The sequence below is a fragment of the Phyllostomus hastatus genome, unplaced genomic scaffold (assembly GCF_019186645.2).
Source record: "Phyllostomus hastatus isolate PE091 unplaced genomic scaffold, TTU_PhHast_1.1 phas_scaffold_46, whole genome shotgun sequence".
Lineage (NCBI taxonomy): Eukaryota > Metazoa > Chordata > Mammalia > Chiroptera > Phyllostomidae > Phyllostomus > Phyllostomus hastatus.
In genome coordinates this window covers 9,065,016-9,137,104 of record NW_025334032.1, presented here as the reverse complement: position 1 = coordinate 9,137,104, position 72,089 = coordinate 9,065,016, and the positions used below count along the sequence as shown (strand labels likewise).

The following is a 72,089-nucleotide window of genomic DNA, read 5'->3' as shown; positions in this document are numbered from 1 at the left end:
CCATGAGGGATTTTGTTTCCAGAACTGCTCCCAGATAGCCAAATCCACAAATGCTCAAGTCCCTTACATATAATGGTAGAGAATAAGGCATACAGTCATCTTTCCTCCTTGGCAGATTCCCAGCTCTGACCTTTGCTGACTTTTCATTACCTTCAAACAATTTCTTGTTAATGTTTCCCTCTTCTCTCCTCCCCATCAGTGACAACCAAGATGTAAACAAACAAAAAACTGCAAATAAACAGTTTTGTTTATAAACCCAAAGAACAACTGGGCCATGGGTAACTAGATTAAACATTATTTCTGAGTGTGTCTGAGAGGGTGTTTCTGGATGAGATTAGCATTTGAATCAGTGGACTCAGTATTTCACCCTCTCTAGAGTAGGTGGGCATCATCCAATTGATTGAGATCCTGAATAGAACAAAAGGAGGGAATAATTCATCCCTTTCTTTTCTGCCTCAGTGATCAAATTGAGTCATCTCATTTTGTCTTCTCCTGCTCTCAATATGAAAACCATTGCCTCCACTGGTTCTTACACCTTTGGACTCAGACTGAATTGTATGACTGGCTTTCCTGCGACTCCACCTTGAAGACGGCAGCTCTTCTCAGCATCCATAGTCACATGAGCCAATTCCTTTTAATATCAACTCTGTCTCTATCTATCTCCTGCACCCTTCCCCCACCCAGAACCCTGACTCATAGTCTATAGTCAAGTCTATTGGGCTTCTAGGTCCTGGTTTTTCAGACTTGAAGAAACACCCAAATTTGTCTTTCACTTGACATGTTTATCCATTAATTTAATTCATAGAGGATACCTTAAGTTTAGATTTGGGGTAGGCATTATCTAATTCTATACAAAAATAACAAGACATAAACATATTTACACACATTTCATATCAAATAGCCCCAAAGAATACTTTTTCCCAAAAATAACTAAGTTCAATTCTCCAAGGAAGAGATAAAAGAGATTATTCCTTTAAAACATAAATTGTTTGTATTGTGACAGGACATAGCTCAGCAGTAGCTATTCTTAGGTAGGAGCTAACCAGCAGCCATTCCCAGACAGCAGCCATTCCCAGATAAGCAGTTATTTCAAGGTCATACACTAACCCCCATTTTAGCAGCTGCACTCCTTCCCCTCCTCCTTCTGCCTGTGTAACAAGCATATAAGGAAGCCCCAGCTTAAGCTCATTGCCCAGAATTTGGATTTTTTATCTCCTCTGGCGTGAATAAACCCCACTTCACAAACTCTGAGGCCATCTGAGTCGTCTTTTCTGTAACAGTGTCACTGGCAAACTTCCTTCAATGAAGACTTGAAATGAAAGCAAGGACCACTTACTAGAGGGGACCAGTGTATACCCAGTCCACAGGTAGTAAGTGAAGAATAACTGGACTGGGTTTGATCTTAGGAGGAGTGTGTTGCAACTGTTCAAAGCCAGGCAGGTTCATGTAATTCAGGCAGATGGAAGAATATTCACAAAGCCATTGGGGATGCTTGACATGCCTTTATTCAAGGGTGGGTGAGCCACACACACTGCAAGCTGCATGTCTCCCTGCATGGTATCTGTTGTGGCACCCAGGGAGGAGCCCCTGCCCCCTTAAATACTAGAAAGAAACAAAGCCAGCAAGGTGCCAACAGATCTTATGCAACAGAGCCACACACTATGCATGCAAGCCTACTCAAGGCTATTAGAACTGTTTATCAGACCCAATCTCAAGGCTATGAGAACACTACTTATCAGGCCCATTCAAGACTATGAGAAACTGCTTCCCTAATTTGACCAGGCACCTCGGTGAGGAAGCCAGATGGCCTCCGTTTAACCTATAAGAACCATGTAAAAACAGTGCAGAGACCTTGGTTTGATTGCAACAGTGGCACTAAACTCTATAGGAGGAATAAGAGGAAGATTGTCCCCAAAAGTCCCTGGATGGTTTAAGAGCCTTTGGTTCCTGTAATGGCAGAGTGACTCAAAGTGAACTCATCATTCTACAAATATAAATTATAAATTCTGGGGAAACATTAATGAAAAACTATTTGAAGGTAATGAATAGTCACCAAAGGCATGAAAAAAGCCAAAAGAGATTTGACTCTTGATAAAAGAGACCTACTCTTGGTAAGGTGTATGGTTACAAAGGTTTTCCCTGGAGGTAGCCATTGATTCACACTGCATGGCTTGGAATTAAAGCAGAAAGCCACACAGACTTGTGATCACACACAAAAAAAGTTTGGGATTGCCAAAGAAACTAAAAATTAAGGGAGAAATCCCAGGAAGATGCCCCCAATTGTGTAAATGACCCTCAAATCTTTAGCTTCCAAAGAGAAAAGCAAGAAGAAATAGCTGGAAGTCAGGAAGCTGGTAAATATCAGCTCCTGCCTATCGTGGCTGAAACAACTTTGGATTTGGGTTTCTCCAAATTAGAGGGGTTTTGTAAATACCTCAGGTTTTCTATTAAAATCAAGGCAGGACCATGACTCAAGAATAATTTGTGTCTCAGGACAAACAGTCTAGCCATAGGACTAGATTAAGTGCATAGCCAACCCATTCACACTTGCAAAGTGAATAATCCATACAAATTCAGTGTAATAAGCTCATAGTTTAACTACCCACTGGGTCAATAAGCAACACTCATCAGAGGAAGATTCCATAACTAGTGTCTCTGAAACAAATAATATACAATGCCCAATATACACTTAAGAAAACAAATCTTAGACATATGAAGAAAAGAAAAATGTGACCCATAGTCAAGAGAAAAAGTAATGAGATCCAGAAACAGATATTGAAATGTAACATTTTGGTTCCAAAACTAGGAAAGACCAGCACTCTTTCCCTCCTCCTCCTAATCATCTGGAAACAAAGAAGTTGTTATAGATTCTGTTGTAGTAGGACTCCTAAACTTGTCCCCCAACTACCATCCATTCTCCCATAATGTGAAGGCAATATTATAAAATTAATCGTTGATATTCCAGAATATGGAACCAAGCAAGCTGAAGTGGTATCCTTATATTTTTAATTGTCATATTTTTTAATCAGGAGAAAGGGGTGAATGGGGATGTAAACTGCATGGAGCTGTGTCACCTTACATGTTTTAAAATACATATTGAACTAGAAAACAATTCAAAGTTTAAAGATAGAACATACCTTCCCCTTTAGGTAGAATAAATTCTGGCAATGATAGTCAGCAAAATCTAAAAAGTAAACAGAACCCATGCAAGATGGCTGCAGAGTAGCTGGAAGCTCCTTCCAGTTGCTTCCAGCCCAGCACTGGTCTTGCAGCTAAACTACAGAGCAATCAACTTGAAAGTCCAGGTGAGTGTGTATGAAAGCGTGTGTGAGTGAGCATGTGCACAGGTGACTGTGCAAGGATGTGTGCAAGTGTGCAGGTGCCTTTCCATCTGTGAGGGCACTCAGGGATGGGCACCCCAGACTCTCCTGCAGACCCACTGTCACCGCCACCACTGAGCCCAGCACTTCTGACTGTGCAGATTTGGAGTGAGAGACATTTTGTGGAATTTACAAAATTCTCCTCAGGAAGAAGTCACAGGAGCTGCCACACCTTGGCACCTGGCCTTGCTTCTGTGACCTCCACGCTGGTCTGGGTCATGTGTCCTTCTGCCACCAGGAACCAGGGTCCAGGGACGATAGTATTTGCCAGGGAGGGGACTGTCACCTCTGGACCCTGAGCATAGCTGAAACTGCTAACAGAAAACTTAGACAAAGTCTGCACCATGGGGGCTCTTTGCTCTTGGGAGAAAAAACTTCTGGAGACAAATCTACCATCTTGTTTTTTTCCTTAAGTGGGCAAAGCACAGATTTTGCATTTGTGGCAACCCACCTTGGGCCCAGCAAAAAGAGGGAAGCCTTGAGTCGCCTGAGGTGAGTCTGGAGTGGAAGGCACTGGGGAGCAATTTGGGAAAGCAGCTGTGGAATTTTCGGGGCTCAGATATACCTGGGCTCCAGAGCAGCCTTCCATTTTGAAAAGAGCTAGCCCTTCCCAGGGGAAAATTGATTACCTTACTCTGTGGGATACTGCTCCTACCACCCTCTGGAATTCCCCTTGGCCACATTAAATCCTGTTAGCTCCACCCAGCAAATTTTTCCTCTTTTTTTTTCAGTTTTGCTCTTTCTTGGTGTTCTGTTTTGTTTTTTCTTTCTGTTCTTCCACCCTGCATCTTAAGCCTTGCTGAGGAGACAGCAACATAAACAGACTCAGGGGTTGTCAGGGGCTGATAGTCAGGTGCAGCCAATCCATACAAAATCCTAGGAAACAGACTGGTGCTTTCCCCTTATGGGAAAGCTACAGAACACCCTCCCAGCATTCAGCAGACCCAAAATCTGGACTCTGGAAGCTTACTAGGTACCCCATGTTGTGGAGTACAGGGATATAATCCCTAAAAGACTCAGACTAATGCCTCAGAGGAGAGGTAACACACTCACAATCTTCCCTGAAGTCTGAAGGTTGGCTGCCACAGGAGATCCAGGAATCACAGCCATCTGTTTCCACCAGATACCATTTCAGAAATAGTCCAGTCTGCTGCTAGACTAGTATTGACAGCAAGCCAGCAGGCAGAGATAGGCAAAAGTGGATCCTGTGGTAACTTGGAACATTTGTTAACATACCCCTGGACCCAGTGCTGATAAAAGCCAACTTTGCAGAGCAGCCTGGCCACTGGGAATAGCTAACTAAGCCTGGAGAATCAGCCACAAACAGTAGATCACCTGTGGCTTCAAAACAGCTGCCAAGAACTATACATGGACAGCACCTGACACAGGCTTACACAAGACTCAGATATTAGAACAGTATCCAAATGGAGAAACCAGTAGGCAAGATCTAAACTCTGCTGAGACAAACCCACTTGGTACTTTTTTCATTATTTTCACTATTTTTCTTTTTCATAGCCTTTTTATTATTTTTATCTATTTTTGTTTTTCTCTTATTTTTGGTGCTCTAATTTTTCTTTCATTTCACCTATTCTACTCTTATTTTTTATTACTCCACTGTTCCCTTCTTTTCTCATTTTATCACTTTTGTTACTTTTTCTGTCTTCCTTATCCCCCATTTTTCTATTTTAAGTCATTATAAGTATTAGTTCTTTTCCCTTGTCTCCTCTCATAATCACTTTTCTTTCCTTTGGTCTTCTCATATTCTTTTTCCTTTTACCCTTTCTCTACTATTCATTTATCTTTCTGCTTTTATTATCCCTTGCTCTCTTGTTATTGATATTGCTGTGGTGGTCAGGGTATGTAGGTTCTTTGTTCTGGTGTTCTTTTTGTCTTATTTTGCTTTGTTCTGCCAACACCTATACAACAGCATACAACACGTGGTGGGGCCTGAGCCTCTTAGCCAGCCAGAGGGAAGTACCCACCAATGAATGGGCTGATAACAATCAGGACCCAAATAAACAGGAAAGTCCACATAACCCACACAGAGGACATTCTTAGAACATCCAGATCAAGAGATCAAGGAGTCTGCACCACTGTATCCTACAGGACTCCTAACACATAAGGCCACTCCACAAGACATAGAGTTAAAGGAAATCAATCTAATAAATAGAAACAAACACAAAGAGAATACTTAAAATAAGGAAACAAAGAAAAAAAATGAAAGGAACAGAGGAACATTCAAAGAGTTAAATGAAATCAAGATGAGGAATTTGTCAAACATAGAGTTCCAAATAATGGTTATAAGGATGCTCAAGGAACTTGGTGAGAACAACAAGGAACTTTGTGAGAACTACATCAGCATGAAAAAGGATAAAGAAAACTTGAATAAGAACCAGTTGGAAATGAAGGATGCAATATCTGAAATGCTGAACACACTAAAAAGAATTAAAAACAGACTACATGAAGTAGAGGATCAAATCATCAAGTTATTAACCAAAGTAGAAAAAAAACTGTCACAGCAAAAATATAAAAAAAAGGACTCAAATGAGGATAGTTTAAGGGTATTTATGGACAACATGAAATGTAACAATATTTCATCATAAGGATATCAAAAGGAGAAGAAAAGGAGCATGGGATAGAAAACTTGTTTGAAGAAAAAGTGATAGAAAAGTTCTCTGACTTGGTAAAGGGAAAAAAACACACAAGTCTGGGGAGCACAGAAGGTCCCAATCAAGATAGACCCAAAGAGGCCTACTACAAGACACATTAAAATCCAAATGGCAAAATTTAAAGACAAAGAGAGAATCTTAAAGGCAGCAAGAGAGAAACAGCTAGTAACATACAAGGGAGTTTCAATAATGTATCAACCGATTTCTCAACAGAAACACTACAAGCAAGAATGTATTGGCATGAAATATTCCAAGTAATAAAAAGCAAAGACCTGCAACCAAGACTACTCTATCCATTAAGGCTCTCTTTTAGGTGAAATAAAGGGCTTCCCAGACACAAGAAGCCTAAAATAGTACATCTCCACCAAGCCAGCACTGCAAGATAGGCTGAAGGGACTGCTTTTAAAAAAAGAAGAAATGGAGAGAAAGGAGGGAACATAGGTACAAAGGGGAAAAATGGCAATGAATAGGTAGATATTGATAATAACTTTAAATGTAAATGGATTAAATGTTCCAATCAAAAGACATAGGGTAGCTGAATGAGAAAGAAAATATGACCTACACATACACTGTCTACAAGAGACACATATCAAAACAAAATATATACACTGACTGAAAATGAAGAGATGGAAAAATATATTTCATGCTAAACAGACATGAAAAAAAGCTTGGGTAGCAATACTTATATCAGACAAAATAGACTTCAAATCAAAGGTCATAACAAGAAACACAGAAGGTCACTACAAAATACTTAAGGGAGTAGTCCAACAAGAGGATATAATCCTTGTAAACATCTGTCCATCCAACATAGGAGCACCTAAATACATAAGAAAAATCTCGGAAAATTTCAAGAAAGACACAAATGGCAATACACTCATTGTAAGAGATTTTAACACCCCACTGTCAACAATGGATAGATCTTCCAAACAAGAAATCAACAAAAATACTGCAACTTTGAAACAGTCTATATCAAATCTATTTAAATGATATTTACAGAACATTTCAACCCAAAGAAGCAAAATATATATTCTTATCAAACACACATGGATCATTCTCAAAGACAGACCATATGGGAGGACACAAACAATTTGTGGACAGAAGAAGAATTAACAATTTGAGGACAAAAATATAATTTCCATGGTAAAAAAAATAATTTCAAAATGACAAGGAATCAGACAAAAGATTTGAGAAATTCTCTATAAATGAAATGGAAGGGGGGATTTTTTTAATCAGAGAAATGAAGTGCCAAGATAGTTAATCCAACTTAAATAGTTTTTTTATTAAATATAAAAGTTAAAACATGAAACAAAGCATTTAGCAATAACATATAAGAAAACTTTCTTTTTAAAAAATTGTTGTTCAAGTACAGTTGTTTCTATTTTTTCTTCACCACTCACCCCCACCCCGGCTATCCTCACTTCCCACCCTTGATCCTACCCGTCTTTGGCTTTGTCCATGTGTCCTTTATAGATGTTCCTGAAAACCCCTTCTCCCTTTCCCCTCCACTATCTCCTCCTTCCTGCCCTCTGGCTACTGTCAGTTTATTCTTAATTTCAATGCCTTTGGTTATATTTTGCTAAATTGATAGATCTTCCAAACAAAATATCAACAAAGATATTGCTGCATTGAACAATGTCCTAGATCAAATGGACTTAATTGATATACATGGAACCTTTCATACCAAAGAAGCAAAATACACATTCTTTGCAAATGTACATGGAACATTTTCGAAGATAGACCACATGATAGGACACAAAACAAGCCTCAACAAATTTAAGAAAATTGAAATCACATCAAGCATTTTCTCTGACCACAAGGGACTGAAACAAGAAAATTTTCTTGACAAAAAAAGGAGTATTTGAATCTAAACATATAGTGTTCTAAGATATGGCACGACCAATCCAGATGTTTTAATTAGATTTCTGAAATTCAAAGGCAAAGAATAAATTCTTCAAGTATATTAAAATTTTACTACCTATAAAGAGGAAAAAAAATAAGCCAGTCTCAGACTTCTTCACTGCAACATTTAAAGCCAGAAGACAATACAGTAATGTCCATAAAGGCCTGAAGAACTAATGAGAAACATGAATATTTTCCTAGTGATGTTGTTATTCTAATAGAAGAGAACAGAAGGCAGGCTTCCAGCAAAAATGGAGGCATAGGTACACACACTGTGCCACCTCCCACAACCAAAAGGAGGACAACAAAAAATTTAAAAACAAAAAACAATCAGAACTGACAGAAAAATCAAACTGCATGGAAGTCCAACAGCCAAGGAGTTAAAGAAGAAACATTCATCCAGACCGGTAGGAAGGGCAGAGATGGGCAGCTAAGTAGAGAGGACTCCTGGCAAGGCAGTGGCTAGAGGACTGGGGAGGACAAGACAGTGGCTGGCAGGCTGGGAGAGATGGCAGATGTAGGCCCAGGTGTGGCAGCAGCTGGCAGACCAGGTGGTCCCACATTTGCATGCAGATAAACTGGGAGGGATAACTGTGGAGTGAGACAGACCATGCAACCCAGGGTTCCAGCACAGGGAAATAAAGCATCAAAACCTCTGACAGAAAAAATCTGTGAGGGTTGAGGCAGCAGGAGAAACTCCCAGACTCACAGGAGAATTCACTGGAGAGACCCACAGGGTCCTAGAATGTACACAAAACAATCCACCTAGGAATCAACACCAGAAGGGCCCAATTTGCCTGTGAGTAGCAGCAGAAGTGATTGAAAGCTGACAGAGAGCAGAGCAAGTGGTATTGTTTGCTCTCAAACCCCTCTCCCACTTATATATGAGAGTTGCCCCACCCTGGTGAATACCTAAGGCTCTGCCCCTTACTATGTAACAGATGCACCAAGACAAAAAAAAATGGCCCAAATGAAAGAACGGATCAAAGCTTCAGAAAAAAATACAATTAAGCAATGAAGAGATAACCAACCTGTGAGATGCACAGTTCAAAACACTGGTCATCGTGATGTTCACAAAATTGGTTGAGTATAGTCACAAAATACAGGAAAAAGTGAAGGCTGTGCAAACTGAATAAAGGAACATGTACAGGGAACCAACAGTGAAGGGAAGGAAAGCAGAGTCAAAATTAACAGTTTGTATCAAAAGGAAAAAAATAAACAGTCAACCAAAACAGAATGAAGATACAAGAATTTAAAAAAATGAGGAGAGGTTTAGGAAACTCTGGTACAATTTTAAACATTCCAATATCTAAATCATAGGGGTGCCAGAAGGAGAAGAGGAAGGGCCAGAAATTGAAAACATATTTGAACAAATAATGAAGGAAAACTTTTCCAATCTGGCAAAGTGAATAAACTTCCAGGAAGTCCAGGAAGCTGAGAGAATTCCAAAGAAGTTGGACCCAAGGAAGCACACACCAAGGCACATCATAATTACATCAGTCAAGATTAAAGATAAAAAGAGAATCTTAACAGCAGCAAGAGAAAAGGAGACAGTTACCTACAAAAGACTATCAGCTGATTTCTCAAAGGAAGCCTTGTAGGCAAGATGGGCTGTAAAGAAGTATTTGAAGTCATGAAAGGAAAGGACCTACATCCAAGATTACTCTATCCAGCAAAGCTATCATTTAGAATAGTAGGACAGATAAAGTGCTTCTTAGAGAAGGTCAAGTTAAAGGAGTTCATCATCACAAAGCCCTCATTATATGAAATGTTAAAGGGACTTATCTAAGAAAAAGATAAAAAATAAGCACAGTAAAATGATGACTCACAACTGTCAACAACCAAACCTAAAAAAAAAAAAAAAAAACAAACCTAAGCAAACAACTAAAACTGGAACGGAATCATAGAAATTGAGATCACATGGAGGGTTATCAGTGGGGAGGGATAGAGGGGAGAAAGGGGGAATAGGTACAGGGAATAAGTAGCATAAATGATAGGTAGAAAATACACAGGGGGAGTGTGGGGGATAGTGAAGGCTGGTATCATAGCCAAGGTTGAGTGCTTAACAAAGCCACACTTGACTGCTTGCATCTACAAGGCGAATCAAGCCAGCAGCTGACACAGCCAGAATACACAGGGGTTGAGAAGGAGATAAATAACCTTCAACTCTATGCACTAAAACTTTTGCAGAAGACATAAGTGTCAGTTAGATAGCCTGGGAATGGAACAATCTGTGCCTGCAGCTTCTCCCTAAGTTTGCAAAACATCCTTGAGCTTTATCTAGCCAACCCCTATAAAATAAATGTGAAGCCCATGTTCAGGGCTCATTGAATCTCCATCAGAGGTCAGTGTCACACCTGGTCCCCCTTTTTCCTTAAACTGTCTGTGTTGTGTCTTTTCTAATCTCCTGTCACCCCCACTCAGGTACCCCCACTTGACACTGGTCTCAGCAAGGGAGTATAAAAATAATATAAGAAATGTAGAAGACAAAGATGTTATATGCATGATGCATGGACAAAAACTAAAGGGGTAGGGAGTTCGGGTGCAAGGGAATGTGCAGGGCTGAGGGGAATGAAGGGAGGAAAATGGGAAACTATAATAGCATAGTCAATAATATATATTTTTTAAAAAAACAAAGGCAATAAGATATACATTCTTGAACTGGAAAAAACAGAAAATGCAAACACCATGAGCCCACCATGATTAGATAAAATTAATCAAAGAAATATCTACAATTAAAAAGAAAACCAAATTTTTTTTAAAAAATAGGGAAAACAAAAATAGTCATTTGTGGTGAATTAAAATTACCCATAATTTTTTGTCATTTTTCTCAGCAAAAAATAGACATTTGTTTGTTTGTTTGTTTGTTTGTTTGTTTTGTTTTGTTTTCTACTAGAATCTGCAGTAAAAATGGCACTGTGTCAGTTCCAGATCTAGACTTTAAAGGGACTGAAAATTTCGGGGATTCTCTTTCTGAGCACTATGCTGTGAGAAACTCTACTAGCCAAATGGAGAGACAATGTGTAATGTTCCAGTTAAGCTTCTAGCCAACAGGAGGCATCAAGGGACAGCAGTATATTAGATGTTCTAGTCAATCACCACAATCATGGGAGATAATGTCACAGTTATTGTATTAAACCACTAAGCTTTGGGATATTTTTTTACAGAGCTTTAGAAAACTAAAACTTTAATACAGAATGATTGACAGCACTAGAGCCATTTTGAAAAACTAAACATCTAAGAAAATTACAGCTATGAAGCAGGATAAAAATATTGTAATTACTGCACTGAGATAAAGACTACTGTAACTCATAATAGCTTCTGTTTCGCTTCATATATAAGCCAAGGTCTTTACAATGGTGTATAGGGCTCTGCTTGATCAGCTCTGCCATCTGTAAACTTCTGTCCTCTTCCATTAATTTCCTTTTCACTCACTCTATTCTAGCAGTGCTGTCCTCCTCACTGGTTCTAGAACTGCCAAACATGACTTTAAGGAATTAATCTAGATTTTTCAGTGCCTTGAATGGTTATCCCACATATCTCACTCCACTTGCCTGTTTTCTGCAATCTTGCCTTCACAATGAATTATTTGAGAATACAACCTTCTTCTCACTCCCATACCTGGCCCTCCTGCTCCTTCTTACCTTGTTTTTCTATTTTTATTTATTTTTTTATTTACTACATTATTATGCTTCCTTTCATTATTTATTTTCTATCTCCCCCTCAAAAATACAATAAACTCCACAAGGGCAAAAACCCAGTTTAGCGTCCATTTTATTTACTGAGGTATCTCAAACATTTGAGACCATTTGTAGCTGATATTTGGTGATCAGCATATATGAATTAATACAATTAGGAAGCCAGAAGTCAGGAGAAAAATGTAAGAATGCTGATTTTCCTATTTTTATGCTAAGTAGTCAACATTGCATAACATACAGTATTTTTAAATGAATTCAACCATCTTGTGCTTTCCATAATACTCTCTCAATACTTATCAAAGGTTATGTAATTCCTTGATCTGAAGATGGCAGAGGAGTGAGTGGAAGCCACACTAACCTCCTCCCAGGAACAATCTGGAATTACAACTAAATTGTGGAGAAATTACCCAGAACAAACAACTGAACTATAGTGAGAGAGAAGCCTTTTGACCTTAGACAGACAAAAGAACCAGCTTTGCCATAATCTGTCTGGTAAGGAGTGCAATGGAGACAAAAGAGGGCTGGCTGGGCTCCCACAGGCGGCAGTGCTGGAGGGATAATTAAGCAGCAGGCTGGACCCCCCTGAGAAGAATGGGGTCTAAACCCTAAACTGGAATGCTCAGCCTAAAGCACCAGAGCCCAAAAAGTACACAGATAACAACTGGCTACTAAAAGCAACAGGGTTGCTCTCTGCTAGAGATGAATGGCTGGAGATGCAAAGAGTCATTTAAAGGGCCAATGCACAAATTTTCATTTGTTGTTACTTACCCAGGGTTCCAGCAAAGGCAGGAGAAGAGAGTGCTGGAGACACCTGAGGAGAGACTGGGGATGGAAGGTTTGGGGAGAGAGCAGAAGGAGTACTCACAGGGACCCTGGTGCTGAGGCATCCCCCAAATGGTAGCCATTGTGCTCAGGCAGACCACTCACCTCCAAGTGGCAGCAGCCTGAGGTGAAGCAACAGCCTGCCCCCAGGAGAGAGACTCTGCCCTAGCTCTGTGGTGCTTCAGCCTGACTGCTGAGTTCCAAGTGACTAGAGGACAAGAGCTTGGGGGAGAGAACTGAGAGAGTGGCCATGGAAATCCTGGGCTAAGTCATCACTTATACTGCAGCAGTCATCCTGCTCATACACACCACCCCACTCCAAGCAGCAGTGGCCTGAGGGAAAATGATAGCCCCAATCCCAAAAGGAATTCTGTCCTACCCTATGGGGATTAAGCCTGACTGCTGAGTGCAAAGTGACTAATTAAAAACTGGAGGAGACCACTATATACAGATCTCTGGCAGTCTCAGAGCAGACTGCCTAAGGTGAGATGGTGTCAACAACTGACACCACCAGAGGTGGATCCAGAAAGAAAAAAAAGAGTGCTAAATAGTAAAGGCTACTGAGATGAAATCCATCATGGTTTTCTCCATGATTAGTGATATTTTCTTTCCTGCATAGCTTTTTAAAATTAATTTCTTGTCTAGCAAGTTTGTATATATTGTCACTACTATTTATACTGTAGATTATTTCTCTCCTTCCTATAATAGTCTTAATCTTTTTATACCCTTATTAATACTGGCTCATTTGTTGTTGAATCTGAGATGGGGGGCAATATTTTTGCAGCTGTGGGTTTGTTTCCTGGGCTTTGTGGTTCTCTTCTGGAACCACCTGCACAACAGCATACAACAAGTGGTGGGTGGAGTGACCCTCAATCAAACAGCTGGAGGGAAAACCCACCAAAGAACACCCAATAATAATCAAAACCAAATACATCCAGAACACCATCACAAATGGCATCCCAAGAGCAGCAAGTTCAAGAGACCAAAGAGACTGCACCACTGAAACTCACAGGTCTCCTAACATAGAAGTTCATACCAAAAACTCAAGGGAGTCAGAACAGACCCATTTAAGAAGCAGAGGCAAACAAAAAGCATCTCACAAACAACAGAAAGACAAAGAAACAAACCCCAAATAAAATGAAAGGAGGGAGTCTCAAAAAGAATGCTAAATGAAAAAGAGGGAAGTCAACTAACAGATAAAGAGTTCAAAGCAATGCTTATAAGGAAGCTCAATGAGCTCACTGAGAATTACGAAAAACTACTGAGAATCTATGATGAACTCACTACAAACTACCTCAGCCTGAAAAAGGAAATAGAAACTATCCATAAGAGCCTAGGAGAAATGAAGAATATAATTTTGGAATTGAAGAAAACAGTAGAAGGAATAAAAAGCAGTGTAGATGAAGCAGAGGATCGAATTAGTGAGCTGGAAACCAGTGTAGAACAAGACACCCAGAAAGAGCAAGGAAAGGAAAAGATACTCAGAAAGAATGAAGAGGTGTCAAGGGAACTGTGGAACAACATGAAACATGATATCTTTATAATAGGGATATCAAAAGGAGAAGAAGAAAAGGAAGGGATAGAAAACCTTTTTGAAAAAGTGATGATGGAAAACTTCCTTAATTTGATGAGAGAAAAAGTCACACAAATCCAGGAAGCACAGAGGATCCCAATTAGGAGAAACCCAAAGAGGCCCACTCCAGGACACATTACAATTAAAATGACAAAATTCCAAAGCAAAGAGAAAATCTTACAGGCATCAAGAGAGAAACAGTAAGTAACATACAAGGGAGCACCAATAAGGCTAGCAGCTGACTTCCCAGTGGAAACACTCCAAGCCAGAAGAGAAAGGCAAAGAATATTCCAAGTAATGAAAACCAAAGGCCTGCAATTGAGACTACTCAATCCATCAAGGTTCTCAATTAAAATGGAAGGCCAAATAATGAGCTTCCTGGACAGAAGAAGTCTCAGAGATACACCTCCTCCAAACTAGTTCTGCAAGAATTATTAAAGGGTCAGCTTTAAGAAAAGGAAGAAAAAGGAGGGGTGGGGGGACACAGCTACAAAGGAAGGAACATGGCAATGAATAAGTACCTATCAATAATAAACTTAAATATAAATGGATTAAATGCTTCAATCAAAAGACATAGAGTAGCTGGATGGATTGAAATCATGATCCACACATATGCTGCCTACAAGAGAACCTCCTCAGAACAAAAGACCTGCACAGGCTGAAAGTGAAGGACTGGAAAAAATTTTCCAAGCAAATGGACAGGAAAAAAAAAAGCTGGGGTAGCAATACTCATATCAGACAAAATAGACTTCAAAACAAATGCCATAAAAAGAGGCCCATAAAGACATTTCATAATACTCAAGGAAAGAACCCATCAAGAATACATAAACATTATGAATATATATACACACAACATAGGAGCAATCAAATATATATTATAAATAAAATATAGGGGCATTTCAACAAAATATATTGACAGCAACACAATCATAGTAGGGGATTTTATCACCCCACTGTCAAAAATGGATAGATCTTCCAAACAAAATATCAACAAAGATATTGCTGCATTGAACAATGTCCTAGATCAAATGGACTTAACTGATATATATAGAACCTTTCATCCCAAAGAAACAAAATACACATTCTTTTCAAATGCACATGGAACATTTTCCAAGACAGACCACATGGTAGGGCACAAAACAAGCCTCAACAAATTCAAGAAAAATGAAACCATATCAAGCATTTTCTCTAAAACTGAAACTAGAAACCAACCTTAAGAAAAAAATCTCAAAAACACTCAAACACATGGAGATTGACAGAATACTATTAAACAGTCAATGGCTCATCAATAAGATAAAAAAAATCAAAAATTTTCTGGAAGCAAGTTAAAATGCATGTACAACACTTCAAAACTTATGGGATACAGCAAAGGCAGTTCTGAAAGGGACATTCATAGTGACACAGGTATACCTAAAAAGGTAGAAACATTTCAAATAAACTACCTAACCCTACATCTACAAGAATTGGAGGAAGAACAACAAAGACAGCCCAGAACAAGTAGAAGGAAGGAAATATCCATGATCAGAGCAGAATTAAATGACAGAGACTAAAAGAACAATTCTAAGGATCAATAAATCCAGGAACTGGTTCTTAGAAAAGATAAACAAAATCGATGAGCCTTTAAGCAGACTCATCAAGAAAAAAGAGAGAGGACCCATATAAACACAATCAGAAATGAAAGAGGAGGGATTACAACTGATAACACAGAAACACAAAGGAATGTAAGAAATTAGTAAAAAACTATATGCCAAAAAATTTGAAACCCCAGGTGAAATGGACAAATTTCTAGAAAAATATACTCTTCAAAACTGAATGAAGAAGCAGAAAGCCTGAACATACCAATGACAGCTAATGAAATTGAAGCAGTAATCAAAAAACTCCCAGCACACAAAAGCACGGGACCTACAGTTTCACAGGAGAATTTTATAAAATATTTAAGGAAGAGCTAACTCCTATCATTCACAGACTATTCCAAAATCCAAGAAGACAGAAATGACTATACTCTTTTTATGAGGCCAGCATCATCCAAATCCCAAAACAGATTAACACAACAAAGAAAGAATACAGATAGATAAAAAATACAGATAGATATTGCTGATGAATATAGATGATAAAATCCTCAACAAAATATTGGCAAGCCTCATCCAGCAATACATTAAAAAGATCATACACCGTGACCAAATGGGATTCATCCCAGGGATGCAAGGATGGTGCCATATTCAAAAATCAATAAACACAGTAAGTACATCATATGAACAAAAAGAAAGAGAAAAACCACATGATCATACCAATAGATGGAGAAAAACCATTTGACAAGGTACAGCACCCATTTATGATAAAAACATTCAGCAAAGTGGGAATAGAGAGAGCATTCCTCAACATAATAAAGGCCATATATGAGAGACCTACAGCGGACATCACATTCAATGGGCAAAAACTAAAAGCTTTCCTACTAAGATCAGGAACAAGACAAGGGTGTCTGCTTTCACCACTTCTATTGAACATAGTATTGGAAGTCCTAGTCACAATGATCAGACAAAAGAAAAAAAAGCATCCAAATTCAAAAGGAGGAAACGAAATTGTGATTGTTTGCAGGTGCCATGATATTGTATACAGAAAACCCCTCCAGCCAAGATGGAGGTGTGAGTAAACACACTGTGACTCCTCGCACAACCAAAGAAGGACAACAACAATTTAAAAACAAAAAAAAACAACCAGAAATGACAGAAAATCAAACTGTATGGCAGTCCAAAAACCAAGGACTTAAAGAATAAATATTCATCCACACTGGTAGGAAGGGCAGAGATGGGCAGCCAGGCAGAGAGGACTCATGGCAAGGTGGCAGCTGGAAGTCTGGGGCTAGCGAGGCAGTGGCTGGTGGACTGCGTAGTCACACATTCACCTGCAGATAAACCAGGAGGAAACTCCCCAGTTGGGGAGTGAGACAGATGGCACAATCCAGTGTTCCAGCACAGGGAAATAAAGGCTCAAAGCCTCTCACTGAAAACACCTGGGGTTGAAGCGGCAGTGGGAGAAACTCCCAGCCTCACAGGAGACTTCCATGGAAAGACCCACAGAGTCCTAGAATGCACAAACGCACCCACCCGGGAATCAGCACCAGACAGGCCCAGTTTGCTTGTGGGTAGCAGGGGAAATGACTGAAAAATGACAGAGAGCAGAGCAAGCCCCACTGTTCCCTCTCAGAATCCTCCCCCACATACAGGGTCACAATGCAGCAACATGGGTTGCCCCACCCTGGTGAACACCTAAGGCTCCGCCTCTTTCTACATAATAGCGCCATGACAAAAAAAAAATGGCCCAAATGAAAGAACAGGTCAAAGCTCCAGAAAAAAATACAACTAAGGGACCAAGAGAGAGCCAACAAATCAGATCCACAGTTAAAAACACTGGTAATCAGTATGTTCACAGAATTGGTTGAATATGGTCACAAATTACATGAAAAAATGAAGGCTTATGCTAAGTAAAATAAAAGAAAATGTACAGGGAACCAACAGTGACTGAAGGAAACTGGGATTCAAAACAGCAGTGTGGACCAGAAGGAAGAAAAAAAATCAACCAGAATAAAATGAAGAAATAAGAATCAAAAAAATGAGGAGAGGCTTAGGAACCTCCAGGACATGTTTAAACATTCCAACATCCAAATCATAGGGTACCAGAAGGATAAGAGAAAGAGCAAGAAATTGAAAACTTATTTGAATAAATAATGAAGGAGAAAAAAAAACCAATCTGGCAAAGGAAATAGACTTCAAGTAAGTCCAGGACCTCAGAGAGTCCCAGGAAGATCAGAGTGTCCAAGGAGGAACGCACCCAGGCACATCATAATTACATTACCCAAGATTAAAGATAAGGAGGGAATCTTAGAAGCAGCAAGAGAAAAGGAGATAGTTACCTACAAAGGATTTCTCATGAGACTGCCAGCTGATTTCTCAAAAGAGACTTGGAGGCAAGAAGGGGCTGGAAAGAAGTATTCTAAGTCATAAAAGGCAAGGACCTATGCCTAAGATTACACTATCCAGCAAGGCTTTCATTTAGAATGGAAGGTCAGATAAAGTATTTCTCATATAAGGTCAAGTTAAAGTTCATCGTCACCAAGTACTTATTATATGAAATGTTAAAGGGATTTATCTACTAAAAAGAAGATAAAAATATGAGCTGTAAAATGACAGCAAACTCACAGTTATTAACAACCACACTTAAAACTAAAACAAAAACCAACTAAACAAACAAGTAGAACAGGAACAGAACCACAGAAATGGAGATCACAGGGCAGTGTGGGGTGGGGGTGGGGGGAAAGGTGCAGAGAATAAGTGAGATAAATGGTAGATAGAAACTAGAAAGGGGAAGGTTTAGAATAGTATAGGAAATGTAGAAGCCAAAGAACTTATATGTATGACCCATGGACATGAACTAAAGAGGGGGAATGTGTGCGGGAGGGGGTGTGCAGGGTGAAGGGGAATAAAGGGAGTGGGGAATTGGACAACTGTAATAGCATAATCAGTAAAATATATTTTAAAAAAGAAAACTCTACATACTCCACCAAAAGACTATTTGACTTAATAAGTGAATTTGGCAAACACCAGGATACAAAATCAGTATTCAGAAATCAAAGACATTTTGGAACACCAAGAATGAAATATCAGAAACAGATCAGGAAAAAAAATCCTATTTCTTATAGCAACAATAATAATAGGGTACTTAGGAATAAACCTAATGAAAGAGGTAAAAGACCTATACTCAGAAAACTACACAACACTCTAGAAAGAAATTAAGGAAGATATAAAAAATGGAACCATGTACTATGTTCAAGGATTGGAAGAATTAACATAATCAAAAAGTCCATACTACCCAAAGCAATTTACAGATTCAACACAATCCCTGTTAAAATACCTTTGACATATTTCACAGATATAGAACAAACATTTCAAAAATTTATGTGGAACCATAAATGACCTCAATTAGCTGCAGCAATTTCGAGAAAGAAGAACAAACTATGAGGGATCACAATACCTGATATTAAACTGTATTACAAGGTCACTGTAATCAAAACAACCTGGCACTGGCATAAGAACAGACACATAGACCAATGGAACAGATTAGAGAGTCCAGAAATAAACTCAACTCTCTATGTTCAATTAATATTTGACAAAGGGTTCAGAAGCATAAAATGGAGGAAAAAGAGCCTCTTCAACAAATGGTGTTGGGAGAACTGGACAGCTACATGCAAGAAAATGAAACTCGATCACCAACTTACACCATACACAAAAGTAAATTCAAGGTGGATAAAAGACTTAAATATAAGTCATGACACAGTAACAGTTCTAGAGGAGAATATATGGAGGAAACATCAGATGTTCCATGGAGCAATATTTTTACTGATATGTCCCCTAGAGCAAGGGACATAAAGGAAAGAATAAACAAATAAGATCTCATCAAAATAAAAAGCTTCTGCATGGCTAAATTAAATAGTATTAAAATGAAAAGAGAACTGAGACTCCTTTAAGGAAAGAAAGGAAAAGAGAGAGAGAGAGAAGAACACAGGTACCAAAAAAATGGCAATGAATAACCACCGATCAATAATAACTTTGAAAGCAAATGGATTAAACTCTCCAATCAAAAGATATAGAATAGCTGAATGGATTAGAAAGCATGACCCACACATATGCTGCCTACAAGAGAACCTCCTCAGGACAAAAGATCTACACAGACTGAACATGAAGGGCTGGAAACAAATTTTCCAAGCGAATGGACAGAAAAATAAATTGGGTAGCAATACTCATATCAGACAAAATAGAATTCAAAAATAGGGCCATAAAAATCAACCCAGAAGGTCACTTCATAATACTCAAGGGAAGGATCCACCAAGAACACATAAGCATGTAAATATATATGCAACCAACATAGGAGCACCCAAATACATAAGGAAAATTTTAGAGGACTTCAAGAAAGATATTGACAGCAACACGATTATAGTAGGGAATTTTAACACCCACTGTCAAAAATGGACAGATCTTCCAAACAAAATATCAACAAAGATATTGAGGAATTTACAACCCCTAGATGAAATGAGCTTAAATGATATATATAGCCTCACATCCCAAAGAAGCTAAATACACATTCTTTTCAAATGCACACAGAACATTTTCAAAGATAGACCACATGGTAGGACACAAAACAAGCCTCAACAAATTCAAGAAAATTGAAATCATATTAAGCATTTTCTCTGACCACAAGGGACTGAAACTAGAAACCAACCTCAACAACAACAAAAAAAAACTCAAAAACACTCAAATTCATGGAGATTGAATAACATGCTATAAATAATGAATGGGTCAAAAATGAGATTAGGGAATAAATCAAAAAGTTTGTGGATACAAATGAAAATGAAGTGACAGCAACCCAAAACTTATGGGACACAGCAAAGGCAGTCTTGAGAGGAAGCTCATAGAAATACAGGCCTACCTAAAATGATAGAAATATTTCAAACAAACAACCTAACACTACATCTACAGGATCTCAAAGAACAACAACAAAGACAGCCCAGAGCAAGTAGAAAGAAGGAAATAACCAAGATCAGAGCAGAATTAAAGAACATAGAGACTAAAAGCACAATTATAAAAATCAATGAATTCAGGAGCTGGTTCTTTGAAAACATAAACAAAATGGACAACCCTTTAAGCAGACTCATCAAGAAAAAAAGAGAGAGGACCCAAGTAAACACAATCAGAAAAGAAAGAGGGGAGATTACAACTGATACCACAGAAATACAAAGGATTGTAAGAAAATATGAAGAACTGTATGCCAAGAAATTTGGAAACCTAGGTGAAATGGACAAATTTCTAGAAAAATATAATGTTCCAAAATTCAATAAAGAAGAAGCAGACAGCCTGAACAGACCAATAACAGCAGATAAAATTGAAGCAGTAATAAAAAAACTCTCGACATACAAAAGCCCTGGAACAGATGGTTTCACAGAAGAATTCTACAAAGCATTTAAGAAAGAGTTGATCCCTATCCTTCACAGACTATTCCAAAAAATCCAAAAAGATGGAAGACTTCCAAACTCTTTTCCTGAAGCCAGCATCATTCTAATCCCAAAACCAGATAAAGACACAAGAAAGATAGAAAATTTCAGGCCAACATCACTGACGAACATAGATGCTAAAATCCTCAACAAAATATTGGCAAACTGCATCCAACAATACATTAAAAAGATCATACACCATGACAAAGTGGGATTCATTCCAGGTATGAAAGGATGGTACAATATTCACAAATCAATAAATGTAATACATCACATAAACAAAAGAAAAGAGAAAAATCACATGATCACATCAATAGATGCGTAAAAAGCATTTGATAAAGTATAGTACCCATTTATGATAACAAATACTGAGCAAAGTGGGAGTAGAGGGAGCATTCCTCAACACAATAAAGGCCATATATAAGAGACCTACAGCTAACATCATACTCAATGTGAAAAAAACAAATCTTTTCCACTAAGATCAGGAACAAGATAAGGATGCCCGCTTTCACCACTTCTATTCAACATATTATTAGAAGTTTTAGCCACAGCCATCAGACAAGAAAAGGAAATAAAAGCCATCCAAATTGGAAAGGGGGAAGCAAAACTGTGATTGTTTGCAGATGACATGAAAGTATACATAGAAAATCCTATACACTCCGCCAAGAAACTACTCAACCTAATAAATGAATTTGGCAAAAGTGCAGAATACAAAGTCAATATCCAGAAATCAAAGGCATCTTTGTATACCAACAATGAAACATCAGAAGCAGAAATCAAGAAAAAAATCCCATTTGATATAGCAACAAGAAAAATAAAGTAATTAGGAAAAAACCTAACCAAGGAGGTGAAAGAACTATACTCGGAAAACTACAGAACACTGAAGAAAAAAATCAAGGAAGATACACACAAATGGAAAGATATACCATGTTCATGGATGGGAAGAATTAACATCATTAAAATGTCCATACTAAACAAAGCAATTTATAGATTCAATGCAATACCTATTAAAGTACCAATGGCATATTTCACAGATATAGAACAAGCATTTCAGAAATTTATATGGAACCATAAATGACCCCAAATAGCTGCAGCAATTTTAAGAAAGAAGAGCAAAGTAGGAGGGATCACAATACCTGATATCAATCTGTATTACAAGGTCACTGTAATCAAAACAACGTGGTACTAGCATAAAAATAGACAGATGGACCAATGGAACAGATTAGAGAGCCCAGAAATAAACCCAAGTCTCAGTTAATATTGGACAAAGGGGGAAGAAGCATAAAATGGAGGAAAAAGAGCCTCTTCAACAAATGGTGTTGGGAGATCTGGACAGTTACATGCAAAAAAATGATACTCGGCCACCAACTTTCACCATACACAAAAATAAATTCAAGGAGCATTAAAATTTTTAAATATAAGTCATGACACCATTAAAGTCCTACAGGAGAACATAAGCAAGAAAATCTCAGACATTTCATGCAGCAACATTTTCACTGATATGTCCCTTACAGCAAGGGATATAAAGGAAAGAATAAACAAATGGGATCTCACCAAAATAAAAAGCTTCTGCACAGCTAAAGAAAACAGTATTAAAATCAAAAGAGAACCAACCATATGGGAAAATATATTTGCCAATGATACCTCAGACAAGGGTTTAATCTCCAAAATATATAAAGAACTCAGCCCTGGCTGGCATAGCTCAGTGGATTGAGCGCAGGCTGGGAACCAAAGTGTCCCAGGTTCGATTCCCAGCCAGGGTACATGCCTGGGTTGCAGGCCATAACCCCCAGCAACCGCACATTGATGTCTCTCTCTCTCTCTCTCTCTCTCTCTCTCTCTCTCTCTCTCTCTCTCTCTCTCTCTCCCCCTCCCTCCCTTTCCTCTCTAAAAATAAATAAATAACATCTTTAAAAAAATCTTAAAAAAAAAAAGAACTCACATGACTCCAAACCAGAAAGTCAAACAACCCAATTAAAAAATGGGCAAAAGACTTGAACAGACACTTCTCCAAGGTGGACATACAGAGGGTCCAGAGACACATGAAAAGATGCTCAATATCGCTAGCCATCAGAGAGATGCAAATTAAAAGCACAATGAGATAGCACTTCACACTGGTGAGAATGGCTAGCATAAACAAGTCAATGAACAAGTGTTGGAGAAGTTTTGGAGAAAAGGGAACCCTAGTGCACTGTTGGTGGGAATGCAGAATGGTGCAGACATTGTGGAAAACAGTATGGAATTTCCTTAGAAAACTAACAGTGGAACTGCCTTTTGACCCAGCAATTCCACTGCTGGGGTTATACCCTAAGAGCCCTGAAACACCAATCCAAAAGAACCTGTGCATGTCAATATTCATAGCAGCACAATTTACAATAGCCAAGTGCTGGAAGCAATCTAAGTGCCCACCAGTAAATGAATGGATCAAAATGCTGTGGTACATTTACACAATGGAATACTATGCAGCAGAAAGAAAGAAGGAGTTCCTACCCTTTGCCACAGCATGGATTGATCTGGAGAGTATTATGCTAAGTGAAATAAGCCAGGTGGTGAAAGACAAATACCATATGATCTCACCTATTAGTAGAACCTAATGAACAAAACAAATGAGCAAGCAAAATATAACCAGAGACGTTGAAATTTAGAACAAACTGACAGTAACCAGAAGGGAGGTGGGAGGTGATAATGTGGGTAAAGGGGGAAAGGTTTTCAGGAACATGTGTAAAGGACACATGGGCAAAGCCAATAGGGTTTGTATGAAGGGTGGGACATGGGGATGGCTGGGTTGGGGGTTATGTTGAGGGGAAAATGGCGACAAATGTACTTGAACAACAATAAAACATGTATAAAATAGATTTATCTAAATAAACAAGAATTAAATTCAGTACTTTGAAAAAGTTCTTTAATTCTTTTATTTGCTATTTTTCTGTTAAACTCACATGAAATAATTTTAACACATTTAATTTTTACACGAGTATGCACACATAATCCCATTTTTGCAAGCTTATCTCCTTCTGTGCAAACAGAAATACCTTATCAGTCCCTCTGCTTGTCTGCACAGAAACACATCTATAGTGACACTCAATATCAACATAGGTTGTTTCTGGAGTCTGGGATTTGTATATATCTTTACTTCCTCCTTCGAACCTGTTTGCATTAATTAAATGCTTTATAACAAATATGCATCAGTTGTAAAAATTAAGAAGTCAGGTATAAAATATAAATTACTTGCTGGTTAAAGAGATATCTCTACCTAAATGTCCCAAAAGTAACACATTCAACATGTACATCCTCCATCAAAAAATAAAAATAAAAAATGACTAGCTTTATGTTTTTTATTCCAAGCCTGTTTTCTTGTGTTTCATCAAGGGTGAGACAGGTTTATCAAACTGCAACTTAAAATTTAAATCTATCATTGACCCCTTCTGTCTTAACAAGGCAACTGGTTATTAATCATTCTATGTTTCTAATTTTAATTAGTATCTCAAATTCATTTCTGTTCCTCAATTCCATTGTTGTGATAGATACCCTCTGAAGGAACAAGTCCAAATGCTTTCACACATCACTCAGATATCTGAGAATATGTCCTCACCCTGCTCTATTACCAGAGTCACTAAGTTTCCCCAGCCTCAGCATCCCTTTTACATCCTTAAAGTCCTTTCCTTTGCTGCCATGCCATGAGAATATTGTGATGAGACATGATCTGTGTGGGGAGGAGGGGGAGTGTGCATACTAAGTAAGAATAAATGTCTGTACAGCCCTCTTCTCACTAACAATAGGAAGATGGCAAGACAGTGTGATATAAGTCACCTATCGTTTGTTTAATACCAACCCTGTGCCCAAATTGATCCAAGACTCTGAGGAAAATCCTCACACACACATACACACACACACACACACACACACTGGAGATGATATTCCCAGGTCTTCCATATACTCCTTATGTGAATTTGTGCAGATAACTCAATTCCTCTTAGCCTCAGTTATTCCATCTGTAAAATGGGGCTGCTAATACATCCCTTTCAATGTCATAGGCTATTATTCTATCTTTTATTGGCTGTGGGAAGCTGTTGCTCTGCTCCATGTGTCTTCTCATTCCAGGAACACATGAAAGATCAGCTCTTACTTAGGACTTGCCATTCTTTTGACAAAAGAAAAAGAAGGGGGAATGGACTGCAAATGTACAATGACTCTTAAGAGTTTCTGCTCAGAAGTGCCATACCCATCACTGTCACCAACATTTACTTGGCCAAAGCAATTCAAATGGTTTTAACACCCACACTTAAGCTATGCTCCTTCAACAGGGAAGCACTGTGAGTCAATTTCAACACGTGTGGCTATCTAATTTCATCATGGGGAAGTAGGAAGCAATTAAATTGAAGTCACTAATATGTCTACCACCAGGTATGTCAGGGATTCCTAGGAATTTACTACTCACCAAGGTTCTAAAATGTACCGTGCTTTTCATGGAAGGTTAGTGATAGGTTACTAGAAAGAGATTATGTAGTAGAAATAATACAGAAGAAATGGTGACTTCCTTCATGAAATGGCAATAACTTGGATGCCAAAGATTAATGAGGAGTTGTCCTGGCCAAGTTGCTCAGTTAGTTGGAGTGTCATCTCAATGCTCTAAAGTTGGTTCAATCCCCAAGCAGGACACATACAGGAAGGAACCAGTGGATGAATAAATGAGTAGAACAACAAATCAATGTTTCTCTCTCTCTCTCTTCCTCTTTCCTGTTCTCAAGATCAATAATTTTAAAAAGAGTAATAAAGATATAACTTATTCTTGGACAATGTGGAGAGAATAGTTACTAGAGTTTTATCAATAGAACAAGAATAGTATGTACATATTTGTGGTTAACATTGAATTTCTCACATTAACGTTTCCCACTGTTTTATTTGAAATGTATCTTAGGTCTCCTATTTTAATGAATAAAATTTAATCATGTTTTTATTTTAAAAAAGAAATAAACTAAAAATTGTAAATAACTAAAGTTTTATCAAGTTCACAACAGACAGCAGGAGATTCGAGCAAACACATAAATCAGTTTTCCACTTTAAGTTTATGGGTTACTAATGAACTAAAAAGGACACAAACAGTGGCTTCTGTAAGGAGGATCTGCATGAAGGTTTATCTAGAAATGATTATCTAAAATCTACCTTATTAAAGATTTACAGGGATTAATGTTTATAGACATTTTTAAATGTTTAATTGACAACAAAATTACTAAGCCATAGGATGGGTAATAGAGCCAACCCTTGTTAAAATGACGGAAGTCAAAATATCCATCTCCTGCATGCCCTCCTAGTCCTTATCCACCCTCACCCCTGACTTCTAACCCTTGCTTTTTTTCCCACAGCACCTTCTCAGGTCTAATATTATCATTCTATCTCTTGCCTTCTGTAGTCCAGGACATACATCTTTTCCCAGAGTGTTCTTACCAGAGCAGAAGTGTTGTTGTTTTTTAAAACTTTATATGTGACCCTTTTAGTCTCTGCTCTCCTACACTCCAAGAATAAAGACATCCCAACATCCAATACCATAGATTAACTTTGCCTGTTTTTATGTGTGCTCCTGTGTGTCTGTTTTCCTTCACTCAACATTGACTTTGTCATAGTAGATCATTCATCCTAATTGATGTATAGAAGTATAGTGTGTGAATAGATCACAAAATATTTAGCCATTCTACTCTTGATAGACATTTGGATAGTTTCCAGTTTAGCCCTATTATGAATGGGGTTACTGTTGTTATAGTAGACAATTAGACATGAGCAGAATAGGAACAATAAGCCAGGTACAGAAGGTCACCAGGACAGAAAGCCTTGGGTATCTAGCTGCGGGCAGAACTGGGAGGACAAGCATTATAGGGTAGGACCTCACCCCCAGGGTGACTTTTCCTCTGCTAGCGTATTGCTGGCCATGTGACTTAGACCCCCTGACATTTTATACCACTGGCCATGCAGTTCAGACCCTCTCCTGACCTGTCTTCCCCTGGCATGTCACTAGTCATGTAGTAGACCCCCTTAGAGGAGGAACAGGGGGCCAGAGAAGATCCTCATACATCTCCCATACAAGCCTTTTCATAACTACTCCCTTAAGCATTAAGCCCTCAGGAAAATGAGGTACTAACACACATCAAATGATCTTGGGAACAAAGCTTTGGGTTTCTTGGTCACAGAGTTTTGGTCAAACTAAGGACGGCATCTAGGTCTTAGTTGTGTTTCAGCTCTAGACCCAGAGAAGCAAAAAAACCAAAGTGGGCTGACATTGGTTGTAATGACTAATGATCCTCTGCCCTAGAGCTGACCAGTGGAGACCATGGCCCTGAGGAGACACACCTGGAGCGCTGATGAATAATCTACTGAGATCCTCCACTGAGATCTCCAGATAAAAGCCCTTAAGACAAAAGACCCAGTGCTCAAGCTCTCTCTCTCTCTCTCATACCTGCACCTTTTCCTACCTCCTTCTTTCCCCAGGCAAGCTCTCCCTAGTGTATGCCTGTGCCTTTCTCCTTCTCCTTTCCCCAGGCTAGTTTTCTTTGCTTTCTCTCTCTTAAGCTCCAATGGCCCTACTTTCACCTCTGTAACTTGTTTCCTGAGTCCACACAGACCAGCTCACTCACTTTTCCATGGCTCACTTTTTCTACCCCTGTGACTTTCCAAATAAACTTGTGTTTGTATTTGAGTTTCTAGGCTCTAAATTCTTTTCTTAGCCAAACTCAGTGACCACGGTCTAACAACTGATGCCATTCTCCATTAATACTATAACATTCTAGTTTGCATCTGTCTGGACACTCAATTTACAGATTTGTTCAGACCTTTACCTAGGATTAGAATGACTAGGTCATAGGGCATGTATATATTTAGCTCTAATAGTTTTTCAAAGTGGTTGTACCATCCTCCAGAATTTTTGAGGCTTCATATTCATTCATAAAACCCTTAATAGTTGGCACAGTATTTTCAAATGAAATGGACCTAGAATGCATATCTTCTGATTCCAAGTCCAGTGCTTTCTGCACTCAGTAAATTTAATCCCTTCTTTAAACACTACTTTTCTCTCTCCAATATTTGCTGCCTTTTTTCTTGAACACCACTCAGATAGATGAGTGGACAGCTAGTCATTTATGGGCCATTCTCCCCGAGGTATCTTTGCCTCAAAGATGGTCAGTGATGACTTCAAATAATAACTCTAGTTGTGGGATTTTCAGGTCCCATAAAACTTCAAGGAATCAGAAAGAGGAGAGAAGGAGACCATTTCAGTCACAAGGAACAGTTGAGCAAAATCACTCAAATCGCAAATGACTGCTAACCTCAATAGAGCAATACCCAATGAAACACAATAGGAAATAGAAAGCTCTTCTTTTATCATGTGAGCTTTAGGGAAAACACTTTGGAAAGGTGTTAAGCCCTTACTTCTTCAATGTGATACACAGAAACCAAAAGGATTCTTGAAGATGGCCTGTCCCTGAGTTCAGTGTATGGAGAAACTGAGCAGAAAATGTTGAGAAAGATGACAATGGAAATCAAGCCCCAACCTCCTGATGGCCCACTCAGGTGTGCATCTGTTTCCTGATTCTGTGTTGTAAATGAAAAGAATGGTTTTAACATATGCAGATGTTTTCCATTTATCTTGGTCTGATGCCTGACTTTTCATGCAGTTGAACTTAATGATACTAGTTAATTGTGAATCACTCTAATACTTTCATATAAACCTCTCAAGCCTAATGTGCAAATTTATGTAAAACAATGCAAAAATTAGAAATGCATTGGCACATTTTTAAACCAGAATTGTAGCACTCTGTCTAGTCAAACAGACTGCTCATTTGCAAGGTGTCTATTTGCAAAGCATTCTGCCCCTGGGAGGCTCAAATCTCCTTAGCAAGTCAGTGGTCTGAAATTTGAGAACTTTGTTCTGAACCTGCTATCTGCTCTCTTCACTTTCTCCTCACTGCTTCCAGCAGTGTGGATAAAAGGCTAAGTAGAATTTCACCCAGCAACTCCAACTATGGCCAGAACCTAAAACTCATCCTGGGAAAAATCCAAATTGCTCCCTTCAACATACGAGACTCAAATTTCTTTTTGCAGACTTGATGTGGCCTGTTTGTGGATAGGCCTTGGACCAGCTTTTGGACTCTCAGTAGTTTCTGAGGTTGAAGCAAGGCAGCTGCTTTGAAAGCTGACCAACACTACAGACATGTCAGGCTCTGGATTCTGCAGTTCTGCACTCAGCCTCATTCAAGCTTTGGGGAAAAGAGCCAGCACTGACAGTTCCCAAATGCATCAGCAGGGGGCACTTGTGACTCATTGACCCAAGGTCAGCTAGCACCAAAGCCAAGAAGTGGGCCAAAGATCAGTCCCAAGAGATGCTGGAAGGGGGCCAGCAGGGCAGGGCCAAGTCATTCTACAACCAGCAGTGGGAGGGGAGCCCTTCTGAGAATTACCTAGCTAATCATATAGCTGTGGGAGTGGAAAGGGTGATGGGAGAGAAGGAAGGATCTTCTAGGAACTGGCAGTCAGCCAAGGCAGAGCTAATGGCAGCCCTCCCGTGCAAGATAAGGCAGGCAGTGGAGGCTGACAGCTGAGAAAGAGCACTCCTGGGGCAGGAAATGCACCAAAGGTGAGTGTGAATCACTGTCGCCTCTAAGAGGATGGCTCAGGGTTTTCCCAGCAACTCAATCCCAGGTTAAACTGACATCATCCCTGAGGCCCCTAGCAGCTGGGACATTTGACTCCATCCATGTCTCTGCTCAATGGCCCACTCCACTGCCAACAGCTCATGTCTACTCAAGTTATGCAAAAGGTTTATTTTCCATATTAAATTGCTCTGTAAATGCTGCTTTCACATGTGACCAGTAATAAATTCATTTTTCACCAGTTTGGATAGTTGTCATCTCCCTCAACACCAGTATTCTAAAGTCTTGATACTTGAAGTGTGGTCCCTGAATTAGCATTATCACCCTCAACTCTGAGCTTGTCAGAATGCAGACATCTAGGGCCCAACCCAGACTTCCAGAATCAAAATCTGCATTTTAACAAGACCCGCAGGGGATTTGTGTGCACACTGAGTTTTGAGAAAATCTATTCTAAAGCATTTCTCTAAATCTCCACCAGGCCAAATTGGGTTTCAGTATTTCCAGTTAGCAGCTGGGTAACCTTGACTAAAATACTTCATTTCCTCAACCTCAAATCCTCATCTGTAAAATAAGGATGCTAATGTTACTTAATTTAAGATAATTAAAGTGAATAATAAATTAGAATTTGTCCTATAACTTGTGAATAATGATCAAAATATTCAATTTTATTCTTATGTTGCCTCCTGACTAAATGATTATATCATAAACTCCTGAGAACAGGACACAGTTCCCCCTCTACTTCTTTTTTATCTTCCCTGTACACCAAGTGCAGTGTTCTGCTCACAATGAGGTTGACTATTGGACATTTACAAAAATCAACTTCCCTTGTAACCTCCAACTGCCTCCCCTTTCCAAAAAGAAATTTCTAATTTCAATACCTGACTCCAAGCACAAAGAGCACTTGTCACTTTGACCTAATCCTCTGAGGTTCATCCCTCTAAATAATTGTGTTGTCACCATCTATAAAGCACTGTGTTACTATGGCAACTCATACATAATTGAGGGTGGCTCTCCTAGTCAGCTGCCCTCCCATCAGACTGTATGAAAACATTCTATCCTCCCACCTGTTTCTCGAACTTACATACACTTTATGAATACTACAAACCAATAGTATTGATACAGTAAAAAAACTACTGGAGAAGGAAACTGGAGGTTTCAGTTCAGGGTCTGACACAATTTTGCAATTTACCTTTCCACAGAGTACTTGACTTTTCAGGACCACCACCCCACCCTTATCTTAAAGGAGATGAGTGAATAACATGATTTCCTATGGCTTAACCCCTCTAATGTTCTCAATATTCTGTAATAGCTGAGTATTGTTTAACTGAAATTATTTAACAAACCTTCCCAGCATTAAATATTAACTAAGATCTTTTTATATGGCATGGTTCATTACCATGTCAATAAATGATTAATTATAATTCTCTGTCCGGACCAATAATTTGGCAGGATTTTCATGATTCATAATATGTACTGTGTTGTAATGTTACCTCTTGAAACTGACATACTAGCATTTATTGTTTTTTATTGCCTCTCTGAGGTGGTTTTTGAAAGAGACACCAAATGACAGGTTTAGAAAGGGTTTAAAAGTTTGACGTGACTGCAGTAGGCACTACTTACCTAGTGGCAAGTGGAAGATTGGTGCTTCTGTGGATTTCTGTGACCATTTGAGCCAAAAGCCAGCAATGAATAATTCAACAAGCTGTTCGGCCACTGCAACAATTTGCAATGGTTCATCCTGTGTGGTACCTGTCAGCAATTTCAACACCATTCTAAGTTCGGTCTTGAGTACCGTCCTGACCATTCTACTGGCTATGGTGATGTTCTCCATGGGTTGCAATGTGGACATTAAGAAATTCCTGGGGCACATAAAGCGGCCGTGGGGCATATGCATTGGCTTCCTCTGTCAGTTTGGAATCATGCCCCTTGTGGGATTCATCCTGTCGGTGGCCTTTGACATCCTTCCCATCCAGGCCGTAGTGGTGCTGATCATGGGATGCTGTCCTGGAGGAACTGCATCCAATATTTTGGCCTATTGGGTCGATGGCGACATGGACCTGAGGTAAGATATCTAAATCTTCCTATACTGCTATCACTTTGAATTAATCTTTCAGAAGCCTATCGCATTGTGAACATCTATCCGTTCTGCCACTGAATGAGGCTACAACTGGGAATTTAAACAGAAGGGAATAAATGAATTTACTCACCATCCTGCATAGCTGAGATTACATATTAGAATTTGTGGATTACATTTTGTGTTTGTGTGTGTTTTTTTAATCTAACTCAGTTAAAAGGGAACTGGATAACTGATGTTTATCTTTGGGAAAGATTCAAAGTTAAAAAAAAAAATCTTTTCCAAGCCCCATAAGCTACAGTTCAGGAAGTTTTCCTCTCTGGTATTGGAAAGAAAAAAACAACTACTGTGTGGTGGGGAGTTACTCTGAGTGCAATTATGAAATAGAATTGTTCATTAAACATTAGAACCTATGATGATACAGTCAACTCCACCAAAAACAGCTAGTTCTTTGGATGAGCTTTTTCTTGTCATACAGACTAAGAAATAATTTGTACATTTGTTTCTCTTCTACTGGTATTAAAAGAAAAAAACTACAAAAGCTTCTTTTTTAAATTATGCTTACCTCACCATAAAATAAACAGAAAATTGTTTCTCTTCTTGCCAGAGAATAAGCTACATTGCAATATTTTCCCAATTCATCCTACGCTAGGCTGAACTAGCACTAGGGAAAAAAAATAATAGAAATACAACAAACATTAATATGATAAGTCTGAGAATTTTAATGCTGGAAGTCATTTAATACATTTAATACACAAATGTCTTTTTTCTTACCTCACAATTCCTATTTTCCTGTAACAAGTATGAATTTCTGCAAAAAAGGTCAGGTGTATATGTAGTATGTGCTCATTAAACACTGTATACCTGGCATTCAGCTTAATCACCAGATCCTATACTAGGAAGAAAGAAGCTCAAAGTGTAGAAATGTAACCATTGCAAAATGTAAACTATTCCAGGTTGATCCAGTGCCTAGTGAGTGATTGGGAGGCAGACACCACATAGTTGGTGCTAATTTCACCATGAGTTTTAGAAAAACCATGGAAATTATATACCTTCACAGTACATATTTTTCACATAAGAAAATACTGTATCTTCCTTACAACAGATTTTTCCCCTAAGGAAAGTCCTGTAAAGAACAAAGGATGGCAAGTGCTGTTCAGATTTAGTTAATTTATGAACCACCATATACCAATAAGGTCTTTTTAGACTTTAACTTGGTTTGACCTGTGTATGGGCATACAGAGTTGAGAATTCTAAAAGCTTGTTGATGGGAGTAAACTAAATTGAATATGGGACTTTGATTTCCACTAAACAGCTTTGACATAACACTCATTAACCCTTGAATAATATGGGTTTGAACTGTGCAGGTCCAGTTACATGTGGATTTTTTTCAATAAATACTGTAAATGTATTTTCTCTTCTTTATGATTTTCTTTTTTTAGATTTTATTTGTTTATTTTTAGAGAAAGGGGAAGGAAGGGAGAAAGAGAGGGAGAGAAACATCAATTGGTTGTCTCTGCCCCAAACCAGGGACCTAGAGTGCAACCCAGGCATGTGCCCTGACTGGACATCAAACCAGCAACCTTTTGGTTTACAGGCTAGTGCTCAATCCACTGAACCACGCCAGCCAGGGCTCTTTATGATTTTCTTAATACCATCTTTTCTTTAGCTTACTTTGTTGTAAGAATACAGTATATAATACATATAACATACAAAATATATGTTAATTGAGTATGCTATTGGTGAGAGTCCTGGTCAAGAGTAGACAGCTTCCAATTATTAGTAAGCCTTTTCAGGAAGTCAAAAGTGACACATGGATTTTCTCCTGTACAGTGGGGTGTGGAATCTGTGCCCCTAAACCTAATAGTTATTCAAGGGTCAGCTATACTTGTAACTTTTTAACAAAATTGAAGGGTCTTCTACTTCAACATAATGCCATGCATGTAGTTATTTTGTAAGATAGAAAGGTATATGTGATACTGGGTTGTTTGGCTCTTGAAACAGGTTCTCTTCTACCGGCCAAAACTGCAACACCCTAAATTTAAAGCTCCAACTTACACTTTTCTGTGGTTTTAAGGAAATCTTAGTTCTCTTGAGATGATTGTATAATCTTCTCTACACTTTATAACAATTCCTGTAAGAAACAATAATATTAAGAAATAAGAACCAAAAGCAAAATTTGAAAATGTATCCTTCAGCAAGACAAAAAAAGCCGTATAACAGGAGGCATGGCATGGAAAATTTTAATTTTCATTCTAGAAAGTGTGCACCCCACAGATCCCCTTTGTCTCCAAAATAACACCAATATGTCTCCAGTCCAATAGCAACTTCTCTAGCAATTTCATCTATCTAGACCTCAAACAAGACCCAGTAGAAGACATTGCATACCCAGAATAAATTCTACTTAATCTCATAAACTTTCCTTACACAGGACCTACTTACTCTCCTAATTCTAACACTCTATGGTGCTATTTCCCAGCCCAGAGGATGAGAAACCTGGAGTGGGGAGGGAAAGCTAGAGAGACAGGCCTGAGTCCCACAGCAGCAAATGACCCTGAAAGTTTGATCTTAAGAGAAAAAAAAACAAAGTGCCTCCAGAGTAAAGAGGATAACTCAACAAGCACAGTAGTAGTCTCTGCATTTCTTACTTAGGAACAAATACAATCACCCACAAGACATATATTTTAGCAGAGCTAATAATGTTTATCATGATGACCCATAAACATTACAAAGAGGTTAAGTTGTGTTATCATGTAAGATGATGACATTATACATTGCATATGTTAGGGGAAAACTCTTCAGTTATTTCTTTAAATCCAATTAAGAGAGTAATATGTCTGCTATTGGGAAACAGTTTTCCAACACTTTAATTCTTCTGAAGTGAGCACTAGATAACTAAAGTCTCCTGGTAATTTATTTTGATACAGTACTATCTACCATCTGTATTTCTAATTTTATCTTCTTGGAACTTTACCTTCTTCATTTCCACTTAAACTCTAGTAATGGCAGTCATATGATTGTTTATAGCAACACGTATAACTAGTTGAACAGATACCCTAACCCTAACACAGTGCCAGAAAAACAACTGTATTTGGCTTTAACTTTCCCAGATATGGTTCCTGGGAGAAGAAACAAAATAATCTTTTCCTCATCCCATTACCTCTTCCAAACCTGGGAAACCGTTGCATGTTGAAATCTCTAGTGAAGGGGGTGTGGAGAAGAAGGAAGAGAGGAAGGAAGGAAGGAACCACACATACAACAACAACAACAAAACATACACACACACACACACACAAATGAAATAACAGACCTCGCTCATTGGATCCTTGCTCATTGAAATATAGCAGGTGATATTGCAGCTCCTTCTCTAAATCCTCCCCTACTCTAGCCTAGAAAGTTCTATCTGATCAGTGCACAGGTACTTTCACCTATTCTAACTGTACAATGGGCACCTTATGCAGAAATTGTTGCAGGGAAAAATAAAAGTGACATTTTCAGGTGTATCTGCTGAGTCCTAGGTCCATAGTTCAGGGGACACAGAGACATCCACCTTCTTGTGTCTGCTTTACCCCCAGAGATTCCCCATTTTTGAATCTTTCCTTTCTTAGCAATGACATCAGCCATACCACACAAGGACTTTTCCTTCTCAAGTTCATATCCTTTCTTCAGTTTCCCCCAATTTTTCCACTTCTGTGCACTTTCTACACTGCCTTTTATTATTTTCTATAGTCAATAGTTTCTAGATATTCCTACCATATCTATTGTTACATTGTTCAGCTTCCTGTTGTTGTAGTTGTTCAAGATCCCTGACTCCTTAGTTTATCACAAATTTAAAGCAATCCTTCCCACTTCAACCACACAAATGTCAGCTCCTCTCTAAGAACTAACCCAACACTTTGATTTTTTTTTCTTTTTCCTCAGAGTAACCACATTTTGTTTCTCTCATGTAGCATCTATTTTTATTTTACTAGCTAATACTTATTGAGCACATACAGTGTAAGTACTCTAAATGTATTGGTGTATTTAATCCCCACAATAATCCTCTGAGGTCAGTACTACTATCTATGGCATGTCATAGATGATAAAATTAAGGTTCATAACCTTGACCAAGGTCACATAGTCAGTCCCATCAGAATCAGAACTCGAATCCAGACCTGTCCATTTGTCTCTGTCCAGACTCTTATCCTTTCTTCAGCATTATTTTTCTACCACATATACACTTTCTAGCATCACCCATACACACTCCTTTTAATATTTAAACTTGGTGTTTCACTTTTAGTATGATTAAAATCTTTTGCATTTCTTATCACTGACTTCACCAAATTCCCCAACATTCACTGAATTGTCATTCATTGCTTTTATTTCCAAAAGGTAAAGTAATTTTTTCTGGTAGTAAATAGACCTAAAGCTGAGAATTAAAGACAAGAGCTTTTTTTTTCCTTACATTTTCTCTCATTTTAATATAAATTCATAGTGGTATTTCTATTACTGGCAACTATGCTCTTTATAGGACTTCAAATTTCTTTCATATAAAATGATTTTTTCTTTTACTAATAAGTTCCCCAACATTGCTTCTTAAAATTATTTATCTGTGAATTTTCAACTAATTTTGAGTGGTTTGATGGTGTTCTCTTATTATTTCAAACATTGACTTCCAGTCACCATTTCTCTTGCCTCCTAGCAGCACCTCACTGTCAAGATGTCCATGAAAGCTGAACTATTCCTTCTCCAGCTCCTGTCTTATCCTTCCTGTGGCCTTTAAAAAACTGCTCTTGCAAAACCCAAAACCATAATACTACTCATAAATTGTCTTAGCAATAACTCAGAATTTAAGCTTTCATAAGGAAATTTCAAATAAAAACAAAGGAGAAAAACAGAATTCCTTCTAAAATTTTTCTCATAGTTTAAAGCAAAAAATTCTCAGGCTTCTCTTCACTATGATCCAGGTAATGAATACTGCTTTCTTCCATCACCACTTTCTCATCTCCACTCAAGAAAACCTATAGGACACTCTGGACTAAAAGTAATTTAATTATGGGATAACTTTATTTTTAAAAAAGATTTTATTTATTTTTAGAAAGAGGGGAAGGGAGGGAGAAAGAGAGGGAGAGAAATATCAATGTGTGATTGCTTCTCACATGGCCCCCACTGGGGACCTGACCTGCAACCCAGGCATGTGACCTGACTGGGAATTGAACTAGCGACCCTTTGGTTCACAGCCCGAGCTCAATCCACTGAGCTACACCAGCCAGGGCTAATTATAGGATAACTTGAAATCTATTCTCATTTATTTTAAAAAATAAAAGATTAAAAAAGAGAATGGCATAGAAAGTAAGAAAGGTAAGGAGGGGAACATCTTTAGCAAACCCCATATTGTAATTTTAAGTAGAACAAAGTATAATTTATAAGAAATTACCTTACTGTGCCATAGAACACTGCCTTAGCATTTTATTTTGTATATAAATTAAGTTAGCCTGTCACCATAATCAACTGAACTTCTTAGAAGTGGTTTACATGTACTCTAGCACTGATTGTTGTTACACTGCTTTAGCTCTACTAAGACAAGTATTTTTTCCTAAATTGTTTAAAACACATTTTAATTGAGGTCATTCCTGGTTTTTTATTTAAAAAGTGATTATTAGGGAAGTTAAGCCCCCTGATAAACACTGTTCATGTCCTTTATTTTGCCAAAACTTTGCTAAGTTGGATGCATTGAAATGAAATTTTTTACCTGCAGTTGTTTTCCTTAGCATTTGTAAGGTAGTTGTTTTGTTATTTCTTGGGGAGGAGGCAGGTGGTGCACATAACTTGCATCTTCCTGCAAGTTTATATATAATACCTTTACAAAATTACTCTGCTAGTCTCAATGCTATAGCTATTAGAGAAAGAGACTACCAGAAAAATTTATTGAATTTCCTGATTTGGAATTATGCTGCAATATAGCATGCATTATGGCTAGATATATGATAACATCAACTAGCTTTTAATGAGCACCTTGCATTATTGTAAGTACTGGACTCACTGGCTCAGTCAGTCCTCATAGTCTATGAGGTGGCAGTGATTATGATCTTCATATTACAGATGAGAAAATGGGCAAAGAGAAGTAAATTGAAGTAAAATAACCAAAGTCACATAGTAAGTGGCCATGCCTGCTTCCAACCCAGGGAGTGCCTTAATGTCTGGCCTAATTATTTTAAGGCTCTGGTCTCTGAGCAAAGAATGTACCCTTGTATGCAGAGTACTTTAATGGGAGCAGGAAGACTCATTACCCAAAAACTTCTCTTCCATCTACTGTCGCAGTATAGAAAATAACACCATTCCATATTAATCTTCCCATGTCAAAAGTAAAAATCCACTCACTTAACCAGGTCCATCACTAAAACATAGATGCTGTTGGCAGAAATGTACCAGACCCTGGTTCTTCTGACTACACACTTGGTATTTTCTTAGCAGAAATAGAATCCAGGACTACCTTATCTGCTTGTATGTTTTCTTTGTTTGGGGGAGAGTCAGCCTCTCTTCTTTTCTCAAGATATAAGCATTTGGGTCAATAATTTGTCTCTTTAAGGAAATACACTGAAACCTCCTCTCCTGGACATGAATTCTCCTCTAAGGACCCAGGGAGGCCCATCTCATCCCAACATAGACAGACATTGTGAAGCCCCTGATGTTTCTTGTGCACAAATCTGTTTACTGTTCTCTCATTGAAGGTTCAAAGGCAGGCATGTCCAAGCACAATTGATCTTGTTTAATAATGAGTTTAAATGGCCATTAAATATATTCTCTATTTGTTGAGAACCAACAGGGAGGAAGGGATGGCACAAGACAGAGTAGGAAGATACCAAATACAGATCTCACCATTTTGCCCAAGGCTGAACCCTGCAGAAACTGGGGTGCATGTATATTTCTATCCATCAGACTAGATGGTGCTGCTAGTTGAGACAGTTTTTTGTAGGACTTTCTAATCATGAATTGGAAAATGAAACAACTTCTCCCCTAGAAAACTTAGGTGGACATATCAACCTACCTGTTTCTTTTCAGCGTCAGCATGACTACATGCTCCACGCTGCTGGCCCTGGGAATGATGCCACTGTGCCTCTTAATCTATACCAAAATGTGGGTCGACTCTGGGACGATCATAATTCCCTATAATAACATAGGTAAGTCATTCCTCTGCAAGATTTCTGAATATTGTTATTCTACTCTCTGCCTATCCCTGGCTACATTCTCAGGCCATGCTTCGACCCAGCTAGTATTTATCTCTTGCACCAGCAGCAGTTTGTGCCCAATTAGGATTTCATTACAAGTGAATCCTGCATTTGAATTTGAGTTGGCAGAATCTGAATTCCAAATCTTGACACCACAAGAGAGCCTGTTTTTCCCTCCATTGAAATCATCAAGGAGAGGGGCCAACTTAAAGGGTCCCCTGGCACAGCTGTCTGGACCTTAGGAAGACAAGTTGCTATATTTCCATTAACCCACAATGCAACTAGTTCATAAGAACAAGAATTTTCTCCCAGACACTTAGCCTGAAGAAATACAAAAAACATTTCACCAATGATTCAAATATAGGACACCCAGTAAGCAATCACAAGTGTAGCAATCGGAAACTACTATATAAAACATATTGCTTATAACATTTAGCTGTGAGCCACATCTTGATTTGAAAGTTGATTTACTGGCACAGTCTGGCACTGATGCCCAGGAAATCAAATTTGCTAGTTATACCTCTGTCTCCACTCATTTCAACTCCCAGATATTCACCCCCACCCCAACGGAGCTCTTTTCTATTTCTGGAACAATAAATGATGGTGGAAGACTAAGTTGTTAGTGTAACATGGTGTCAAGAAAAAGATGATTCCTAGTCTATCAAAAGCAGACATTTCCCATAGAACTATCATATCAAGAATGAGATGTAGGGAAAATAGTACATCAGTACCAGTTACTAGATACATTACATGATAAGTAGTCTGTTTTCAGCTGACCTTGGAGACAAATGTCACCCTGATGAGCTGCCTCAAAGAGGTATATAGGTGTCCCATTGAAGGGAGCATTAAAGCAAAGGCTAAATAATGACTCAGCAGGATGTTTGTAAAAGGCATTTCTGTTGACATGGGAAGCTGGAATGGATGACACCTAAAAATCCCTTACTTTGGAAATACTAACTGTGGACAACTATACTGTAATATTTTCAAATAATCCCTTCTCTCTCCCCATGCCATCAGACCCCCCCCCCAATAATTTAATTAATTAATTAATTAGAAATTTTTAAGTGGTTCTCCTTGACACACAATGTTCAGTATGGGATTTCCCTGGTCAAGGCCGTTCTACTGACTTTGGGAACTCCTCCAAATCAGACATAATCTCCTACTGCAAACAGGTTTTAGGTTTTAGGATGACCTGCATAACCACCTACCTATGCTCATGCTGCTGAGCTCTCTCCCTGTTGCCTTGGGCAACACCTTCCTTAGGGTTAAGAAATGCAGTTTGCTTGAGTGTTATAGATTGCAGGCCTCTCAAAGAACTTGTCTGTGGAATGAAGAGCTTTAATTCTATATTACTCTATGTTTTTTAAAAAGATAAAAAAAAGCATTTAAATGAGAGCTTGAAAACCAAAGTATTAATTCAACTTACTCTCCATTCTGCCTAAGCCTCTTTCCAACCTAACCTTCTTGCTATTGGTTTCCTAATCCTTTAATGTATAAAGCAAACAACTTAAATTCTTCAAAAGAAGTCATCACTACTTTTTAGATGAGGAAATTGAAGTTCAAGGTAACTTTTTAATTTGTCCAAGATGACCAGGGAGCTGGAATTAGCCCCCTAGAGTGCTCTACTCTGCTCTGTGGGCAGGACTATTTGACATAGGTTCTACACAAGTGCTCACCATGCTCTGAGGATTCAATAAACACCACTGAGCCCTTTCAGATGATGACAACTGGGTGGAGGAGGAGGCAGATTTACAGCTGGTCCCACTGAAAACCCACTGCAGCAAGTTGTTCTACTACTCTTTTTTTTAAGATTTTATTATTTATTTTTAGAGAGAGGGGAAGGGATGGAGACAGAGAGGGAGAGAAATGTCAATGTGTGGTTACCTCTCACGTGGCCTCCACTGGGGACCTGCCCCACAACCCAGGCATATGCCCTGACTGGGAATTGGACTGGCAACCCTTTGATTCACAGCCCACATTCAATCCACTGAGCTACACCATCCAGGGCTGTTCTACTACTCTTTACCCTACATTTGAGAGTATCCAGTACCACAAACTGTATATCTATTTCTCCACTTAGTTCTCATAACACTGTAAGAGAAACATAATTTTACCAATTTCACAAACAGGGAAACCAAGGCTCAGAGGGCTTAATAGATCTGCATAGTTCTCACAGTTTTTGAATAAGGTCCAGCTCCAAGATTACCTGGCTACAAGTTCTACCACATGACTCCATTCACCATTCTCTTTCATTCTCTTTTCTTCTTCTATCTTTCTTTCCTCCTTATTATCTGCTGTGTAAACTTGATTAAATACCAAGTTATGATTCAAATAGTATAACTATAAGCAGATAAGTAGATAAGCATTTGACAGAAAACACAAACTTATGAAGAATAAGAAAAACAAACAGAGCCTGAGGCAAGAAAAAAGCAGGATCTCTAGCACACTGGGGAGTAAAGAGTTAGAACAACTCACCTCTCTAGGCAGGAATCACACACTCTAAGTGTGAAGGGTAAAGAGTGTCTTTTGCAGTCAACTTGAAGTCCCGGAAAAATTTTATCTGGCTTCATTTGGTAAGGAGAGGAAGTCTGCCATGGATTTCGGCAGGTGGTCCTGCTTGCCTATTTATTCAGTAGCCTTGGGTTGTCCCAAAGAGATAAAGCCTCTCAGAGCAGCCAAACATGGGAGTGGGCTGCTTTATCACAGATCTAACACATTAAAAAATATATTACCAAAACCTAACCACACATATTCCATGCACAGTATTTGTACCTAGATTTAAGCTACCACAGTACAATCACTTCACACAATTTAGGGAATAGTCTGGGGACCCAGAGGAGGAAGTTTCCTCCCAAAGTATCAGGATGTAAGGATACTCAATGGAGATTTTTCTGAGGGCTCTTACCAGTCGGTATATCTATAAATGACCTTCTACATATCCATTATTCCACCATTTTCTCCTGATGGCTCTTCACCATCTTTTTTTTGTCTTGCTATTGGTACCCTTAGCCACCAGAAGGCTACAAAAATATGTGTTTTTATCACTAGTATATTTATTTTAAATTCAATATTACAGATTTGGATTCTAGAATCTGTTTTCCAGTCCTAGTTCAATCTGCTCTAATACTAAACAACATGTGCTTTCAGAATTTCATTATTCAATTTCACTTTCTCTTATTGATTTAAAAGAATGATAAAAAAAATGGCCCATGAGCAGCTATTGGACAAATAAGTGTTCAATACGGAGAAACAAACCATATTGCCCAAGAACACCAGTAAATTTAGTAAGATGAAATTGAAGCATGACCCTTTTATCTGGCTGGGTGAGCACATTCCTGCAAAGGATTATAATTACTTGAGACATTACCAAATATATTATCTTGCAGAAACTGTAAAGCATGCTTTTGGACCTATTCTCTCACATCTCTGCTTTAGATTTGAGTCAGTCTTAACTAGAAGTGATTAGCCCACCAAAAGTCTGGAGAAGTTCAAACTTTTTCTTTTACTACTACACCATGAAGTAACAGACAGATATAAAATATTATCTAGGTCTCTCCAAGAAATCACACACACATACACTTTGAACAAAGTATTTTCCCAGAATATAAAGATCCAAACACAAACTAAGTCAAGATTCTGACACACTGAAACTAAAATATAATGATTGGCAGTATAGGAAACTCTAAAAAATTAATCTAGGAATTAGGGAAAGGATTTATATCAATATTATTAATTCTCTCCAATAATATTAACTTTTTTACTGATGTGGATAAAAAAGGAGAGTTTGTTTGTTTTTATTCTGTTTTGTGTATCTGAGAAGGACTGATACATTACCTAAACCTTTCTTCAGGCTGTTTACTCTTTCGTTTTCTTCTTTACTTGTGCTGTGTCCTATTGATCAAATTGCTCTTCTGTCAATTTTAGGTACATCTTTGGTTGCTCTTGTTGTTCCTGTTTCCATTGGAATGTTTGTTAATCACAAATGGCCCCAGAAGGCCAAGATCATACTTAAGGTAAGTGACCCATGTCATAGGCTGCACAGTCAAATGCACCACAGTTTGAGTTGAATAAGTCTTTCCAGCTACTACATTGGTTTTCTTATCATAGCATAAATCTAATTCGGGAGGGAGTGTTACATTAAGTTGTTAGACATGCAGCCCACTCTTCTAGGATGCCTTTCCTTACTCCAACTACAGGAAAAATTTCTATTTACCCTTTGAGATGCCCAACTCACACATCACATCTTGGTTTTACTCTACTCTGTTCTCCCATAGCATTTTACTTTTATCTCTCTTATATGGGTTTGTATTATAAAATACATCTCCACAATGGTCTTAAAATAGATCATATCTTTCTTATCCCTGTATCTATCTGGCTAATTCAGTACCAGGTAATTAGTAGGTGATACATATAATAATCTGTAACCATTCATTTCACTTCACTAACTATAGCTAGATAATACGGATATGGTAAAGATGCTATAAACATCAATGACACAGATATATAAACATAGAGACATAGTCATATTTCACTGATTAGGGGGAAGGACTTGGTTGGTATTCTCTGGACAAAAAAAGTTCAAAAATCTAATTTTTTTAATGTGAAAGGGAGAAAACAATAACAGCAGTGGATTTTTTTGCAGAGTTTTTATAGAGTTTTACATCCATTTTCTCATTATGGTAACAATCATAAAAGGTGGCCAGGACAAGATTTTGTCTTCAATTATAGATCAAGAAGATTCAGAGAGGTTTCAAGATTTATCAAAACAGGGAGAACAGATGTGGAATCTGGGAGCCAGGTCTTCTGGGTTTTATTGAGTGGGGTTTCTTCCTCTCTGACAGGAATAATTTGCAAGCTAGACTATCTTCTTCAGGTTACTCTAGCATGGAGGTTATATGTCCTGTTATTTTCCTAAAAATTAGGACATGAGACAAGCATGTGTTTCTCGTGGGCTGACCATGGCCATCAGATAAGGAATATACTAAGAGGAAACTTCACTATCACAGTTGTTGGGTTTGTTTTTGTTTTTCTTCCAGATTGGGTCCATCACAGGTGCAGTCCTTATCGTGCTCATAGCTGTGGTTGGAGGAATACTGTACCAAGCTGCCTGGATCATAGCTCCTAAATTGTGGATTGTAGGAACAATATTTCCTGTGGCTGGTTACTCTCTAGGGTTTTTTCTGGCTAGGATAGCTGGTCAGCCCTGGCACAGGTATGGTATTTTGATAAAACTGACTGGGAACTTTTTTCTGTAATAGCTATCGTATTACTTTGCTAGTGTTGCTGTAACAAAGTATCCCAACTAGGTTCACCTATACAACAGAAATTTATTGTCTTACAGTTATGGAGGCTAGACGTCCAAAACCAGTGTGTAGTAGCACTGGTTTCTGAGGGATGTGAGGGAGAAACTGTCCCAGGCCTTTCTCCTTGTCTTGTAGTTTGCCATCTTCTCCCATTTCTCTTCACATTGTCTTCCTTCAATGTGTGTCTCTAAATCCAAATTTCTCCCTTTTATAAAGACACCAGTCATGGTGGATTAGGATGTACTCTAATCACCTTATCTTAACTAATTATATCTGCAATGACCCTATTTCTAAGTAAGATCGCATCTGGTAGGATACAATTCAACTCATAACAACTATAAATAAATACTGATGACAAATTCAAAATCTTCCAACTGTAATAACATTTACCCTATTTCTAAATGTCATTTTCCCCTAGATTATGTAAGTCTCCCAGAAAGAAAATACTGTCTCTCTTTTCCTGAACTTCTTTTGGACCACACCCTATATAATGCAGGTTGAGCTCTTCCACTGTCTTTGTCCTTATTCTCCAAGTAAAGTAACATTAACAAAAGCACAGAGTTTGGCCTTATAATAGATGAGGGTTTTTACAGCCAGCAATAGGATGAACACATTATCCAAAGGTGCTATTAGAATGGGGTTTATCATTTATGGGTTTGATATTGAGCAAAAACATTTCCTCTCTGACTAGCCCATCTAAGTCAATAGGCAGAGGAAAGTGCCAGTATGTAGGTGAGGCTGGGAAAGAGAAGAGACACTGTAAACAGTGGAAAGAGTGTGACATGAGTCTCGTCAACTGGGTTTGCACTCTGACTGACCACTCACCAACTGTGAGACCTTGGGCCAGGCACTTATTCTTTCTTTGACTTTTCTGTTCTGTAGAATAAGGGCTGGAACAATTGTCTTGAAGATTTTTTTTATCAAGATTTAATGATTAAAAACAAAATTAGCCATAACTGTTGTGACTCAGTTGGTAGGAGTGTTTCCCCATAAACTGAAGGTTTGAGGGTTCATTGGGGCACATACCTGGGTTGTGGGTTTGACCTCCAGTTGGGGCACATGCAGGAGGCAATGGATTGATGTTTCTCTCTCACATCAGTGTTTCTTTCTCTCTTTCTTTCCCCCTTCCTCTTCTCTAAAAGCAATAAAAAATGTCTTAGGTTGAGGGCAAAAAAAGTTTTTAAACAACAAATACTCTGTCTTGCCTGCTTCCTCTAATGGAACAGAGTGAAATGAACCTCTTTTGACATTCATGGAACACCAGGATAAATGAGCTGCTCCTTTTACATATATATTTTTAATTTATATATACCTGCTTTTAATGTAATATATTTTTAACATATACTTCTATTTATATTAAATATATTACTTATTACTAAATGTTATATGATATATTAAATATAAATAAATATTCTCTATGCATATATATATCCATATATACATATGGATATAGAAGATATATAGATATAGGTATGTTTTACCACTCAGGGGATAAAATAAGCCATCTGGTATTCATTGCTTCCCTGAACAAAAAGATGTTATAGTCTACAGGGTTTTATTTTTTTTCTTTAATGTAAAAAGGAGGAAACAACAACCATGGCTTTTGCTTGCATATTACTTTTTAACTTATATAGTTTTATATCCATTTAATATCCATCATAACAATCATGAAAGATGACTAGGGCAAGAATTGACCTATGTACATATGAGTGTAAGTATCTAGAGAAAATATTTATTTTTATAATATTATATAAGTCATATACTTATTCTATATAAACAAAATTATATGTTGCATATATACATTAAAAACATACCTACATATATTATATATATGTACTTGTTCTCATTATATGAAGTCTTTCCAGAAAGTATCCAGCCATGTAATATGAAAAATAGAGACATTTATTGAAGATACAAGAAACACTGTATGTAGGACAATGACACCTCAGTTCCCTTCAAAGTAGGCATCTTGTGACTGCACATCATTCTCCCAATCACCATCTCCTGCTTCTTCATATTTTCCTGAATCTAATTGATGGTCTGAAATAGCTTCCCTTTCAAAGGTGATTTTAGTTTTAGGAAAAGCCAGAAGTTGCAGCGCACCAAACCTGGGCTAAGTCCTGGGTGATTTGATGTTTCACTAAAAAAACCCCGCACAAGACCTGATACATGAGCAGGTGCATTGTTGTGTTGGTGCCACCAATCACCAGTTGCTCATAGATGTGGCCTTCTGAATTGTCCAAATAGTTTCCAAGAAGGAAAATTCAAGCTTAATGCAAAATTTGATGCAGATTTGTTGCTTTACTAGCTCAGTCATTTTTTAATTTAATGGCCACACAGTACACACGCTCACTCAACCACATCTGCCGCCCCCACTGACTAGTCGTCATTGTTCACACATGCACACTTCAGTCCACTCTCTTTGGCTGCCAGATTACATCAATGTCACACAAACTGTTCTCATTATATTAACAATGGCTGGGCTTTTTCCAGACAGACCTTGTATCTGCTTTTAAAGTAATACAATAACAAAGCAAAGCAAAACAAAACAAAACAAAACAACAAGAAATAAAAACATATATTATCTTAACATTTCTTTCAGGTGCCGAACAATTGCTTTGGAAACAGGAATGCAGAACACTCAGCTGTGTTCAACCGTAGTCCAGCTCTCTTTCACCTATGAGGAGCTTAATCAGGTCTTCACCTTCCCACTCATCTACAGCATTTTCCAGCTCACCTTTGCAGCAATCTTCTTAGGAAGTAAGGAATAATATTAATCACATTTCATTATGATGTTCTTTGAAAAATCTGAGGTTTACTAATATGGCTTTTTATTAACAACCTTTTTCTGGCAATGAGTTAAATAATTGCCTTTTTCTGGCAGTGGAAAAAACCGGTGGGAAAAGCCACCTATAATATTATCATGACTTCTCTACTGCTGATGAAATTATTGTAATTTTACCAAAAGGTTCTAGTAAAGATTATTTTTAAGTGTAAAGTAGTGGAGATTGATTCTCTCCATTGACTTTCTTTCCCTCAGTAGTTAGGGAGGCACACTGACCTGGTAGCACCGTGTTATTGTATGTCTTTCTCCATTCTTCCAGGAATTCAGACCTGGTCATTTTTTCAAAACATTGTGTTGATATGATTTATAAATATAGGATATTTATCAGAAAAAATGATATAAAAAGGATATTTAGCAGGCTAAGTTATATTGGGAAATAGCTATGTGTGTGTGTGAATATGTACACATACATTTTTAAATGCCTATATAGTTGAAACAGTTGAAGCAAATATGTTCTTTATTTCAAATACTAGGGATAGCTAACTGATTTTTAATTTTACTTGATGTAGTATATAGTGTTCATACATTAGCCCCTGTCACCTGCTTGCCTTTACCTTATTGAAACCTTTTTCTACATTTTGTTTTCCAAGGACTCATGATGTTTAACCTCTGTTTTTATATTCTACTTTTTTTAAAATACAGAAACTGCTCTTTTAAGTTACATGGCATTTTAACTTGGATTATATAGTGAAGGTGAAGGACAGAAATTATGTGAACATTGTTATAAAATTCCTAGAAATAGAGTTTTGTTTGGGCTCGGTTTTAAATTTTTACTCTAATAGGTATTCAACTTGCCTCTGGGTGCTAATCACTTTCTGCACCACTATCTTGAATGTCATTATCAAAGAACAGTTTACCTTTCTAGTTTAGGACTCACTGAAACCACTGGAAGCCTTCCTCTGATTTATCAACAATGCAGGAGACAGGGATTCATGGCCTAATTACTTTATTTTCTTGTGTGATACAGATATACCCATTTGGTACATCTTAAGACTTTCCAAATAATTAGCATATCTACTAGACAAGCCAGAGAAAGTAGACTGGTTGATAGGACAATTAAGTAGATCTGCTAGTTGAATAACTAACTCCAAAAGAATTAATGGATAAATGAAAGAATGATGAGGCAGGCATCAGTATAAGTCTTATCCTTTCCCAACTTTAGCAGTAAAATTTTAATTCCAATTGAATCCACACATTGGTTTGGAAAACAAGAAGTCATCTTTATTAAGCATATATAATATTTGGAAGTGTATTTTGGTAAAAAGAAATCTAAATTTGGTAATTAGAAATCTAAATATTTTTTGGAACAAGAAAAGGGAAGGAGGGAGAATAGGAGGAAGGAAGGAGAGAAAGAAAGCAATAAACAGTTTGGTTAAATAAAATCAATGGTGTACATATAAATTGAGGGCATTCTAGTTCAAAAGTGTTTATAATAAAAATGTTGGGATTTTTAATTAACCACAAACTCAATTCAATAGGTTCAATAATTCAGTGGCTTCAAGTCTAAAATATTACTAGAAGTGCAGGGACCAGCCCAAGGAGATATTTATCTTGGCATATTAAAATCTTTGAAGAAAGATATTGTTTCTCACAGCTGTGTATTATAATGATAGTTAATATTTTCTGAGCACTCACTATTCTCATAGAGCCATGCTAGCCACCTTACTATTTTATCTCATTTAATGTTTACAACTACCCTATGAGGTAGACAATATTATTATACCAATTTTAAGGGTGAAGTACTGAAATTTGAGGATAAATAAAGCCTTCTTTTCCCCTGTGAACATTGGAAACAATTAAGAGATAGAAAAAAATCAGATATTTAGATAGCAAAATCACATTTTTATTACAGACAAAACAATTAGAAAATATAGCTTGAAATTGCAACCAAATTGGCTTGTTTAATAGCGCCCACTTCCACCACTGTCTTACAGATGTGCACACAACGCACATATACACACATAAACTACTGGTGTCCCTTTGCAGGATACTCTGTCCAGATGAGCTGATCTCAAAAATATGCTGAGAAATAGCTACCACCAGAAACTAGCAGCTCTGTGTACCAGAGAATGCTGATTGGCATCATGATCACCAATCAGCCACCACACTCCACCCCATCCTCTTCTAATGAGAAGGAATGAATAAAGGCTGGGAGAGATGGAGTGCTATTCCAGCTCAAGTTTTCCCACATAGACTATTAGACCAAGGTCCTGGATATCACTCCTTAGCATGTACAATAATTATTGACTGCAAATTAACTGAGAGATGGTAGGTATGGAATAAATGTTTGCTACTGTTGCTGTTGGTGAATACCAACTGCATAAGTCATGGGAGCAAGTATTCTGTACAGTTGTATGCTAGGTCTTCCTGAAGTGCAATCATTCCTCTAATCATGAGTGTTCATGGAACTAGGAATGGTGATTGCTTTCTCTAAGTAGCCTCCGGCCTACAGAATGTGCAAACTGCTTTTTGGACCATAGCTTACAATCACTGTTCAGAGTTTGCAGCTAATTATTATCAAATTTGCTTAACGTCTTGTGTATTTTTTCTAGTTTACTTGTCATATAAGAAATGTTGTGGAAAAGACAATGAGGAATTTCTAGAAAGCAAAAACAATGAAACAGTCTCCGAGTCATCACTCTATAAGGTGAATGAAGGATTTCAAGCACATGAAAAGTAAACAAGTGGACAAAAAAGAAGAATTCTAAGGAATATGCTTCAGCTGTAATAATATTTAATTATTTGTTTTGATGGAATATTTGGTAGGAAAAAATGAAGTGAAATCTTAATTTCCAAATGAATCCATATATATATATATTGGTTTTGGTGCCAGAGATGGTGATCCAAATCTTTAATATGACAAATGTTTATATGTATATAAATATTTTTGTGTCTTAAAAATATGCCAAATAAATACCCTCAGACCTCAGACTAAACCTGCCAGAATTCCTGGACAGAACTTACCCAGAATTTCATAGCTCAGAGATGAGCACTTGACTTTTTGTATTATAAAATAGATCCACTGAATTATTATTATAGTGATTAAAATTTTCTCCAGTATTTACAATTGTTAAAAAGATTGAAATTAATGTCTTTCATTGACATATTATTTTGAAAATGTTGGAACCTATTTATATAACTTTGTAGTGTAACATGGACAAATATCTGATGTCTTGTATACAAAAATGCAGAAATTGTCACTTCTCTAAGTTATAATCCAAAAGCAAAAATAAGAGAAAAGTTACTAAATAGAATCTAGTAACCAAATTAGAATCATGACCATACTCATCACTGATATTATATACCCACTAGACTTCTTGCTTTAAAAAAAATGGCTTGAATTTAGAAAAGTGTTCTTAAAACCCTGGAGAGGAACTTCTCAAGGTTTGCCTGCATAAAACAGGTCCACATTGGCTAATATGACAGCTATTTGTTTCCTATGAAGCCTCATAGTAGGCATCATGGAACAAGGAGGTGGCAAGAATCACAAAGACAGTAGAAGTATTGGAAGAAACACTACTACTCCAGTGAGTGAATTCAATTCAGTGGGAGATAACAGCTAATATATGGGAAAGCACAAATAACAGAAACACACTTGAAATACATGACAAGAGTCTAATAGTTGTGCAGAAGTAAATAACAATAAGAGGAATGAAGTCAGAGAGCTGTGGGGGAAGTGAGTATTAAACAGTATTTGAGGAAAAAAGAGAACATGCCTAGGTCCATAAGAAGGAAGGGCCAGTGTCAAGTGAGTTCCTTGAAGGCTGTAAGTAGGTGTAGTAAGAAGAAGCAAGTGGATTTGTTCAATAGCAGCAGGGTATTATGGCAACAGGAAAACAACTGGCTGAATGTTGGGTTCTTAATTATAGTGTCTAATTTAATTTCCCTCATTCTGCAGCAAGATGCAAGCACATAACTCAGTTCACAGTGTTTTAGTTCCATTTTCCTTTTGGACATTTTTACTGCCTCATTGACTCCCTTTCAAATATTTTGGCTCCAAAGGGCCTTTTGCATTTAGATAATGTGAGTTTAGATCTGCTGGTGCACCTTGGCATTACAGGAACATGAATATTAACTCTTAATTTAGTTTTAAGAGGTGTGAGGATGCTGCTTTGCAATGTTGTAACATTTATACCTTTTTTATACAAGATTCACACTTACAATTTAATAATACCCATATATTTTTCTATCACTAGACAAATATATTACAAGGGACTAGGGACTTCTGTTAAAGATAGTAGGGGAAAGGTGGTGCACATTTTCTTATTAGGGAAAGTTAAAGAACATGATTCCAACAGTGCAAAAGGAAGACTTTTGGTCTATTGTGAAATACTTCCTATACTTTCTTCATCAAATAGGTGACAAGACAGGTGCACTAAAAGCACACTATGAATTCTTATAATTCCCACACACCCAAAGTCAAGGGCCTGGATGCCAGCAGCTACAGCAAACAGGTTTTTCCTCCCTGCTGATCAAGATATGTGAGTGAAAAAGAACTTGGCTTTCTTAGATGATGTGGTGTCTTGTGATTTCTGTTTTCTTTTTTTCCTAATGTGCTAGAGGGAAGAAAAATAGCTGAGCTTTTAAAATGACAGTTCTGTATTTTTAAATGACTTTGAAAAGCTGAATAAATTATGTATTTTATTGTTTCTGTATGATATTAAATGAGTATTTTATTTGAAAGGCTTGAATAAATGAAAATAATTTTTGTAAAGTTTTGTCTATTTGAGTCTTTGTGACAACTGTCAAGATTTCTTTACTATTCAATTGTAGAGTGTAAATAAGGTGAAGTTCCTCAAACAGTAAATTGTTCTTTGAAAAATACTAAAAAGAAACTCTTGATTAAACACTCTAGCCCTAGCTGATGTGGCTCAGTTTGCTGGAGCCTGGTCCTGTCACCAAAAGTTTGTGGGTTGATTCCTAGGGAGGGCACATACATAGGTTGTGGGTCTGATTGCTGTCCCTACTCCAGGTGTGTACAGGAGGCAACCAATCAATGTTTCTCATTTTGATGTTTTTCGCTCTTCTATCCAAACTCTCTCCAAAAGCAATGGAAAAAAAATGTCCTCAGGTGATGATAAAATTAAAAAAAATAAATACTCAAATAATTAGGCCTACAGATTATGATTGTCCCCAAGAAAACCATACTAGGGGAGAATTGCTTGAAGACGTAAAACAATGTGATGATGATATCTGATTTAAAATAATAATAAAAGTATTATGTATATTTACATAATAAGACTACCACTACCTTCTATAAAAAGTAGAGAGAGGGAAAAACTTCAATTAAGGTGCCAGTGCATTAAAATTTCTCATCAACAAGACTTGATGAAATTCAGATTATGACACTCATTTGATTATCAAAGACATCGCTCAGTTTTCCATCTAGGAAACATTTACAGCAGGAAACAACTTATCTTCCTTGTAATATTTGACATCCTATTGCCGCTCAAGATTATCCTTTCAAAAAAACCACATTAGTTTAGAATAAAAGTCTTCAAACTGTAGTATAGATACTACTAGAATTTACTAAAGTTGCCAAAAAGCTATGCAGGCCAGATAGGGAATACATTTCTATTTCTTCAACTTCCATATGTATACATTCTCAAAATCATCCTGCTTAAAAGAATTGAATTGCCTTGAGTTTTCCTTTCCCACTTCTTTTTTTCTTATGATCAAACTTTTATTTTTTATTTTTAAATATATTTTATTGACTATGCTACTGCAGTTATCCCTTTATTTCTTCCCTTTATCCCTTTATCCTTTTATCCCTTTATTTCTTCCCTCCACTCAGCAAACCCCACTCCCACCACCATTCACCTACTTTAGCTCATGTCTACAGGTCATACATATAAGTTCTTTGGCTTCTCCATTTCCCATATTATTAGTAACTTCCCCCTGTCTATTTTGTACCTACCATTTATGCTTCCTATTCCCTGTACATTTGCCCCCATACCCTTCCCCACTGATAACCCCTCCATGTGATTTTCATTTCTGTGATTCTGTTCCTGCTGTACTTGCTTATTTTGTGCTTAGGTTCAGTAGTTGATAGTTGTGAGTTTGTTGTCATTTTACTGTTCATAGTTTTTATCATCTTCTTTTTCTTATATAAGATCCTTTAACATTTTATATAACAAGGGCTTGGTGATGATGAACTCCTTTAAATTGACTTTATCTGGGAAGCACTTTATCTGCCCTCCCATTCTAAATGATAGCTTTACTGGATAGAGAAACCTTGGATGTAGGTCCTTGCCTTTCATGACTTCAAATACTTCTTTCCAGCCCTTTCTTACCTTCAAGGTTTCTTTTGAGAAATCAGCTGATAGTCCAATGGGAACTCCTTTGTAGGTAACTCTCTCTCTTTTTCTTGCTGCTTGCAAGATTCTCTCCTTATCTTTAATCATGGGTAATGTAATTATGATGTGTCTTGGTGTGTGCTTCCTTGGGCCTAACTTCTTTGCTACTCCCTGAGCTTCCTGGACTTCCTGGACATCTATTTTATTTACCAAATTAAAGAAATTCTCCTTCATTATTTGTTCAAATAAGTTTTCAATTTCTTTCTCTTACTCTTCTCCTTCTGGTGCCCCTATGATTTGGAGGCTGGAACGTTTAAAGTTGTCCTGGATGTTCCTAAGCCTCTCCACTGTTGGTTCCCTGTATATTTTCCTTTATTTCACTTTTCATAGCTTTCACTTCTTCCTCTAGTTTGTAACCATACTTAACCATTTCTGTGAGCATTACTAGTGTTTTGAACTGTGAATCTGATAGGTTGGCCATCTCTTCATCATTTTTTTTGGACCCTTGATCTGTTCTTTCATTTGAACCATATTTATTTTTTGTCTCAGCATGCCTATTCTGTAGTTAGAGACAGAGCCTTAGCTGCTCACCAGGATGGAGCAACCAACACCATTGCATTTCCCACCTCTTCTTTATGGCAGGATTCTCCCCTTTAAAAAAGGAATACCTTACTCTCACGATACCTAACCTTTTTTTATTGTTGTTCAGGTAAAATTGTCTCCACTTTCTCTTCACCATTCTCCCACTCCACACCCATCCCTATGCTCGATCCTACACCCTTTGGTTTTGTCCATTGTCCTTCATACATATTCCTTAATGATACCTCCCCTTTCCCATGTTATCCCCTCCCACATCCCCTATGGTTACTGTCAGGTTGTTCTTTATTTCACTGTCTCTCGTTATATTTTGCTTGCTTGTTTGTTTTGCTGATTAGGGTTCCACTTATAGTTGAAATCATGTGGTATTTGTTTTTTACCACCTGGCTTATTTCACTTAGCATAATGTTCTCCAGATCCATCCATGCTCTTGCAAAGGACAGGAGTTCCTTCTTTCTTTCTGCTGAATAGTATTCCATTGCGTAAATGTACCACAGTTTTTTGATCCACTCATATACTGATGGGCACTTAGGTTGCTTCCAGCACTTGGCTATTATAAATTGTGATGCTATGAACATTGGGTGCATAAGTTCTTTGGATTGATGTTTCAGTGTTCTTAGGGTATAATCCCAGCAGTGGAATTGCCAGGTCAAAAGACAGATCCATTTTTAGTTTTCTGAGGAAGTTCCATACTGTTTTCCATAGTAGTTGTACCAGTCTGCATTCCCACCAACAGTGCACTAGGGTTCCCTTTTCTCCACAACCTCTCCAGCACTTATTGTTTGTTGATTTGTTTATGATAGCTATTCTGACCAGTGTGAAATGTTATCTCATTGTGGTTTTAATTTCCAACTCTCTGATGCCTAGTGATGCTGAGCATCTTTTCATGTGTCTCTGGACCCTCTGTATGTCCTCCTTTTTAACGTATGCCATACACTAAAAAATGTATGACATTTTTTAATTGGGTCATTTGTATCCCTAGAGTGGAGTCATATGAGTCCTTTATATATTTTGGAAATCAGACCCTTGTCTGAGGTATCATTTGCAAATATATTTTTCCATATGATTTGATACCTTTTCATTTTGCTAATATTTTCTTCAGCCATGCAGAAGCTTTTTATTTTGATGAAGTCCCACTTGTTTATATTTACCTTTATGTCCCTTTCTTTAGGGGACATATCAGTGAAAATATTGCTGCATGTAATATCTGAGATTTTCATGCCTATATTCTTCCCTAGCACTTTTATGGTGTCATAACTTATATTTAAATTTTTTATCCACCTTGAGTTTATTTCCGTGTATGGTGCAAATTGGTGATCAAGTTTCATTTTTTTTGCATGTTGCTGTCCAGGTCTCCCAACACCATCTGCTGTAGAGGCTATTTTTACTCAGTTTTATGCTTCTGACCCCATGGTAAAATATGAATTGACCATAGAGACTTGGGTTTATTTCTGAGTTTTCTACTATGTTCCACTGATCTATGTGTCTGTTCTTATGCCAGTACCAGACTCTTTTACTACTGTGGCCTTATAATATAGGTTGGTATCAGGTATTGTGATCTCTCTTACTTTGTTCTTCCAATCCATAAACATGGTATATGTATCCATTTATTTGTGTCTTCCTTGATTTCTTTCTTCAGTCTTGTATAGTTTTTTGAGTACAGGTCTTTTACCTCCTTGGTTAGGTTTTTCCTAATTACTTTATTTTTCTTGTTGCTACAGCAAATGAGATTTTCTTCCTGATTTCTGTTTCTGATACTTCATTGCTGGTATACAAAAATGCTCTTTGCTCCCTCTGGCTTTGTTTGTTTTTGTTCCTCCAGTTCTTGTGGATGTAGGGTTAGGTTGTTTATTTCAAATGTTTTTATATTTTTTAGGTCATTCTGTATTCCTATAAATGTCCCTCCCTGGTCTGCCCTCACTACTTCCCATAATTTTGGACTTATGTTGTGTGTTCATTTCTTTGTTTCCAGAAACATTTTGATTTCTTCCTTGATCTCATTATTGACCCATTCATTGTTTAATATTATGTTATTTGATCTCCATAAATTTGAGTGTTTTGACTTTTTTCTTGAGGTTGATTTCTAGTTTCAGTCCCTTGTTGTTAGAGAAAATGCTTGAAATTGAAATTATTTCAATTTTCTTGAGTTTGTTGAGGCTTGTTTTGTGTCCTACCATGTGGTCTGTCTTGGAAAATGTTCCATGTGCATTTGAAAAGAATGTGTATTTTGTTTCTTTGGGATGAAAGGATTACTATATATATTATATATATAATCAGTTAAGTCCATTTGATCTAGGGCATTGTTCAATGCAGCAATATCTTTGATGATATTTTGTTTGGAAGGTCTATCCATTTTTGACAGTGGGGTGATAAAATCCCCTACTATGATTGTGTTGCTGTCAATACATTTTCTTGAAATGCCCCTATATTTTACTTATATATTTGAGTGCTCCTATGTTGTGTGCATATATATTTATAACATTTATGTCTTCTTGATAGGTTCTTTCCTTGAGTATTATGAAATGTCCTCATGGGCCTCTTTTTATGGACCTTGTTTTGAAGTGTATTTTGTCTGATATGAGTATTGCTATCCCAGCTTTTTTTTCCTGTTCATTTGCCTGGAATACTTTTTCCCAACCCTTCACTTTCAGCCTGTATAGGTCTTCTGTTCTGAGGTGGGTCTCTTATAGGCAGCATATGTGTGGGTCATGATTTCTTATCCAATCAGCTACCCCATATCTTATGATTTATGCAATAATCATAAATGCTCTTATGATTAGAGCATTTAACCCATTAACATTTAAGGTATTATTGATATGTAAAATCTTCCATTTTAATTGAGAGCTTCACTGGATAGAGTAGTCTTCATTGCAGGCCTTTGCTTTTCACTACTTGGAATATTTCTTGCCATTTGCTTCTGGCTTGTCATATTTTCATTGAGAAATCAGCTACTGGCCTTATCAGAGTTACCTTGTATGCTACTTCTTGTTTCTCTCTTGCTGTCTTTAAGATTCTTTCTTTGTCTTTAAAACTTGGCATTTTAATAGTGATGTGTCTTGAAGTAGGCCTCTTTGTGTTCATCTTCATTGGGACCCTCTTTTCTTCCTGAACTTGCATGGTTTTTCTCCTCTCCAGGTTCAGAAAGTTTTCTGTCATTATTTTTTCAAACACAGTATCTAGCCCTTCCTCCTTTTCTTCCCCTTCTGGTATTCCTATGATTCTCATGTTGTTGTGTTTCATGTTGTCTTACAGTTCCCTTAAGCTATCATCATATTTTTTTAGTCTTTTTTTTGTGCAGCTACTCTACCTGAGTGTTTCTTTCTACCTTGTCTTCTAGCTTACTAATTTGGTCCTCTGCTTCAACCAGGCTGTTTGTAATTCCTTCTAGTGTGTTTTTTTAATTTCAGATATGGTGTTCTTCATTTCTTCCTGATTCTTGTTTACAGTTTCTATTTCCTTTTTCATATCATTGTAGTTCTCACTCAGTTCCTTGTAGTTGTCTGTGAGTTCCTTTGGCATCCTTATAACCACCTTTTTTAAAATTCTACAACTGATACTTCACTTGCCTCATTTCTTTTAGCTCTTTTATGGGGGAATCTTCCACTGCTTTCTATTGCAGGTTCTTTCTATGTCTCCCCATTTTAGGTGACTCTTTTTGTTTGTCTCTGCAATTTATGATACTCTGCTTTGCTAGCTGTCTTTGTATGGTGAACTTCTGTGGTAGGAATTCTGTGGGAGTCAGTTGTTTGGTCTCTTTGATCTCTTTCTGTGGATGCTCTAGGGTTTCCTTTTCTTCCATTTCTGTAGGCTCCCTTTTTGTATTTCAGCTTTACCTGTTGGTGGCTCCTTTTTTGGTGCATTCTGCCCTCCAGCAGGTTTACTGGTATTCACAACTTCCACCTTGTCTTGTATGCTGTTGTACAGGTGTTGATTAACAAAGCAGTATTACCAGACCATCAAACCAATGCCTGCAAAAGAAACCCCCTACCACATCAGCAGTCTCAACTGCCATAGAACTATGATTAATAAATGTGAAGAGGGATTGCAGATATTATATGATATGATGAAGGTAGTATGAGATGACTGTAAGAGGGAAAATATTTTTGTGTGGTAAGAGGGAGGGGAATTGATTAGATTTGGGATAGAACTAAGGTGAAGAAAGGGAGAATACAAAATTTACAATGTGAGTATAACATGAAAGGGCTATGGGAACAGTGTGATAAGAAGAGGGTAGAGTATACTATGAGGTTTCAAGTGAAATTGAAAAGGTACTGGGCCAACAGGTGCAAAATTGCAGAAAACCCACAGCAGGATGGTTAGCAACAACAGTCGAATGTAATTTAATGAAGGTGGGATGGGAATAACAATATTTTACAAAAGTGAGTATGAGATATCTATGGTAAAGAAAAATGGTCTTGAGAGGATGGGGGAAGCAAACTAATAAGTGTAAGGAGTAAAGGCCAGGTTGAGAGATGGGAAAAAGAAGGAGGGGGAAAAAGAAATAAGAGAAAAAGAAAAGAAAAAAGGAGAAAGAGGAAACAATGAGATAAAAATTCTTACTCAACTGATCAGGGGCAGGGTGAAGGCCAAATGGAGTAAGACAGCAGGAGAGTATTCTATAGGATTTACAGTACTAACAAATAGTGGACAAATAGGAGAATCTTTGGAGAAGTACAGCAATTACTGTGATATTTCACCCAACTAGCCACTTTTTATAAAAGGTGGAAAAGAGATAAAACTCTTACTAGAAGGGGAAAAGAATCTGAGCTGACTTGAGAAAGCTGAGTACTTACATGAGGTAGATGGAGGAGAAATAATGAGAGTAAAGGATAGAAACTTGGCATAGTGATTGAGAAAATAAAGTCAACCACAACCGTAATAAAACTCAAAAATATGGAAAATGGATTAAGACCAGGAAAGGGTGCTGGTGGGGTTTGGAATAACAATAGTTTGGTAAGAAATATATAATCTGAATAAAAAGAATAAAACGTAAAAGACCAAGAGTAGTGTGTTATTGGAATACAAGTGAAGCAAAATAAGAAAAATTAAAATGTAATATGAAATGGAGAATAAAGAAAACAAATCAAACCATGAAATCAAAACAAAAAAGAAACTAATTAAATGGAAAGAAGAGAAATATAGCAATAGCATGCAAGTTCTGAAAGAACTTGTGAAATCTGTCTCAGCTGTTGGTGTTCACCTTCTGACTTCTTTCTGGATCTGTCTCTGGTTTTCTCACAGATCCATGTCTTATTGTCACACTCTTAAGGAAAAAAAAAAGCCTCCAGCTCATTTATCCCTGCTAAGCAGGTTTGCAGGTCTTCTGGGATCCTGCAGACAGATAGAGGGGAGGTGGACTCCATTTTTTTTTCTTTCCTATGGTTCCTGGAGGGTGGTGGTTGGTCTGGGCTACAATAATCACAGGTGCCCAATTTCCAGCCCACTCCCTCAGAGCTCTGCATAGTCCAAATTGTCCACTCTGTGCTTGTGCTCCAAGCCGGCAACAATAATTTACCTGGTTGAGCAACCCTTTGATTTCCGTGAGGTGCACTAAGTGGGAGCAAATTGCATCCCCACTCCTCCCTCTTTGTTGGTCCTGGCACAGCGCATGTGCAAAGTTTCTGCAGGGCAGCTCAATTCCCCTACTGAAAGGAGTCTCTGGGTACTGCTACCTCTCTGAGCCCCCGCTGCCCCACTTTGATCAATCTGTGAGGTGCCCTGAGTGAGAACAAATTATACTCCCACTCCTCCCTCATGGCTGTCCCCACTACTGCCCATTCAAGGAATCTTTGCATTCAATGTTTCTGTGTGTGTGAGGTCCTTGCACAGCAGCTGAGAACCACTTTTGAGAGAATATCCCTTGAGTGTGGCCTGCCATTCCTAACAAGCACACCAGGCTTTCCTTCCACACAGCCCAACTTTCTAACCAATCTAGACTCTGTGTCATGGCCAATTCCAGCCATCTTTTCTCCCAGCTCCAGGTGTCACCTGACTCCCCAATTTCTCTGGTACTGTCCCAGCCACTGACCATTGCCCCAGCAGGTCTATGCTGCTAGCTTAGTAGTGTCTCTTATTACCTCTTTATCTCCCCCAGGGACTTAAGGCATCCAGGTCCCTCCTGGCGGGGACCTGTTACTTCCCTGCTGTGGGAGGGGAGGGGGCCACCAAGTTGCAATTACTGACCTGGCTCTCCTCCAATACTCCTGCAGCAGGTGCAGTCTCTGGTGCAAGGCCCAGGGACCTTCCCATCAGCCTTCAAAATCTCCTTACTGTCCCTCTTAAGCACCTTCTGTGACCTTTGACTTCTGAACTTAATATCAGCTGGGATTGTGTAGGCTGTTCACTCTGTTCTTTGGAAGATCAGCAAGGTGTCCGAGTTGGGTGCCCTAGCAAGTTGGTTCAGCTCCCACCTACCTCACTGCCATCTTCCCAACATGCCTCATCATCCTAATCTTATGGTTCATTGGCTCAGGATGGTTAGACTGAGCACAAACTAAAGGAATAATCCATAACACTGGTGTTTGAGAAAGGCTTATCTTTTTCAGTTGTATACATACTTCTTTAAGAATTTAAAAATAGGGCATTGTGTCCTGTGTTGGAATATTTTGAATACACAAATACTATAAAATGGATTGGAGTGAAGACAATTTTTCATTAATATGCTGGCACTTCCATGCTCAACTACTTACCCTAAAAATGTATCCTGAGTATATTACTCTTGAGGATAATCTTGTGAGAGCTAGCAAAGGAGCATCAGTTTGAAGCATTGAAAAAGCAATATTTTTTCAACCAAAAAATTACAAACCTTTCACAAATGTCTGAATCTTGTCTTAGAATTGGAATTCAGATGTGAGGAGACTGACATAGGCACTCATATTAATGTATTCATTAGAATATAAAAATGAAGTCAGATTTCTTTTTTTTCCTGAAAGACAGTAGTATGATTTGGCTGATTGGTTTGAAAAGTGCACCTTGGTTAGCCAATTAGGAAATATGAAGAACATTTTCCATAAATTAGGCAAGTTTTAAAAAATGTGAAAAACATGATAATATCAAAAACACATTATAAAATAATTGATCTAGAATATATACCCTTAAAATACAATAATAAGAAGGTAAGTAATTCAATTTTTTAAATGAGCAAAAAAAATTTGAACAAAATTCAGCAAAGAATGGCTACAGAAGCAAATTAAGTAGATGGCAATAGCAAATAAATGTATGAAGAGGTGCTTGATGCAATTAATAGTTAGATAAGTGTAAATTAAAACCACAGTGAGGTACCACTGCATGCCCAATAATATAGGTAAAATAAAAATTATTGATGATAGCAAGTATATTTTAAAGATTTTATTTATGTATTTTTAGAGAGAGGGAAAAACAGGAAGAGAAATATTAACATGCAAAAAAAAATTAGTTGGTTGCCTCTTGCACTCCCCCAAGTGGGGACATGGCCCACAACCCAGGCACATACCCTAACCAGGAATCAAACTGATGACCTTTATGTTTGCGGGATGACACCCAACCCAACCCATTGAGCCACACCAGTCAGGGTTGATGAAAACAAGTATTGATGAGGCTAGCAACTAGAACTCATACATTACTGATAGTATAGTTACTTTCAAAAAAATCATTTGCTGTTTCTTATAAAGTTAAACACACACTAACCATATAACTTAACAATCTCACTTTTACCCACCTACTAGAAGTAAAACACAGTGACAGAAAGATCAGGGGCCAGAAACCAGCAGAAGGAATTGACAGTGAGAGACATGGGGAAGCATTTTGGTGTGATGGAGATATTCTATATGATCACTTTGGTGGTGATTATACAACTTCAAGCAAATGTCAAAATGCATAGAACTTTAGGCTTAAAATTGATAAATTTTATTCTGTGTAAATTATACTATTAAAAAAGCCTATTAAAAATTTTATTGGTGAAGGTATAGCAAAGAAATTTATCCCATTTTTCCCAACCCTCTCTGAGAATACTGAGTTCAAGTGAAAGCATTACAGGCTCTAAGAGCTATTTGATAAGTCTAGGAAAGCCTTTTGTAGTATACTTCTTAGAAACTGAATCTAATAGTTCATTTCAGAAATAATTTGAAAAATTATTACAATTGTAATAATTGTATTATTACAATTGTATTATTTACAATTTTTATTTTTTAATTATATTTTATTGATCATATTATTACAGTTGTCCTGTTTCTGCTCCCTTGCCCCCCTCCATCCAATGCCCCCTACTCCCTCAGGCAATTCCTCCACCACTGTTCATGTCCACGAGCCATGCATATAAGTTCTTTGGCTATTCCATTTCTTATATTGTACTTTACATCCCCATGGCTATTCTGTAACTACCTATTTGTACTTCTTAATCCCCTCACCTCTTCACACATTCTCTCCTTCCCCTCTCCCATCTGCAAACTTTCCAATATCTAACTTCTTTTCTTTTGCTTTTAAGAGTTTCTTTTTATCTTCAAACTTTGGCCTTTTAATAATGGTGTGTCTTAGAATGGGCCTCTTCACATCACTCATAATTGGAGCTCTCTGTGTTTCCTGGATTTGCATGCCTATTTCCGTCACCAAATTAGGGACATTTTCTTTCAGTATTTTTTTGGATAGATTTCCAATTTCTTGCTCTTTTTCTTCTCCTTTTGACACTCCTATGAGGCAAATGTTGAACCTCTTAAAGTTGTCCCAAAGGCTGTTTATACTCTCCTCATTTGGGGGGAACTTTCTTCCCTTCTTCTATGGTCATTTTTTGCTTCCTTGTTTTCCAAATCATTTTATTCTCGGCTTCATCCATTCTACAATTGTTTTCCTCTCAGTTGTTCTCTGTTTCAATTAGTGCATCCTTCATTTCTGACTGGGTTTTTGTTATGCTGCTGAAGTCATCACTAAGTTCTTTGAGTATCCTTATAAACAGAGTTTTGAACTCTGCATCTGATAGACTGCTTATCTCCATTTCATTTAGCTCTTTTTCTGGAGTTTTTATCTGTTTTTCATTTGGGCCATGTCTCTTATTTTCAACAAAACTGAAAGAGGTTCCTATCAAATCACCAACCCTTATGTTAAAAAATGTTTTAAGATAGACCACTGATAAAAAGTCAAAAATACAGAAATTACATATATAAGGAATAAGAATTTTTTAAATTTCCAAATAGTTCCTGTCAACCTACGTGTTGAAATATATCAGTTTGTACACAGCACAATTACAATTTTTACTAATTTGCCCCAGACCATGTAAATTTCTTTAAAGTATAATTATACTTTCATTTGTTGTCATGAAAATAAGGTCCTGCCACATAGTGAACAGGTGGAATTAAATGGAAAGAAAATTAAAACTATATAATCCTAATGTGTAGTAATAGTTTTTAAAGCTTTCAAATATACATATTTTCCAACTACACATAGAGTCATACTCATACTATTCTTTGACTGTTGAGTGAATATGCATTAGTTGTGACATTAAGCACTCATTATTAACTCAGTTATAGTTAAAAGTAAGCTTATCTAGTTTTTCAAGTTAATCTAGACTAGGTTCTTAAGAATGTGCTTAAATGTTATATTTACTCATTAGGCATGGCTAGAATCTTAAAGTAATATATTTATTATGTCAGGGATTCTTAATGTATTGTGTCAATGATCTCCAAAATGCTGAAGTGATATAATATGGTTAATTTTATAAGTCAAATATTAATTCTCATGACATAAAGGTCCATGAATGAATCACCAACATTACAAAGAGTTTTGCTACCTTTGGTCTCTGAAATTGCCACACATTGTCTTCCCCTACTTCCAGCCCTGACCTCTGCATTCACACTAGAAGCTTTATCTCATTCTTGCTCATCTGGAGTGCCTACTGTTGAATCTAAGAAATTTCCTCATACCAAATACTGATCACTCAATTAGAAGCTGCTCTTTTTTTCATTGTTTAAATTTTAATGTTGTTCAAGTACAGTAGTCTTCCTTCTCCCCCCACCACTGCCTCTCACTCCAGTCATCCCCACCTCCCTCCTCTGATTCCACCCCCCCCTTGGTTTTGTCCATGTGTCCTTTATAGTTGTTCCTGAAAACCCTTCACCCTTTTTGCCCCATTATCCCCTCCCAACTCCCCTCTTGTTACTATCAGTTTGTTCTTAATTTCAATGTCTCTGGTTATATTTTGCTTGCTTGTTTGTTCTGTTGATTAGGTTCCACTAATAAGTGAGATCAAATGGTATTTGTCTTTCACCGCCTGGCTTATTTCACTTAGCATAATACTCTCCAGTTCCATCCATGCTGTCTCAAAGGGTAGGACTTCCTTCTTCCTTTCTGCTGCATAGTATTCCATCATGTAAATGTACCATAGTTTTTTGATCCACTCATTTACTGATGGGCACTTAGGTTGCTTCCAGCACTTGGCTATTGTAGATTGTGATGCTATGAACATTAGGGTGCATAAGTTCTTTGGATTGATGTTTCGGTTTTCTTAGGGTATAATCCCAGGAGTGAAATTGCTGGGTCAAAAGGCAGATCCATTTTTAGTTTTCTGAGGAAATTCCATACTGCTTTCCACAGTGGCTGCCAATCTGAATTCCCAACAACAGTGTACTAGGGTTCCCTTTTCTCCACATCCTCTCCAAAATTTGTTGTTGGTTGACTTGTTTATGGTGTCCATTTTCACTAGTGTGAAGTGGTACCTCATCGTGGTTTTATTTGCATATCTCTGATGGCTAGTGATGCTGAGAATCTTTTCATATGTCTGTAGGCCCTTTGTATGTCCTCCTTGGAGAAGTGTCTGTTCAAGTCTTTTGCCCATTTTTTAATTGTTTTTTTTTTGTCTTCCTAGAGTGGAGTCAGGTGAATTCTTTTTATATTTTGTAGATCAAACTCTTGTCTGAGGTATCACTGGAAAAATCCAAGTTCTTGTTAGGAAATCTTCCAACTACTTAGAGCCTGAGGAGGTTAGGATAAAATCATTTGTCCAGCATTAATTGGTATCTCAAAAGGAATCATTTTATCTCACATAACACACACCATGTTAACCAAGATGCTGAAGATTAGGTAATTTTCAGATTTGGTTATCACATTATTCTCTGCTCCCATAGTGTTATGATCCTCACTAGCATTTGGCACTTTCAAAGGGCTTATTTGGTTAGTTTTATTTCTCTTTTTCTAAGCCTTATATAGTTGGGGTTTGATGAATATTTGCTGAATAATGTACAGTTATGTACCATGTAATGATATTTTGGTCAATGACAGACTGATATATGACAGTGGTCCATAAGGTAAAAAACGAACCAAAAAATTTCTATTGCCTAGTGACATCATAGCCATCATATCCCATAATTCAACGCATTACTCACATGTTTGTGGTGATACTGGTGTAAACAAACCTACTGCACTGCCAGTCATATAAAACTATAGTATATATAATCATGTACAGTACATTGTACTTGACAATGACAATAAACTGTTACTAGTTTATGTATTTACAATACTATACTCTTTATAATTTTAAAGTGTAATTTTCTACTTACAAAAGTTTTCTGTAAAACAGTATGGCATGTTACACCAGCAATAGCGTCATACATCATGTGTTTACATTTCTTAACTGTCACTCTCATGCTTGATGTAATCTTATGCTGTTTTGTAAATTCAGTGTAGCCTAAGTGTAACAATGTTTATAAACCCTACTGTATACAATAATGTCCTAGGCCTTCACATTTATTCTCCACTCATTCACTGACTCATCCAGAGCAACTTTCAGTTCCGCAAGCTCTATTCATGATAAGTGTCCTGTACAAATGTACCATTTTTAACATTTTATACTGTATTTTTATTGTGCTTTTTATGTTTAGATACATAAATGCTTATCATTGTGTTGTAATTGCTTACAGGATTCAGCCCAGTATCATGCTGTACAGATTTATAGCCTAGGGGTGATAGGCTATCCCATGTAGCCTGAGTATGAGTAGGCTATAGCATCTAGGTTTGTATAAGTGCCCTTTATGATGCTCACACAATGGCAAAATCTAAGGACTGATTTCCCAAAAGTCATGCCCTTCATTAAGTAGTTCATGACCATATTAAAGTATTATAGATCTTTAAAGACTCAAATTGCTTTATTCTTTATTCATATCACCTAGCCAAATGTTTCAAAAATTTATTAGTCCTACAACATATTTCATAACTCAGAAAATATGCATTGGCTCCACATATAAGTACCAACAGCCCACTTCTTATTTACACCAAAAGTTTCCTGGAGAAATAAATAAGCATATATCCAGGGCCCATATAATCCTTGGAAAGACCTATAAGTAATGACAGCAGTTACCAAAGGGAAAATTGTACAATTATGCCTCTGTGTGTGTGTGCATGTGTCTAATTACTATAAGCAGGATCGAGATATTTATGGGGAAGCTGTTTGCCATGAGAAACAACACTGTCCTTGCAAAGGTAAGCTGCAAAGGAGAAAGCTTTTTATTATGACTTTAGTATGAGTTGTCCACTTTACTGTAGCTTGTTTCCCTTTATTATATTCACTTCTGACAATTCAGAAAAGGCCATGTGCAGTAGTTAAATCGACTCAGCAGCTTCATTTCCCAAAGCAATCTGCCTTTAGTACCTAGTCCCTGCCCCACCTATTCTACAACTCCCTTTTTTCAAGGGCTTAAGCATTTTATAGACCTGTAAAGAAACTGTATTATATCTGATGATGTTGATGATGATGATCATGGTGACATCAGTCATACAGCTAAAGTTCTGTTCATTCCACATGCCATCTTATCTCTTTTTTATGACTCATTTTTTTAAATTGTCATTGGGCTTACTGAATCATAAAACTAAGGGAAAATTTACTTCATTTAAAAATATATTTTATACTATTTGGAGGTTAAACCCAATATTTGAATTTTCATAACATATTGGATACCTGTTTATTAAGATATCTGTGTATTGTGTCACATGGCATTAGAGTATTTCAAGTTCTTTTGCATCCTCCCCACCAATAAATAACCTCCATGAAGTCCAGGACTTTTATACTCAATCCTATAACCTTAGCATCTAAAACAGTACCTCGCTCATAATAAGTGCTTTATAATACTTGTTATATAAAAGTCTATGAAAAATCTATTGTTGAAAATATGAGACATTTGACAAATACCATATGATTTCACCTATAAATGGAACTTAATCAACAAAACAAATAAGCAAGCAAAATATAACCAGAGATGTTGAAATTAAGAACAGACAGTAACCAGAGGGGAGGGGAGAGGATAATGGAGGGAAAGGGGAGAAGGGTTTTCAGGAACATGTATAAAGGACACATGGACAAAGCCAAAGGAAGGTAGGGTCAAGGGTGGGGAGTGGGGATGGCTGGAGTAGGGGGAAAGTGGAGACAACTGTACTTGAACAACAATAGAAAATGTGGGGAAAAAAGAAAAAGAAAATATGAACATGTGAAACATTTTGCTCCTCCCATTTTCCTCCACTTATTTTGCTCCTTGTAAGTCTTTTCTTCATCTTTCTATGAAATCCTATACCAGCTGTGACCATTTCCAACATATATTTCTTGGCCCTGTGATCTTCTACTATAGTAAAAAAATAATTTATATCATTAAATTAGATTTAATGGCTTTACTTTTACACTGTTAATGGCTCTAATGCTTATATTTCCCACCTTGATCTCTCATTTAAGCTCTAGTCCTATAAATGTAATCGCATATATAAAACTAGTACCATGAAGTAATATCTGTGTTCTTTATACCAAAGTTGTGTCCATTTACCTAATTCCATTATTTCCATAAATAGCATTCTCTAAGTCAGCCCAGTCTGAAAATATGGAGGCACCTCCTACTTTTACCATTTTTAAATTCCCTATAACCAACCAGTGAAAATAGCCAGTTTAGCATTAATTTAAAGAGCCTCCTAAATACAGGCTTTCCTCTTTGTTTACATTACCATATTTCAATACTGGCCATCATCTAACTATATTCCTTTGGTTTATCTTCCTCCCCAAATCCTGAATACCCAACACTTGACTGTATATCCAATAAATATTAGGAATCAAAAACTATTTGTTCAATAAATTAATGAATGAATGAATGGGTGGATTAAAACATTTATTATAATGTTCCTTAGATTGTTAGTTTATAAGGTCACTCTTGTCACAGTATGTTTCAACTCAGACTGAATCCAACTTTTGTCCACTCTTTCCAAACTACCCCACTATCCCAGAACCAAGTTTTTCCAGCTCTGGAAAGTATCCTGACCCATTCCACTTTTCACATATGCAAAATTTACCCTATTACCTCCATGAATAAATGTCTAGAATGACTTGTGTCCCTCACCAGCCATCTATCTCCTCTGAATTTTTATGGCATTTCCTACACTACAGTCATAAATTTGGGCATTCTAATCTGCAGTGTTACTTCACTGTTTCTTGCAAATTTCTTCCCTCGGCAAGATATACATAATCCTGGAAGACAGATACTCTCTCTAAGGTCTTTGCTTGACTGACTACAACAATGTAAAGGACTAGATATTTCTTTAACTCTCTATGCTTTTCACCTTTGTATACTTCCTATGAAGAATAAAAGGAAACAAATCTTAAGGTAGAACAAATTTTCACATAACAGGCCTTTAAAAAGAGTGAAAACTCACATTCTCCATCAACTCATCAACGTGAAGCATATAACTTAAGAAGACCTTTATAATCAGAGCCTCCTAAATGCTTATATTTAGAGCCATGAAATAGAAAAAGAGTAAAAACATATCAGGATTAGGAACATAATATTTTACTTTTTAAAATTATTGCTTCTTAAAATGTCAAAATTGACATACTAACTGTTTATTTGCAGTCAGTTGAAATGGAAAAGAAACATATATAAACTTATTCCTGTTCATACATAATTAACTAGAGAAATTTATCCAATTTAATTGATTCCTTTATACTCAAGAATAAAAAAATCTGCACATGTGTTTAAAAAGCATCCAGTATTAGTAATATCAAAAGACAGACAATAAACAGAGATAAAAATCAAATATAAAAATGTACCATATAATTTTATTAAGGATAATTGTTCTTGCAACTCAAAAGTTGGAAATGCTTTTATCAGATAAGTTTCAAAGACAAGAAAAATGACTGAAGATAAGAGTTTATTTTTGACCCTCCAAAGACTAGTGGGCATTTAGTAAAGTATTAAAAGTAATAAAGGAAATAACTCACATGTTTTAGCCTCAGGAAATACCCTGCTGCTTAGGGAAATAATCCTGTAATCTTTATCCCTTGGGTTTTTTAAAATAATTATTTCAGCATTCACTTAGCCTTGGTGTTTAAAAATAAAATAAGAGTTTGTAAGAAACAATCCCAGACAAAAACACTAATATGTGTACAGAGCCACCCCAAGACTAACCTGTGAAAGTGAATTGTGTATCATCTTCCCCTGCATACTGCTGCCCTTCTCCTGCCAGGTGCTGCTGTGGGTCATCACATTTCTCTAGTCTTATTTCACTTCCCCAGAAAATTTATTCTCTAAAAAAGTCCAATCCACTTAATGTTTTACAATCACTGCACAGATATACTTGAACTTAATGGGAACACATCTGTAACCTCCCACATCTTCCTTTTCACCTCTCCATTTCTCAAGATTTCATGCACCTTTTAAGGTCCCACTCTAGTTCTACCTCTTCCATAGAGTCCTTCCTGATGACATCAGGTCCTTGGAAACACCATAGAGCTATAAAATTCATGCAAATGATGTCTTCTCCCCTCAAGAAGGTCTTCATATCTTAGCATGACACCACATTTTATATTTCAAAAACAAATGATTTGGGCCAAAAGGTGAGCTTATTTTGTTTAAAATATATACCTATTTCCTTAACTTCTCTACTTTTTTGTGTGTGGAGTTCCTTTTAAGTTTTGACATCTTGTTTTCTGCCTTCCATTTTGGTTAGTTTTTGTTTCAACATTTCTTATCTCCCTGAAAAGAGTATAAGCTTCTTCAGAACAGGGCTTTGTCCTATATCGTAGGACTCATCTACCAAGATGAGCAGTTTCATAAATGTACTAGGAAATAATTGGAAACTCAGTGAACATCTGTTTAATAAATGCAACATACTGGTCTAGAGCTAGAGAACTTAGATTCAAATTATGGCTTTGTCACTTACCAGCATTAGCAGTGTGACCTTGGCTTTGTTGTTTATCCTCTACCAGCCTCAGTTCCTGCATCCATAAAATGTGGTCATCATCAGTTATTTTCAGAGTTATTTTTGGTATTGTCAGGGTTGTCATGTTGTTAGTGGTCTCCTTCCATCCATAACTGAAAGAATAACCATATCTGTGGCTAGAGACAATTCTTTATTTAAGAAATCTTAACTGTCTTATTAAACTTTCTGCAGAAAATTTACTGACTCTTATCACTGTATTTTCTGAAATCTTTCTTCCAAATTCATACAAGAAAAGTATGGGAAGGCAATAAAAACAAAAGAAAGGAAACATTTATAATATGTATGTTCAGTCTTAAAGACCCAACAATGATACTGAAAAGTCTTGACTGTCAAATATCACTTTGTAATCCTTGATGGGTATCCAACATCAGTTATAAACAATGTGCTGGGATCTGGAAATAATTTTATGGTTCATTTCAGTTTTGGTTGAAGTCTTTAACTCATGACATGGGTTTCAGTGAAAAAGTTCAAAACCACTTTTAGTCATTTCAAACATCACATTTGCTTGTGCTATTGGAGTCTTTATTGCAGCATGAAGGTGTACCATAAAGATTCTGAACAGCCAAGTGGCAGTCTTCTGGGGATGCTAAAATTTGCATGCCTGAGTGACTCTCTGATTCTCACATGCCAAAACAATTAAAGAAGCAGGAGTGGGTTAAAATTGTCCATTTTTTTCTTTCTAAGTCATCACACACCACTCCTATAACATAATTTATTTTCCATTCTGCAACATTTAACATCTTGTTTACCACTATTCAGATAGAGTGTTTCTACTAAGGAAAGCTTCTGTGTTTCCATAAACGGATTAAGAGTGAGAGTTCAGCCCTGGCTGGTGTAGCTCAGTGGGTTAAGTGTGGGCTGCAAACAAAAGGATTGCTGGTTCAATTACATCAGGGCATATGCCTAGGTTGAGGGCCAGGTCCCCAGTGGGGACCACTTGAGAGGCAACCACACATTGGTGTTTCTCTCTCTCTCCCTTCCCCTCTCTCTAAAAATAAATAAAATCTTCAAAAAAGGAGAATTCAAAGTAGGAAAAGTAGTAATTATTTAGTGAAAGAGGACTAACAGATTAACTACAAGTACGTGCAAAATATTCTCATGCAAAAGAGGTAAACTTGCTCTAGACCTCTCATTCTTATGAACATTACTTATTTATTGATCAAACATTATCTTCTAGGCACTGTGCTAGGCATTGGGAGTATATCAATTGCCTTTGTTTAGGATACTGTAGATTGTCTTTTATATTTGCAGTTCTTGTTTAAGATATCTCACTAGTAAATAGAGGAGAGAAACACTGCCACTCCAGAAGTCTGATCTGAACATGAGTTTATTATCAAACTGTCAATAATTTGATAATGGTCAAGTTATCTTCCTAGCCATGGTCTATAAAGGTATTCCATAAGAGCACCTCTCCAACATCATTATCTAACTGCCCTCATTTTAAGACATCAATTATATTATAAGAGCTAGAGTCAATCAGTTATCTCTTCTATGCCATAAATGCATATTTTATTTAACCCTTTTAAACTTCTTTTTTAAAATATTTTATTATTTTATTTTTAGAGAGGGGAAGAGAGGGTAAAAGAGAAGAGAAACATCAGTGTGTGGTTGCCACTTGCGTGCCCCATACTGGAGACCTGGCTCATAACCCAGACATGTGCCCTGACTGGGAATCAAACTCACCACCCTTTGGTTCACAGTCTGACACTCAATCCACTGAGCCACACCAGCCAGGGCTAAACTTCTATTTCACTATTTTTGCCATCTTGTCCCTCCTTGAAAAATGTTCTTTCCACTGCCTCTATTAAATCAAAACCGCTTTTCTCAAATTCAAA

General features: G+C 37.4%; 1 protein-coding gene across 1 annotated transcript; it reads left to right on the top strand.

Moving 5' to 3' along the window:
• Positions 1-31,258: 31,258 nt before the first annotated feature.
• On the top strand, positions 31,259-51,798 carry SLC10A2 (solute carrier family 10 member 2). The gene is made up of 6 exons (XM_045821511.1): positions 31,259-31,781; positions 38,835-38,953; positions 42,926-43,014; positions 44,038-44,213; positions 46,907-47,064; positions 49,702-51,798. Exons 1-6 carry the CDS (start codon positions 31,405-31,407, stop codon positions 49,827-49,829), a joined length of 1,047 nt encoding a protein of 348 aa, XP_045677467.1. The 5' UTR covers positions 31,259-31,404; the 3' UTR covers positions 49,830-51,798.
• The last annotated feature ends 20,291 nt before the right edge of the window (positions 51,799-72,089 follow it).

Excerpts from the sequence above, each read along its gene's own strand:
- SLC10A2 (XM_045821511.1), top strand. The coding sequence starts at position 31,405 with ATGAATAATTCAACAAGCTGTTCGGCCACTGCAACAATTTGCAATGGT. Across the intron at positions 31,782-38,834 it reads GATGGCGACATGGACCTGAG|CGTCAGCATGACTACATGCT; the intron begins GTAAGATATCTA and ends GTTTCTTTTCAG. Across the intron at positions 44,214-46,906 it reads GCTGGTCAGCCCTGGCACAG|GTGCCGAACAATTGCTTTGG; the intron begins GTATGGTATTTT and ends CATTTCTTTCAG.